At 34.8% G+C, this 70,395-nt stretch overlaps 3 protein-coding genes, 1 long non-coding RNA gene and 1 pseudogene across 4 annotated transcripts; 4 read left to right on the plus strand and 1 right to left on the minus strand.

Annotated features, from left to right (window-relative positions):
• The first annotated feature begins 5,670 nt into the window (after positions 1–5,670).
• On the plus strand, positions 5,671–9,168 carry LOC134282998 (uncharacterized). Its single transcript, XR_009995407.1, has 3 exons — positions 5,671–5,865; positions 8,775–8,881; positions 9,081–9,168. It is a non-coding gene; the product is annotated as an uncharacterized LOC134282998 (long non-coding RNA).
• Positions 9,169–32,835: 23,667 nt separating this feature from the next.
• On the plus strand, positions 32,836–37,353 carry LOC134283010 (uncharacterized). The gene is made up of 8 exons (XM_062765431.1): positions 32,836–33,405; positions 33,580–33,751; positions 33,839–33,918; positions 34,016–34,224; positions 34,651–34,921; positions 35,039–35,125; positions 36,311–36,436; positions 36,590–37,353. Exons 1-8 carry the CDS (start codon positions 32,913–32,915, stop codon positions 37,351–37,353), a joined length of 2,202 nt encoding a protein of 733 aa, XP_062621415.1. The 5' UTR covers positions 32,836–32,912.
• A 16,953-nt stretch (positions 37,354–54,306) lies between these two features.
• Positions 54,307–56,596, plus strand: LOC134283012 (uncharacterized; annotated as a pseudogene).
• On the plus strand, positions 56,597–59,583 carry LOC134283013 (uncharacterized). Its single transcript, XM_062765432.1, has 5 exons — positions 56,597–56,606; positions 56,709–56,851; positions 58,022–58,424; positions 58,539–58,661; positions 58,986–59,583. The coding sequence occupies exons 1-5, from the start codon at positions 56,597–56,599 to the stop codon at positions 59,033–59,035; spliced, it is 729 nt and encodes a 242-aa protein (XP_062621416.1). The 3' UTR covers positions 59,036–59,583.
• A 3,822-nt stretch (positions 59,584–63,405) lies between these two features.
• On the minus strand, positions 63,406–64,165 carry LOC134283014 (uncharacterized). Its single transcript, XM_062765433.1, has 2 exons — positions 63,536–64,165; positions 63,406–63,453 (listed from the first exon to the last, which is right to left on the minus strand). Exons 1-2 carry the CDS (start codon positions 64,163–64,165, stop codon positions 63,406–63,408), a joined length of 678 nt encoding a protein of 225 aa, XP_062621417.1.
• Positions 64,166–70,395: the final 6,230 nt, after the last annotated feature.

Below are 70,395 nucleotides of genomic sequence, written 5' to 3' on the forward strand. Positions count from 1 at the left end.
TCCAGAAGCAGAGAAGACGATTTCCAAAGAATTTATGCAATTTCATTATATAATCAATAGAGCCCCGCCCAAGTGCTAGAACTCCTGACACAGGGGCCATGAATTGCAAAATTTTGGTAGATGTAGCCTTATTCAATATAGCTATGTACTTGGTTAGCTGTTTAATGCCCAGGAGTAGAGAAAAAGAATTTCAAAGAATTTATGCATTTTCACTATACAATCTATTTAGCCCCGCCCCAACACCAGACCCCTGAAAAAGGAGCCATGAAATTCACAATTTTGGAAGAGACATTCTTGCTCATCATAACTCTGTATTTGGTAATTTATTTAATACCCAGGAGCAGAGAAGATTTTCAAAGAATTTATGCAATTTCACCATATAATCAATAGAGCCCCACCAGAACCCTGCGCAAACAAAAAATACTATAGTTAACTATAGTTTACTATAGTTATAAATTGACACTTTGAAAACTTTGATTTACTATAGTGATAACTTTGACACTTTGAAAAACTTTAGCGAAAACTTTGATACTTTGAAAAACTTTGGCGAAAACTTCGATACTTTGAAAACTTTGGCAAAAACTTTGACACTTCGAAAAACTTTATCGAAAACTTTGAAACTTTGAAAAACTTTATCGTAAACTTAGACACTTTGAAAAACTTTATCGAAAATTGTGATACCTTGACAAACTTTGACTCTTTAAAAAAAATTATCCAAACTTTGACGTTTTGAAAAATCGAAAACGTGGACACTTTCAAAAACATTATCGAAAATTTTGATACAATTTGGTGAAAACTTTGCCACTTTAAAAAACTTCATCAAAAACTTTGACACAAAACTTTATCTAAATCTTTAACACTTTGAAAAACTTCATTGAAAACTTCGACACTTTGAAAAACCTTATCGAAAACTTTGATACTTTAAAAAACTTTATCAAAAACTTTGATACTTTAAAAATCTTTATCGAAAACTTTGATACTTTGACAAACTTTGACACTTTGAAAAAGTTTATCGAAAACTTGGACACTTTCAAAAACTTTATCGAAAACTTGGACACTTTGTAAAACTTTATCTAAATCTTGAACACTTGAAAAGCTTTAACGAAAACTTTGACACTTTAAAAAACTTTATCGAAAACTTGGACACTTTGAAAAACTTTGGAGAAAACTTTGACACTTTGAAAAACTTTAACGAAACCCTTGACACTTTGAAAAACTTTGGCGAAAACTTGGACACTTTGAAAAACTTTAGCGAAAACTTTGACACTTGTAGAAACTTTTGATACTTTGGCGAAAACTTGGACACTTTGAAAAACTTTAGCGAAAACTTTGACACTTTGAAAAACTTTGACGAAAACTTTGATAAAACTTTGGCGAAAACTTTGACACTTTGAAAAACAATGGCGAAAACTTTGACACTTTGAAAAACAATGGCGAAAACTTTGACGCTTTGATTTACTATAGTTAATGTAACTATAGTAAACTATAGTTAACTATAGTAACTTTTTTTTTCTGTTAGGGATGACCCTGGGGCCATGAAGTTCACAATTTTGCAAGAGGCAGCCTTATTCAACATAGCTATGTACTTGGCTAGTTTATTAAATGCCCAGAAGCAATGAAGAGGATTTTCAAATAATTCATGCAATTTCGCTATATAATCTATTTAGCCCCGTCCTAGCACTAGAACACCTGTTCCAGGGGCCATGAATTTCACAATTCTGGTAGGGGATCCAATGCTGATTACAATCATGCCAACAGTTTGACTGCTTGATGTCCAGGAGTAAAGAAGAAGGTTTTTAAATATTGCATTAATTCTAGTGGTTTTGGCCCCACCCTTCAGGCCTCAGGGGTGCAGAGACCACGAAATTCACAACTTTTGTTCCTCTTTACCCATAAATGCTATATGCCAACATTGCTTGAAATTAGTGGCGGATCCGGAAGGGGGTACGGGGGTTGCATCCCCCCATATGAATTTGCAAGAAAGAGAGAGAGAAAAAGATTTTAGTGGTTTTGGCCCCACCCCTAAGGCCGCCATAAGGAGTAACTGTTGTTGTTTGAAATTTCTTTTCAAAAGCTTAAAGGCTTATCGAAATATTGGGCAGAAACAAGGTTTTAAATCAAACAGAATTTTGAATTTGTTACCTTGTCCTTTTGACCTCAAAATGAGTAGAAGTCGTTCATGGGCCAAAGTGAGTTGTGTAAATTTCACTGCAAAATCTCAAAGGCTTCGATCTAGAGATATTGCAGGGAAATAAAAGTGTTGCAGACAGACAGAACTACAGACAGGCAGACGAAATGACAGACGTATTGAAATTAATATCCTCCACTTTCAGCGGCGGACAACAAACGAGCAAGCTCAGTCAGTTGTGTCTCTTCCCGAAGTATCCGTTGTTTGCATTAACAAATCATTTCGCTAATTTGCATCGGGATCGAAATTATTTAATGAAAACGAAAGTAAAACCTGTAAAAATTGATTAACTTAAAAACTGTAATAAACAATGTTTATGCTGTAGATTTTAATACGTTAGTAAAATACCTTCAATATACTTTGCAAAAGACCTTCAACTGACGCGTCAAACACTACGTGAAATAAGTTCATACATCTGTAGGCTTCGCTGCGTAGATCCGATGAGAACCAGTCAAATTTCTGCGAGTCAGGTTAAAAAAAATGTTTGGAACTATTTACGAAGCTTCTATAAATAAATAAGCACATATATGGCCTTCTTGTTTGAGTTGAATTTAAATTTACAGATTACCGTGGTGTTAAATAGGAATTTCTTGTTTTCATCTATACTGATTTTACTTCAATGAAATTAGCAGGAATGATTTGCTGCAGAACTACCTCCCAGAATTCCAAAACACACAAGCGCATTTGAAGTTCTTCGTATCATAACTAGTCAGCCCGCGGGCTGACTAAAAATGTTCAAATGTCAGTGCACGACGACGGACGAAAACGGATAGCAATAGGTCACCTGAGTACACTTATGTGACATAAAAATTTAGTAAAATCTTATCTTGTGATTTCAAACAAATCGTTCAAATGTTGTTAGATGTATTGCTACTAACATTATGTTTGAACGACTTCTTGAGCAATACCTGGCGATCTAATACATCTTTTAAGAGTCCTTCCGATGCGAGGGCCTTGAATTATCAGACGAGGTCTGGAAAATTATGGAGGACTAAGTTCCTGTGTTAAAACCGCTGCAAGTCAATACTACAATAAGTACTGAACAAGCTACCCTATATTGAGCATGATCTGTCCGATTGTAATTGGTCTCCTGAACAATCAACTGAATGTACGAGGGGAAGGCACCACTGTCCTACTCAAATTCAAAGGAGTTATTAAAGAACTGTCGTCTCGATTTCCACTAACCGATCATGAATCAGCAACGCATCAAACTGTTCTTATCTGTGCCCTTGACCCACGGTACAAGACATAAATTCATGACAGACAAACAGAGAAAACTCGTCAAAGCTAGTACTGAAAAGTTCGACACCACGGTAGAGCAGGAGACACCGGTGGTTGCGGTCAAAACCAAAGATTCTGACGCACCTGAAACGAGCAAGGCTGAGGTCAGTGCCACGAGTTTTCTTTTCGGTGACCTCGTTGACCTATCTGGGAATGTATTAAAAACGGAAAAAAACTAGAATTGAAGAGTATGAAAGAAACAGCAGCAAAAAGAAAATTCCGACCCCTTCGATTGATAGAAAAGAAATGAAGGTATCTACAAAAAGCTTGCACCTTTGGTACCTTGGCATATCTGTTCCCTCAGAACGCGTGTTGTGTGACATGGAGAACATCGTAACAAAATGCGGGCAGTTTAGATCCAGACACCGTGAACCAGTTGGTTTTCTTTAGTTTAATTAATGCTGATAATGGAAGAAAAGTTTTATCTTACTAATTTTACACTTGAAAAACAGAAAAAAGGTAGTCCATTCACATCTTAATGAAATACAATCCATCTTAAATACACCTACACCAAAAATGAAAATGTTCAATCATGTACCATTCGTGTTTAAATAAGAAAACAACAGAAATAGAATAATCATAGTTTCAAGTAAAATATCACCCCATCATGATCTTCATATTCACATGCAGCAAAAGACTACAAATGCACCTTGGTACTACAAAAGGAGATTTCTAAACAATCAATCACTCCCAGAAGTCTGACACGAAAGAAAGTATCTCTTACATTCTTTTATATCAAAATGAAAATTTGTTATACTGCCTGAAATAAAACTTTTCTAAGACAGCATTCCTGAAATGTAATTGAAAAAAGTGCTCAAGTTTTTCTAACAGCATCATCCCTCTCAATTTGAAAGATCTTAATATCTCTGAAGGTATGAGACCGTATAAACCGAGGCCCCGTGTCACAGCAGGTGTAGCACGATAAAGATACCTTCCTGCTCAAAGGCCGTAAGTGCCGAGCATAGACCTAAATTTGCAGCACTTCACCGGCAATGGTGACGTCTCCATATCAGTGAAATATTCTGGAGAGGGACGTTAAACAGTATACAATCAATCAATCAATCTCTGAAGGTATTAACCACAAAATCACAAGATTTTTTTTTAATAATCATGGGTAGGGTCTACTGTAGTTCGGCCATCAACAACTTTCAGATGTTGGAGTTGTAATGAACTGATATTTTGATGAAAAAGAAGACAACTTCTACAAGTTTATCTTGTTCTGTGACAATAGCATTGGACTGGATGCAAAAAAAGGACATGTTTTACTAATAAAAGTTCCACAACATTTGGTAACATCTTCAGTTAATTCAGAATGTTTCTGAAGGGCCACATTTTCATATTTTTGTCAATGAACAATTGGGGCTGCCTTAATCTGGTGAACAAAAGTGAAAGATTTGGCTAACTTATTCTTATCTGTCATATCTGTACATTTGCAAATGCTACCAAATTTTGATTAGCGCATTCGTTTACATCTTTCTGAGAGCCAAAGTTTGTTTTTAGATTGACCAAGTGTTTGGTGTTCTAAAAGACAAATTTCTTCACTGCTTATATTTGTAATGTCAGAGATTTTGAGTTTAAGTACGGCTCCGTGTAAAAATCATGCAGGCAGTACAGAAAAGGTGATTCATCGACCATCTTCAAATTCAATAAAATTGGGTTTAATATATTCATTTGGGTCTAAATTGAATATAAACAGTTGATTTTGTTATAATTCTTCTTTTTTCATGTAGCCAGGGATAAAGTACTTGAGGTGTAATTTTGTATAGATAGTGTGCAAATAATGCCTATTTCAGAAAAGAATATCTTTAAAACCCTAGAAGAAGTACAAAAACTTAATACATAATTCAAGTGAACATGGAAGGCTTAATAAAAATTTACTTTAATATTTTTGTGCAAACGAAGTATTGAAAAGATACAAGGTGTTTAAAATCGAGAATTTGTCAAGATTCTTCAAATGAGTTATCTCCCTTTGCAATTTTACATAGGTGGCGCTAGTAAAAATAAATGGCAGCCTCCATGGTTAGCTGTACGCTGCAAAGTTATTTTGATGCATCCTGTGATGTTTATTGCAAAAATATGTGTGAAGTGACATAAATTGGTTGAAAGGATTCTACAAGAACAGATTAGGCATAGTTTTCGGGCAAAAGTATAGCCATGTGTCATGTTGATTACTAGTAGGGCCTATATTGACCTTGTTGACATGGTTGACGTTCTCCCGAAATGGTACTCTCCTACTGACGGGCCTACTGACACCGTTGTGATCTATCTCAGAAGTTTAAATTCTACGGTAATCCACCAGAGTCCAAGAGTAAACTCTCAGAGAGGGGTGGCAGTCCGATTTTGTCAGCTTACTCGACTTGGAGAGGGAAGATAATGTACATTTTACATTTGACCAGGTAAGATCAGGTCCAGAACACTGCAGAACAATTTCTTGATTAAGATAATTAATTTTGTAGCTTGAAATAGCTATGTAGCTTTAATATGTTGACAGTGCGACCGTTAGGGAGAGCGCATATACTTATCCATTTTCATTTAGATTGGACATGTAAATCCGCACGTGACATTCGGTGCATATTAGATTCTGACGTCATATGACGTCGTTTGTACGTTGCTTTACCAAACCGAAGCCTGAACAAGGCTGATTTCAATCAGTTTATGAATATCTTTCTGCAATAAACAGATAAAATCATTAAATCAAGACAAGTTTATTATTCGTTTAACTTTTGTTGTTATTCTCGCGAGAATGTTGCTTTAGAGTTTGTGTATGAAGCGATGCATTGTGGGTCTAAATTACTGCGGTAAAAAATTCTTAGGAATGAATGTGCAGTTGTCTGAATTTTCTCTTTGCCCAGGCATTTTCATCAGAGCTCGCAGTTACGTGCATCGCTTTGCGACCCTTGCTGCACTCGCTATTAATCTATTCAAAATAGCTTGGTAAAGCTTTTTATATGCAATCAAAAGTATTTTACAAGTCCTATATGACAATGTATTATGAGTCTTTAATAAAAAGGAAAAATCATAGATACTTGTAGTATTGCAGCTGTTGAATACTTTTAATTAAGCAAAAGTCGAATTTCCATTTTCTTAAGAGCTCGGGTACACTACCGTTAATGGAAGGTAATTTTTAGCACAATGTTTTTGTCTCTACTCTAGCATTCTACAACTAATTGAATGAGTCCCCAAGCATGACAGTCTACTATTTGTTAATACAAATCAGAAGCGACACACGGTTTTCGTCGATTTACTGCATACTAAAAACTTTATTCACTTCATCACCAAAAACAATAGAGTTTCTTTTTTACTTTATACAGCCAAAATTGAAAGATTAGTTTCCAAAGACACTGCTCGATGCTCACATTTAAAAATTGTAGTTTTAAATGATAAATACAGTGAACCTTCAGATATCTGGATGCAATATATCCGAATGCTTCAGTATTCGGATGATTTTTCATCGGAACGAAAATTTTTAACATTATTTTGTCTTATTTAACTGGTAATTCAGGTATCCGGACACTTCACATATCTGGAAATTTAACTAGGAACCAAAGCATCCGGATAAATGAGGTACCACTGTAGTTGCTTCCAATACGTACCGTACAAACATTGTGACGTTTGTATGTCTTACTTTTGATATTTGATTGAGGGGTTAAATGATAATTGTGCACCTTGTGCTGCTGTCTAAAACAAGATGTGTTTGTGAAACACTGATGCCCCCATACGGCAACATAGCGACGGTTAAGCTTTCTCAAATGCAGATCAAATATGTTGGTACCAAAGTAAGGCCTTTTCACACGAAATGCGATATGTAAACACAAGGTTATGACCAAGGTTAACATTTTATAAGATAGGACAAACTCCGGGTCAAGGTCAAAGGGTCAAGGTTGTTGTGTTCTAAAGAAAGGCCTTGTCTCAAAGATTACATATGGGAAGTATGAAAGCAATGGCCCTTACCGTTCAAAAGTTATGGCCAAGGTTAAAGTTTTTTCATAGGTACAGAAATCTGCAAGGTCAAGGTCAAAGGGTCAAGGTTGTTGGTATCCAATGAAAGGACTTTCAACAAAGATTACATATGTGAAGTATAAATGTCTTGGTATCTACTGTTCAAAAGATATGGCCAAAGTAAAAGTTTAAAATTTTCATGTAAAAGTGGGTCAAACTCCAAGGTCACGGTCAAAAGGTCAAATTTGGTAAAACCCAAAGAAGGGTCTTGTCACAAGGAATACACATGTGAAATATGAAAGTCATAGCTACACTAAATCAAAAGTTATGGGCAAGGTTAAAGTAAAGGACAAACAGACAAACAGAGAGACAGACAGACAGACAGACGGACACGACAAAAACTATATACCCCCGAAACTTCGTTTACGGGGGCATAACTATTGTAAAGAAAACTGATAGCCAATTTACATGCAAATTTAAGCTGATGTGTCATCAGATAATCTTGTCGTCTAGACCTGTTTAAGTTACTGTGCACTCCCCTATGTGCGATGAGGCATGAATAAGTATGATGGTATGGTTAAGGCAGTGTTTGAAATAACTTGCTCAACCGCCTGAGATGCACAAATTTTGTCACAGGCAAACAGATTTGTAACAGATTACAGATTTGACACCCGACTGAAAATGAAAAACTTTTCAAAAACTTGACCTTGGTCATGACTTTTGAATGAAAAATAAAGGGCTTTTCTCATTGTGATCCAAAGCCAAGGCGCACATGGATCTTAAAAAATAGATAGAAAACTTGTAATGGTTTAAGTAACAATCTTTTAAAATCTTCTCAAGAACATGAAGATGATGATATGGAAGCATTCTCTGGTGATGTAGTGTAAAGTTAAACCCCCTTTGGGTAGGATGGGGCCACAATGGGGATCATAGTTTCACATTGCAATATATAGGGGAGAATCTTCCCTAGAACAGCAAAGCCATGATTAATATTGTACTGATATGGAAGTCATTGGAAGAAGCCTCAAGTAGTGTAGATTTTGTTTAAATTCGATAAATTGTACTAAAGTTAAAACTGGAGACATATTGCAAATGATGAAAAATACACTAGTAGAAAAGATATTTCACATACAGCAAAACTCGTTTACTACGAACACAGATATAGCAAATTCATGGATATAGCTAAGTTATTCTAGATCCCCAGCTATATAAATTTAACAAATTCCTTATATGGATATAACGAGTAATTGATATAGCAAAGTAATTTCATAGGTCCCGGTGACTTTGTTATAACTTTGTTTTACTGTATTTCATAAATTAGTATTATTGTTTTTTAGATGAATTAAACTCCATTTTATTTTCACAGAATGTATGCGATGGGCTGCATCATGGTTTTGAAGGAAAAGGTTACACTATTTATTACAGACAGCAAGAAAACATCATTGAACACCACCAACTAATAAGACTCCAAAGGTGGGAGAATATCTGTCATGCAACTATTTTAGATTTTTAATGAAATTACTGCGTTATATAAACTTGATATTCCATTTAAAGTAATTTATAAAATCAAAACAACCATTTAGTACCTTAATAATAATGTAGCATAAACTAAAGAATTCTAAATTGATGAATGATAAGTTCTTGTACATGTATATTGTAATTATTATTTTAGGAATAATGGAAAATAAGATATTTAAAGCTGTCAAAAAGCAGAGTTTAGAGTTCAGTGGATTCCATGACAGTACTTTGGATAATGTTAATCAGGCAGCAATTCTTTTTCCAAAGGATCTTAAGTGCTTTTAGAAGAGGCTCATAAACAAAGGACAGTCACTTACTACAGAAGAGAAGCAGGGGAGATTAATGATATTCTGAGTGGCATGACTGCACCTTACAAAGATGTAAAACTTTAAAAATTGTGTTTACATATACAACGATTATATGATAAATGTATCTAGTAATCAATATTAATATGATTAATATTTTCAAATGTTTTTTACATTTTACTGTTCATTAATGAAAAAAAATAATTTGTGTTGTATTTGAATTTGGAAATGTAAAGGAATTTATTTTCAAATGTAAACTGATATTCTTACTCACTGGCGTATGTACATGGTGTATTTATTGGACTCTGACAAAAGATGATGCTACTTCTTTTTTGGTGAAATTATTAATCACAATGATTTTTGTGCACATGATTTTTTTTAAATTTTCTATAGGGTATGGTATCTATGAAAACTACTCAGCCTTTTTGTTTGGCTATTTTTTAAATCATAGATATATTTTATTTTCTTGATAACTGAAATCCTCAAAAAATGATATTTGGTTTTTTGTCAACATGAATTATCTCCCCCTTTAAGCTTGAAATTAGAAATAATACTGTAGATATAGATATAATTTGATTATGTGAAAATAAATAATTGTGTTGTATTTGGATTTGGAACTATAAAGAAATTATTTTGAAATGCTATTTATAATTTTACATGCATATTAAATATAGACTTGACATTTATTTGACCGTGATGAAAAAGTGAATTTCCCATTTTTTGTATAAAACTCTTCAATGGCTTTTGGAAATTAATAATCAATTGCACAAAAATGTTTTTAATATTTTATTTTCCATAAGGTATGGTGTCTAGGAAATAAACACTGCCTTTCTGTTTGGCTGTAGTGTATTTTTTTCTTTAAATTTTTTATCATATAGCTGAATTTAGCTGTAAATCCTTTTAAAATTGAAAATTTCAGTTTTTCTCGACATGGATTATCTCCCCTTTTCAGCTTATAATTAAAAACTATTACTGGAAGTGGTAATAATTGGATTAATTATGAAAAGTAAATGATTTAATTGTATTTGAAAATGGGAATATAAAAAAATGGTTTTGAAATGCTATTTATTTTTTACATGCAAACATATATGGCATATATTGGACTGTGACAAAAAAAGAGAAATTACCATTTTTGTACAAAGTTCATCAGTTGTTTTGGGAAATTAATAATCATTTGCACAAAAATGTTTTAACAATTTTATTGACTTTAGACTATAGTCTCTATGAAACTAGCATGGCTTTTTAGTTTGGCTGTGGGGTTTTTAGAAATTTTTGATAGATAAAAATCCTAAAAAATGGATATTTCACATTTTTTGCCAATATGGATTATCTCCCCTTTTTAGCTTAAATGTATAGTAACTACTTATGCTGTATATTAATAAGAAATAAACATAAATTTGTTTTATTGTTTAGTTTTCTTTTCATTTAATCTTCATTAATAGTATTTTTGCCTGTTTTTAGAGGAAATTTCAGCCACTTTTTGCCCAAAAACAGTTTATCGGTTGCCATGGATACCAATGGCAGAATTAAAAAAAAATTATAATTTTTTTTGGAGTATCTTAGCATACTCTACCAACATGCAAAGTGTGAAGAAATTCTGAAACCCCCCATGAATCACCCTCTGCATGATTTTTACACGGAGCCGTACTTAAATAGACATGGTCAGCAACTGCATATGTATTTGCAGGAGAAAACAGCTGGGAAATAGGAAGACGATTGACAGTGGCATAATTAATACAATGTTTTCCATAATAATCATTGTACCCTGTTCTTTTCCTAAATTTAGCTAGTCTGGGGTCAAAGTTAAGAGTATTGATGTCTTTTCTAGCAAGTGGCAAATCTTGAGCTTTGATGGGGCTACCAGAAAATGGTTTATATTTGTGAAAGGTTTGGATTTTCTGGGTACAGGTTTCTTCAATTAAAAGTTCTTTAGAAGAAGAAAACTTACATATTGCCAACAATAAAGCACTTACATGCTTCCAATGAGAGTTAGGCCTCATGCCTGCGGCACATACACATTGTGTTTCAAGAACACAACCACCTTGATCAATACAAATATCAAATTTGTATGTCACAGACTTTTTCATTTGGGCATGACGCTCACTCTTTAGGTCACCTGGGTCACTCAGGTGACCTATTGCTATCTGTTTTTGTCCGTCGTCGTGCGTCGTCCGTCGTGTGTTAACATTAATTTGAACATTTTCAGCTTCTCTAAAACCACTGAACCAATTTCAACGAAATTGAATATATAGCATCTATGGGTGAAGGGAAACAAAATTTTGAATTGCATGGCCCCTGCCCCCTCGGGGCCTGAGGGGTGGGGCCAAAACCACTATAATTAATGAAATCTTCAAAAATCTTCTTCTTTATTCCTGGACATCAAGCAGTCAAACTGTTGGCATGAATGTAATGAGCATTGAGTCCTCTACCAAAACTGTGAAATTCTTGGCCCCAGGGTCAGGGGTTCTAGTGCTAGCGCGGGGCTATAGAGATGATATAGTGAAAATGCATCATTTCTTTGAAAATCTTCTTTTCTGCTCCTGGTTATTAAATAAACTAACTAACTAATTAAGTACATAGTTATGATGAGCATTGAGTCCTCTACCTGACGTGATACATGACGTTACGACACTTGTGACGTTATTAAATAAAGAGCGCATTTACGTTTACGTTGTTACTCATGACGTAAATCGCACCTGTCTTATTTAAAATAACCTTCCGGAAAAGTAATTAAGCAATCATAATAGTTAAGGTTATTGTCATTAAAATGTATGAGCCCGAGCTCCACAACTATTTTTCTTTTGTTTTGTTTTTTTTTTGGCATTTTTTATTATGTAGAGAAAATAATGCGTTGTCAATAAATTCATTTCACATCTTCTTTTGAATTGTTTTATACACGTTATTTAAGAATACATACTTGCTACCGGCAGTCGAGGCATCCTTTATAGCAGAATGGCTATCAAAAAACTTTACCTTTATTTAAAATATTGTTGAGCAACGAAAAATAGAGATCGGGGCCTTCAACTGAACTAACGACGAAAACCCAAATTTGAAGGGATTATATAATTTTGCAAAATTGATAATTTTTGTTTAAAAGTACCAGTGTAAAAGTACATTATTCCACTCCTGTCAAAAAAACATTCCAATATAAACAAAGTTAAAAAGTTATAAACAGTTCCAATCAATTTTTTGTCTTAGTCGTAAGTTCTAGTGTAAAGGTATGAATTTTCATATGTTGATACCCCGGATATATTTGTCACATTGTGGTGACGGGGATTTACGGCAGATAATCCCGAATTTCGGTGGACATCACATATAATAATTATATGTAGGGAAAGGAAAAAAACGTTTGTTTTGCCACATTTGCAATACGTATTTAAAACTATATTTATTGCCCTGCATGGTTTCCCTGGATGGTGTATGGCGCTGTAAAATTAACAAGTACTTTTATATTTTACGCATGTTGCTTGAATTAAATATTCATCAAATTTAAAAGAAAAAACATATTTTCAACATCGTAGTTTTTTTTAATTTCTGTTCCAAAATCTTGAGGTAACAATTTCCGCAGGTCCAAACTATTCTTCCTTAGGACACCCATGCCTGTCCGAGCAGGCCAAATGAAGGACTCTAGCCCTCTCGCTCGGTCGGAACACACGGCGCAGTCCTTTTCTTTGTTACCTGTGGTATAAAAAGTGTGTTAAGAGTTAACAGTGATGTTAATTCACTTTTTACGATTAAATAATTCGTTCCCCTTAGAACAAGCTAAAATTTATCATATATCTTCCAAAACGGATTTAGTTCTTAAGTTAAAAGTCTGATTTAAATATTATTTATTTAGATTAAATGTTCATAAGTTTTATCTAATTAAAGGTCATCAAACCATACCATAGCGTATATGTGCGTAATAGATTTACTTGTTTTTGTTTATAGTATGGACAAATGAACGACAAGGATGCAAACTTAAAAATGTTACAGATCTACAGAGACCACAGCTATGTTTAAGGTGGCTTGGGGGGTGTCAACAAATTAACCATAAGATATAACTTTTTTGGTCATTTTTGTATATCTTTACATGTTTATCCTGCTCTTCTTCCAAAGGAGACCAAAAAAAGTCTAAAAATAGACATAACCAAACAAACTGCAGCAACAACAAATAAAATAAAAACAAGAGGCCCATGATCACCTGAGTATCATGTAACAACTTTCAAACAATTGTATTTGATTCGTGTTTTAAACCAAAGGCCATGGATTTCACAATTTGGAAGCAGGCACCATTGCTTAATTATCATAATTATACACATACATGTAGCATGCTTACTTTAGTTACTTAATACCCTGAGGTAGATCAAATCTAACAACGTGAAAATGCATTTCCACTTTATGCATATGTAACCAGAATATTTTAAAAGAATTTATACATTTTCACTATATACCGTATAAAGAGAAATTTTAGCGAGGAATTAATTTTGGCATTATTAGCGAGGCATTTGATATCGCAAAAATTGATGATCGCTAAAAATAAATCGCGTTTTATTTGTACTAACTTCTTTAGTGAGCATTTCAAACTCGCTAAAATTACTTCTCGCTAAAAATAAAATACCAGTTTTTAAGGAGAAATCACTAAATTTGCGTCTCGCTAAAATTTCCACGTATACGGTAATCAATAGAGCCCCACCCTAACACCAGAACCCCTGACCCTGGGGCCATGAATTCACATTTTGGAAGAGGCACTCTTGGTAATCATAACTATACTTGGTTTGTTTGTTCAATACCCAGGAGCAGAGAAGAAGACTTTCAAAGAAATAATTCATTTTCACTATATGATCTATATAGCCCCGCCCTAGCACTAGAACCTCTGACCCTGGGACAATGATTGATTGATTGATTGATTTTATATTGTTTAACGCCGAGTCGGCAATATTTCAGCCATATTTCGGCGGACAAATTTGTTTATAGACCGGTTTTGTGAAAGTTTTTGGTATCATAATTTACTTCGCCATGATTAAAGCATACTTTGAATGTTGGTGGGGGTATACTTGAAAGTATTGAGGCAAAGAAACAGTTGAAAACTAGTAGAATAGTAGATTATTTTAAGCTTATTTTTAGTCCCTCCTTATAGAAAAATAAAGGTAGCCCCTAAGGGTATTTTTTGTTGCTTTGTTGATAATTGACTTCCTCCGAAATAAGTAAGGGAGTTGGTGGGTATAACACCTAAAAATATGCTCTGTAAAGCTATGGGCTAGTGTAAAATACACATTCTAATGCAAAAAACTATACATGCAGAATAACCTTTTGATTCAGTACACAGTATTCATTACATTTCTTAATTCTTGGTTTACTCCACCCTTTTACTCAGTTCGGAGTATATTTTTCAGAGAAAATCAGAACAAACATTTTCAATTTAGTAACGTCTTCTTTATGCTGTATCATAATATGAAAAGTTAATTGAAGACCATTTCTTTTTAGGTCCCCTTAATCGAAGATTCGGAGGTATATTGTTTTATCGTGTCTGTCTGTATGTCTGTCTGTCTATCTGGTGGTCTGTTTGTCCGATTGATTGATTGATTATATACTGTTTAACGTCCCTCTTCAGAATATTTCACTGATATGGAGACGTCACCATTGCCGGTGAAGGGCTGCAAATTTAGGCCTATGCTCGGCACTTACGGCATTTGAGCAGGGAGGGATCTTTATCGTGCCACACCTGCTGTGACACGGGGCCTCGGTTTATACGGTCTCATCCGAAGGACCGCCCCATTTAGTCGCCTTTTACGACAAGCAAGGGGTACTGAGGACCTATTCTTACCCGGATCCCCACGGGGTCTGTTTGTCGAAAAAAACTTTAACCTTGACCAAAACTTCCTCAGTTTATACGGTTTCATCCGAAGGACCGCCCCATTTAGTCGCCTTTTACGACAAGCAAGGGGTACTGAGGACCTATTCTTACCCGGATCCCCACGGGGTCTGTTTGTCCGAAAAACCTTTAACCTTGTCCAAAACTTTTCATTTATTAGAGCTATGACTTTCATATTTAATATGTGTATTCCTTGTGACAAGAACTTGCTTTGGGTACCACCAAATTTGACCTTTATCTTAGAGTTTATCCCATTTTACACAAAAATGCAAAATATTTACTTTGGCCATAACTTTTAAACGGTAGATATTAGTTCTCTCATACTTCACATATGTATTTTTGGGGGGCATAACCTTTCATTGGATACTAAAAACTTTGACCTTTTGACCTCAGAGATATCCCTGCTTATTAAAAAACCTTTAACCTTGTCCATAACTTTTGAACAGTAAGGGCTATAGGGCTTTCGTACTTCACATATAACTCATTCTCCAGAACTAAATTTGGATGTGACCAAAGGGCTTTTTTTTTAAAAAATAATCGGTTTCATTATTTACGTCTGCTTACACATTATTTATTGGAAATAAAGGAGATAAGAAATATTTTTCAAAAAATCACCAGTATTGAAGAATGAGTAATATGTAATCCTTGTTACATTAAACCTTTCTTAAGAAATCATCATCACCTGTAATGTGGACTGTTTTGCTTTGGGGTTTTCCTGTTGTCCACAATGTCAAAAAACTTCAGAATTAGCTGGAACCGTTTTCTAGGGAACATTCTCATGAACTCAGTTGGCTATTACGCCTCTTGTTCCTATATAAAAGAATGGTGGGTTTCTGATTAAACCCATATTCAGAATCACAGCAATGAACCTTTTTGTTTCACTTATCGTCACAGGAACCCGCTTCCTTGCTCGTGAAAATCGAGACAGAAAAGAATTTCCAATTTGATTTCGAGCGTACCTAAATTGTCTATAAATTGTACAAATATTTTTTTATGCATACAAGAGAAAAAAAAATTCTGAAATAATTATTGAATATCGATATAAAAATCAAAACTTCATATTTACATCCACTGAATATTTCCTCCTTATTTCTTAAGAAAACCCATTGCGTTAATCAGTGCATGAACTACATTAGGCATGTCACCTGTACATGCAGATTTCTTGATCAGTGACTGTTCCATCAATGAAACGTTCAAAGACATTCGCATCATTTATACAACATTCGATTTTTTAAACCTACTTTAAATGATCCTATAAACAGATATAAAAAGGTAAACAATAACTTTCTTTGTTATTACTGGAATTAACGGTCGCAGCTATTGCAGAAAAAAATAACATAACCCGCGTAAGCGTGTTATGTATTTTTTCTGCAACAGCTGATTCCATTAATTCCAGTAATAACAAACAAAGAAAGCATTTTATTGTTTAAATGAATCATTCATGTTTTCGTTCAAAGCAGATTAAAAGAGGGTCATGTAGGAAGGAAAAAACCGCGGTAGGATTTTATAACATACTTGTTATCAGAGTTATATATGAAGTCAGAATTATATCAATTTTTATTGTAAAATGCATGTGCACATGGCTTTGCTTTCTTTAAATCATGAAAGTTGTGTCCCACAAAGTGCGCAAAGCTTTTTAAAAAAAAACTTTGAAAGTTGATTAACAATATAGGAAAATAATACACCGACAATTTATTTTCAATCCTTACAAAGATAATTAACCGGAGAATATTTTCACATTCCGAATATACCTATTAGTTTTGAAATATTTATAATCAAAGTACTGAAAGTACTGGGAAGCGCTAAGCATATTGATTTGGAATTCGTCAGAATTATGTTAATTTAAAATGTCCTGTTGTATTGAATTCTAGGCGATATTTTGACAGTGCGATAGCGCTAGGTCGAGCACAGTTGTCAAAAAGTATGTGACTCCTGAATATGTGAACCCCGTTGGGATATGAAATTCAACACTGTCTCATGCCTTTTTTTAAGCATTATACATTATCTTCGTATGTCAAAAAATCAATCAATTTCACTTACAGTACTGTACAAGAAATTGCAAGAAAATATTTTTGAGGGTAAAATTATTTTCTTTCGAGATGGTAATCGAGTTTTCCGATCAAATTTAAACTCTAAATTTACATGTAGCTATATTGTCTTCCCACAAATTTTTCATGTTTTTATTAAAATAGAAAATTTGGTGTTAAATGGAATAAAAATATTGAAAAATATTGTTCTCATTGTCAAGAAATAGAAAATACAAAACATATGCTTTTTGACTGTACACTTATAGAAAAGATTTGGAAACGAGTGTCTGTTGTACTTAAAGTTAATATTGTTTGGAAACATCTTGTATTGGGTTTTAGTTACTATGGAAACCAAACAAGCATAATTTTGAATAATGTTGTTTCTTTCATACCATTCAAAATTTTTAAATATAAGATGAAATGTAAAATGTTAGAAGAAGATATAACAAGCAATGGGCTTAATTTATTTTTGAAGTCATCGCTTGCTAACTTTTACCTTGGTAATCGGCAAGCACAAACTATCAAATTTCATTATTGTATGCTAAAAACTCTGTCTGAAAATTTGTAAATTATTATTATTATTATTAATTTTTTTTATTCATCACTCACTACAGGATTAGGCAGTAATCTTGTATTTCGGAGGTAAATTTATGATATGGACTCTGTGGCGTGTAAGGATTGTACCTCCGAATTCGTGAGTGGTCCATCATCTTATTATATTACATATAAGGAAAAAAAATTCATTTATATTTTAGTAAGAATGTATGAAGTAACTATGAGTACTAGTAATTTTTTTAAGACACAATCCAAATATATTACTATATGAATACCTTTAATAATATTTTTGAATCTATATATTCTTGTATATATATACACATATAACGCATTCCAAAATCAAAACAGAAAATCTTTTTTTCTGTTTTAAGCATTTTGCCCTTAGGTATTGACAAAACTCAACAAATTACACAGTTTACAAGATATTTATTGGTGAATATCAAAAATTTAAAGAACGCAAACCATCTTTTACATAGCTAGATTTTACGGAGTAAATTTCCTCCCAAAAACTATCACTGAAACAGTTTTCACTACCACATTACAATTTGAAAAAGGCAAAAATCTACAGGTTAAATTTCCTCTCAAAAATGACACTGATTCAGTTAACATACAGTAGTCAATTCAAAAGCGACTATCCTTGATATAACAAGATTTTACGGAGTAAATTTCCTCCCAAAGAATATCACTGATACAGTATTCACTACAACAATTACAATTTGAAGATAGCACAAAATCTACAGAGTGAATTTCCTCCCTAAATTCACATTGGTGCATTGTACATTCAGTATTTCAAAGCCAAAGCAACCATCGTTTACATACCTAGATTTTACGGAGTAAATTTCCTCCCAAAGAATATCACTGATACAGTGTTCACCACTACAATTACACTTTGAAAATAGCAAAAATCTACAGGGTAAATTTCCTCTCTAAATTAACACTGGTTCATTGCATATTCAGTATTTCAATGCCAAAGAAACCATCGTTAACATAGCTACATTTTACGGAGTAAATTTCCTCCTAAAGAATATCACTGATGCAGTGTTCACCACTACATTTCAAAATAGAAAAAAACTATACAGAGAAAATTTCCTCCCTAAATTCACATTAGTGCATTGTACATTCAGTATTTCAAAGCCAAAGAAACCATCGTTTACATAGCTAGATTTTACGGAGTAAATTTCCTCCCAAAGAATATCACTGATACAGTGTTCATCACGTCAAATACAATTTGAAAATAGCAAAAATCTACAGGGTAAATTTCCTCTCTAAATTCACATTGGTTAATTGCATATTCAGTATTTCAAAGCAAAAGAAACCATCGTTTACATACCTAGATTTTACGGAGTAAATTTCCTCCCAAAGAATATCACTGATACAGTGTTCACCACTACAATTACACTTTGAAAATAGCAAAAATCAACAGGGTAAATTTCCTCTCTAAATTAACATTGGTTCATTGCATATTCAGTATTTCAATGCCAAAGAAACCATCGTTAACATAGCTACATTTTACGGAGTAAATTTCCTCCTAAAGAATATCACTGATGCAGTGTTCACCACTACATTTCAAAATAGAAAAAACTCTACAGAGTAAATTTCCTCCCTAAATTCACATTAGTGCATTGTACATTCAGTATTTCAAAGCCAAAGAAACCATCGTTTACATAGCTAGATTTTACAGAGTAAATTTCCTCCCAAAGACTATCACTGATATAGTGTTCACAACTACATTACAATATGAAAATAGCAAAAATCTAGAGAGTAAATTTCCTCTCAAAATGACATTTATACAGTAAACATACAGTAGTCAATTCAAAAGCAAGTAGCCTTTATATAACAAAAGTTTACGGGGTAAATTTCCTCCCAAATAATTTCACTGATACAGTGTTCACTACTAACATTACAGTTTGGTAATAAAAATCTACAGAGTAAATTTCCTCTCTAAATTCACATTGGTGCAATGTACATTCATTGAAAGCCAACGCAACCATTGTTTACATAGCTTGTAGATTTTACGGAGTAAATTTCCTCCCAAAGAATATCACTCATTCAGTGTTTACTACTACAATTAAAATTTGAAATTAGCAAAAGAGTAAGTGTCCTATCAAAAATGACATTGATACAGTGTATATTGGGTCTTTTAGACAGCTTAACTTTACGGAGTAAATCCCCCCCCCCCCCAAAGTATAGCACCGATACACATGTACAGTTTTCAACATATCTATAAAACGTTAACATTTTCAAGTTAACAAATTCTACAGAGTAAATTTCCTCTCAAAAATGACATTGGTGCATTGTACATTCAGTATTTGAAACCGAGCCGTATTTGATTTTACCATTTTTACGGAATCAATTTCCTCCCAAAGAATATCAGTGATGCAGTGCTACCTACTAACATTTACAGTTTGAAAATAGAAAAAATCTACAGGGTAAATTTCCTCTCTAAATTCACATTGGTTCATTGCACATTCAGTATTTCAAAGCCGAAGCAACAATCATTAACGTACTAGATTTTACAGTCATTATTTGCAGTAAGAAAATAACATTATACGTATATAGAAAACAGCAGAACATCAGAGGTTTAATTTCCTCTAAAAATAAATTGATACAATATACACTTTTTACAGGAAAGAAACATACATGTTACATCTTATTGAAAAGAAGACTTTCGAGGGACATTTTTATCTCAATGCACTAATGATGTAATACATTATTATTTAATCTATAAATAAACAACATATAATCTATACAAACGCATACAGTTTTTTTGACTGATTTCAAGCCGTATTCAACGAGCGGAGAGGGTTCAATGCGCATGCAGTAGCATGTTGACGTCACAAACAATATCTCAAAGTACGTTGAAAATTGTATTGTCCAGTCTATATCCGAGAAGGAAAAAATGGAGAAGAAGGCAAGTCCCTCTCTTGATTATTGTCGAACAATTTGATTTAAAACACATCCATCACATTTACTTTCTTTGACCGAAGCTCCACTTCTATGCTTTCCTTATGGCTGATGCCATTGAACACTAGCTGAATGCATTTCCAACATGTCCAAAGGAAATCTGGCCGCCATATTTTGAACAAATCCATAGTTGACCTATTGATAAAATTTTTAGATTCGTAAATCATCTCATATAATTATTTTTAAACTTTCAATTTTTCAAAACCCATGGGCATTTATTTCTTTAGGCATGCTGGATTACATGTTGCGCACTACAGTCGAGTAGTAGTGCTTGCACAATTTTTGTAAAATCGAAAAATAGTCTTTCCGTTGGTTTTCCGTATGGAAATTTCATTCATCTAAAGAACACGTATATATACCCCCAGTCTACATACACATTTAGACAAACTAAGACAAGATAAATTTTATTTGAGGATGATGTCAATTTTCTCATATAAATCCCGATCATATACTTTTGCATTAAACACGATTTTGAATTCAGATTAGTTCAGACAGTACATTTGCAATTAAAACACTAATTACTAACGCCAAAAGGGGAGTTCAGAGAGGTAAATGATAACATGTACATGCAGGTAGTTTTACTACAAATAAAATGATCGCTAAAGTGTTTAGCATTTCACACAATAAAGAAAGCAACCACCTTGACCAAGGATCGAAATCCTCATGTAACTGTAGATAAGGATAGAATTCATATGCCAGACACTATCTTAATTACACTTATCGTAACATATACATATATAATTGTAAATTTACCTTTATTATTCAATGTTTGGTCTTTGTTTCGTTATTTCTCCATTCATCAGAAAACAGTCACTTTTATATCCAGTCGTCACTTAAACCACTCCTGAAATAATTGCAATCACTTATTGAGGGGCAGTCTAACTTGGTTTTCTTTCTCTAACCTGCTTCGTGTTCTCTGCGACTTTGAAGTGGATAAGCCACTGGGCACAATGCAAATATCCGATGCCGCAAAACTGCCTTACACACAAATCATCATGTGGGGTAAATAACGGGAAACGGAAAAATAAACTGTTTTCACACAGAACTTGAAAACAAATTCATTGTTTTCAAGACAAATGAATGAATTAGCGTCAATAGGTTGTTGTGAGAGAAAATTGAGATGGTCTGTTTCTTATCATTTCATCATTTTCTTTTCCGATGCGTGAATCACTGCTGTTACATTTGTAATCAACCCCTTGTATTGGATAGAGCTGCGGCCATGTCATAATATTCTGACCTAAATCAAGCTGTAAGTTCACATTTTTACACCATCAAAATCTAAGCCCGACAAAATCACAGGTCGCCCTATTTACATTTTGTTGATATGTAACATATACTTTGCTGCAATTGCATAAACATTATCTTCTCATGCATCAGTAACCGAGATTGAGGTTTCAAAGATGTGATAAAAATCATGGACTTTTATTCTTTTTAGTTGATCTATCGACACTAACACCATGAGGTCAAAAAAAGAGAAAAATAGACTTAAGAAAAAGCTAACGCAAAAGCAATACTGATACAACATGTTTTGAACTTTTAATTTTAAAAACTCAAATAATATAAATCATTTAAAATAGAAAAAATATATATCGCCTTCCTTTTTATATGCCTGTTTTTTCTATTCCTAACTGTAATTTATTATTTACGACTTGTATTCGATAATGGTGTATTGGGTGTTATACATCTGATCTTAATTACTAAGACTGTTATTCTTAAATTTTGTAAGCATCTAGATATATTATCTATCAAACCTGAAAGCGCAAGCTGACCTCTGAGAAATTGTCAATAATGTAAATCCATTGAAGTTTATTCCATTTTACTATTTACATGTTTTACATATACTCTACTACTACATGTATCGCATATGCATGTATAATTATTTAATGTGACAGCTAGTATATTAATTAATACATTATTGAAAATGTTTATTTTTCAGGATATAACAAAAATATGAACAGTTAACATTTACATGCAAAGAAATCTTGTCCGATTGACGCACACCGATGAAGTCAATAAAAGTGTAATTGATGCAAATCACCCATATTCCCCAAACGCTGGCAAGACAGTTTACGGCAGCAGATTTCGATTTCAGGAGGGTGGATCCTAGGTTTTCAGCTTTTTTGATTAAAGAAAAATAAACTTGATACATTCCTCCATTTATTTCTATCAGTGATATTTTTACATTAAAATGAAAATATTAACATAGCCAATCAGGTTGTGTCTAGGTATCACAACGGTAAATGTTTTCACAAAAAAATCGTAAAAAAAGAATCAGGTAATTGTTTACTTGAAAAAAATATTTAGCAGGAGATGTTAAACATTACCTGTCACAATAGCTGACACATGCTTACACACAAAACGGTACCTACACGGCATTTTCTTTTTCCATTTGCAAACAGGGCTACCTCAAATCCACGCGTTTTTTAATGTGTTTATAAACATTCCGAGTGCATCACAGGTAGTAGCCTCCCATGCCCGGAAAAAAAGGTCCTTTCAAAAACCTTTATTTGTTCATAAAATTTACTAGACACAGGTACCAAAGTTGTAAAAATGGCTTGGAAGAGAATAGAAAAACGTCTCAAAAGAAAGGAAAATCAGTTTGATATGCATGGACCTATATTTGACTAAGTTTATTTTGATTGGTCAATTACCGGTGTGATACCTCTACCTAATTAGTACTCCTCCTCCCTCTTGTTTAATCAGGAAATGATGCCGACTTCCGGGAATTTCGTACCCTTTTCCCCATAATTCGACGCGCAGTACTTCCAGAATTACAAGTTCATCGTACCCGAAGTTAATTTATACTAAGGGAAATAAAATTATATGGAAATACGTAAATAAAAAATTGAAAGACAGCTTATTTCTACTAACGATTACTACAATTAATAATTTTTATAACTTTCTTTTTCTTTAATTTACGTTTTTCAGTATTTGATTAATATGACCCCCCCCCCCCCCCCCCCCGAAAAAAAGAATGGGTGCAAAGGCTTCTTAATAATTAGTTTTGTACTTTTGTTTTAAACCCAATTAACTGAAGACATTAATTGCCTCGCCAAGATTTCTCGGGGAAGTTTCACAGATTAACGTTAATTCGGCTTTTATTGAGTTCGCTCTCCGGATAGAATGCTAAGGTTTTCTTGGCATGTTTCCTTTCTTAGAAAGGATATCTATCTATATTGCTAAAATCTACTTTTAAAAATATATAACAATTATAAAATGATTAATAAGGAAAAAGCAATACTGATAAAATTTTGTTATGGACTTAAAAATTCAAATTTATATGTACATCATTTTTAAAATAAAAAAAAAATGCATTCTTTTATTTAAGCATAATTTTTCTTGATATCTAGGCAATAAAGTGTATTTTTTCATTTAATTGAGTGACTGAAAGTAATGGCGATCGACTTCTGCAGGATGGGCAATGTGATACCTCCATAGACCTAAAGAATACATGCTGAGCACATATTGCTCCTAATCGAGAATTAATGGGTGGAAGATCTGATAACCATATGTACTTAACTGTGTGGGATTGTTTCGCATAACACGGAATAAAGAAAGTAATTTTGTAGACACTATATTTTGAACTAAGATAGAATGTCTTCTTTTTTTTTATTTTGGCAACTTCATGTACCTAATAATAGCTATTCTCCCGAACCCTTTCGACAAGACATGTAAGATCTGTTGTCGAAAAGTTTTGCTCAAAACAGTTTTATTCTTTTAATTTCTCAAAAATAATTTAGTCTATCTGTGCATTTTTTAATTATTAAATATTTCAAAGAGAGTAATGCTAAAACACTCGGGAATTCAACTTAATAAAAAAAATTCGATATCAGCCAGTGTAAAAGAAAAGACAATCTCGGCCTTATCCAAGTTCCCCTGTAGTTAAAATCTTTTTTATACATGTATATTTCTTTAAATTTGTAAATATACAAATTATACAGTATTAGTGTTAAAAGTTAAAAAAAAAGGCATGTTTAAATTAAAAAAGAAGAAATAGACGATTGTGTAACTGTAATTACGCTACCTAAAATAATATATATTTCAAATTTTTACTATCATTCTTCACAATTTTGGCAGTCTGACATCCAATAATCTGTAAATAATAAATTACAATATGATCGAAAGACACTGGCATAAAGAAAGCAAATCATTTACAATATTGGAGTTCTATTGTCAAATTTTTTTTTATATAAAGCTTATTTTTCTCTTTTTTAATCTCATTGTGTTAGTGTAGATATATCATCGAAAAGGAATAATTGTCCGTGATTTTTTTTTCACATCTTCATGATCTTTGAAACCGCATATTTACAAAAAATGATAAATACTACGACACGAGTAGATAATGTTAATGCACTCGCAACAGAGTATAATGTTAAATATCAACAAATTGTAAATAATAGTATGGCAACTTGTGCTTTTGACAGGCTTAGATTTTGATGGTGAGAAAATATTGAAATTACAGCTTAATTTAGGTCAGATTATTATGACATGGCCGCAGCTCTATCCAATACAAAGGGTTGATAACAAGTGTAACAGCGGGGATTCATACAGCGGAAAAGAAAATGGTGAAATGATGAGAAGCAGACCATCTCAATTTTCTCTCACAACAACCTAATTCATTTATCTTGAAAACGATGGATTTGTTTTTAAGTTCTGTGTTAAAACAGTTTATTTTTCCGTTTTCCGTTTTATATCCTACATAATGATTTGTGTGTATAACAGTTTTGAAATTGGCGGCATCGGATATTTGCATTCTGCCTAGTGGTTCATCTACTTCAAAGTCACAGAGAACACGAAGCAAGTTAGGGAAAGAAAACCAAGTTACACTGCCCCACATTATGTGAACGCAATTATTTTAGGAGTGGTTTAAGTGACGACTGGATATAAAAGTGACTGTTTTCTGATGAATGGAGAAATATTGAAACCAAGACCAAACATTGAACAATAAAGGTATATTTACAATTATATGATTATGTATATGTTACGATAAGTGTAATTAAGGTAGTGTCTTCAAATGAATTCTATCCTTAACTACAGTTCATGAGGATTTCGATCCTTGGTCAAGGTAGTTGCTTTCATTTATCTCTCTGAACTCCCCTTTTAAAATTCAATTTAAGGCGTTAGTAATTAGTGTCTTAATTGCATATGTCCTGTCTGAACTAATCTGAATGCAAAATCGTGATTAATGCAATAGTATATGATCTTGTTTTATATGAGAAAATTGACATCATCCTCAAATAAAATTTATCTTGTCTTAGTTTGTCTAAATGTGTGTGTAGACTGGGGGTATATGTACGTGTTCTTTAGATAAATGAAATTTCCATACGAAAAACCAACGGATAGACTATTTTTCAATTTTACAAAAATTGTGCAAGCACCACTGCTCGACTGTGGTGCACAACATGTAACCCGGCATGCCTGAAGAAATAAATGCCCATGGGTTTTGAAAAATTGAAAGTTTAAAAACAATTATATGAGATGATTTACGAGTCTAAAAATTTTATCAATAGGTCAACTATGGATTTGTTCAGAATATGGCGGCCAGATTTCTTTTGGACATGTTGGAAATGCATTCAGCAAGTGTTCAATTGCATAAGCCATAAGGAAAGCATAGAAGTGGAGCTTCGGTCAAAGAAAGTAAATGTGATAGATGTGTTTTAAATCAAATTGTTCGACAATAATCAAGAGAGGGATTTGCCTCCTTTTCCTTTTTCCTTCTCGGATATAGACTGGACAATACAGTTTTCAACGTACTTTGAATATTTTTTGTGACGTCAACATGCTACTGCATGCACATTTAACCCCCTCCGCCCGTTGAATACGGCTTGTATGGATTATATGTTGTTTATTTATAGATTTAAAAATAATGTATTACATCATTAGTATATTGAGATAAAAATGTCCCTCGAAAGTCTTTTTTCAATAAGATGTAACATGTATGTTTTTTCCTGTAAAAAGTGTATATTGTATCAATTTATTTTTAGAGGAAAGTAACCCTCTGATGTTCTGCTGTTTTCTATATATAATGTTTATTTTCTTACTGCGAATAATGACTGTAAAATCTAGTATGTTAAAGATGGTTGCTCTGGCTTTGAAATACTGAATGTGTAATGAACCAATGTGAATTTAGAGAAAAAATTTACCACATGATAGAGCAGTGTGTCAGATAAATATTCACATCCAGAAATAGGGGTGTTGAATGTGGAATTCCCTGGTTATTAATAAACTTCTGACGTCATGACCTCAGGATAGCTCTCGCTTGGCAAAAAAAGTGTAAACAAACCAAATGAATGCTCTTTTCAATTCTTATTTCTAGGCATAATTTTTGCTTGAAATGCACCTTGCTGCATATCATTGTAAACTTTAGACACTCTACTTTTATTCTATACCCCAAAAGTATCTAAAACATGTGAGCTTTTTTTATTTTTATCATTGAAAGGGGGGGGCATATGAATTTCCTACATGTGCTACATTTTAGCCATTTGACCTTCACCCTTTAATTGTGGCCCGGATCCATGTAAACGATGGTTGCATTGGCTTTCAAATGCTGAATGTACATTGCACCAATGTGAATTTAGAGAGGAAATTTACTCTGTAGATTTTTATTACCAAACTGTAATGTTAGTAGTGAACACTGTATCAGTGAAATTCTTTGGGAGGAAATTTACCCTGTAAAGTTTTGTTATATAAAGGCTATTTGCTTTTGAATTGACTACTGTATGTTTACTGTATGAATGTCATTTTGAGAGGAAATTTACTCTCTAGATTTTTGCTATTTTCAAATTGTAATGTAGTTGTGAACACTATATCAGTGATTCTCTTTGGGAGGAAATTTACTCCGTAAAATCTAGTTGTGTAAACGATGGTTGCTTTGGCTTTGAAATACTGAATGTACAATGCACTGACGTGCATTTTGAGAGGAAATTTACTCTGTAGAGTTTTTTTCTATTTTGAAATGTAGTGGTGAACAATGTATCAGTGATATTCTTTGGGAGGAAATTTACACCGTAAAATCTAGCTATGTAAACGATGGTTTGTTTGGCTTTGAAATACTGACTGTACAATGCACCAACGTGAATTTAGAGTGGAAATTTACTCTGTAGATTTTTGTTATTACCAAACTGTTATGTTAGTAGTGAACACTGTATCAGTGATAGTCTTTGGGAGGAAATTTACTCCGTAAAATCTAGCTATGTAAACGATGGTTGATTTGGCATTGAAATACTGAATGTACAATGCACCGACGTGAATTTAGAGAAGAAATTTACTTTCTATATTTTTTTGTTAATAGCAAACTGTAATGTTAGTAGTGAACACTGTATCAGTGAAATTCTTTGGGAGGAAATTTACTCCGTAAAGTTTTGTTATATAAAGGATAGTCGCTTCTGAATTGACTACTGTATGTTACTGTATGAATGTCATTTTGAGAGGAAATTTACTCTCTAGATTTTTGCTATTTACAAATTGTAATGTAGTTGTGAACACTATATCAGTGATAGTCTTTGGGAGGAAATTTACTCCGTAAAATCTAGCTGTGTAAACGAACGTTGCTTTGGCTTTAAAATACTGAATGTGCTATGAAACAGTGTGAATTTAGAGAGGAAATTTACCCTGTAGATTTTTGCTATTTTCAAATTGTAATTGTAGTGGTGAACACTGTATCAGTGATATTCTTTGGGAGGAAATTTACTCCGTAAAATCTAGCTATGTAAATGATGGTTGCTTTTGCATTGAAATACTGAATGTACAATGCACCAATGTGAATTTAGAGAGGAAGTTTACTCTGTACATTTTTTGTTATTACCAAACTGCAATGTTAGTAGTTAACACTGCATCATTGACATTCTTTGGAAGGAAATTTACCCCCTAAAATGTTGCTGTCTATTACACTGTTTCATTGTCATTTTGAGAGGAAATTTACTCTGTAGATTTTTGCTTTTTTCAAACTGTAATGTTAGTAGTGAACACTGTACATGTATCAATGATATTCTTTGGGAGGAAATTTACCCCCTAAAATGTAGCTGTCTATTACACTGTATCAATGTCATTTTTGAGAGGAAATTTACTCTGTAGATTTTTGCCTTCTTCAATTTGTAATGTGGTAATGAAAACTGTTTCAGTGATAGTCTTTGGGAGGAAATTTACTCCGTAAAATCTAGCTATGTAAACGATGGTTGCTTTGGCTTTGAAATAATGAATGTACAATGCACCAATGTGAATTTAGAGAGGGAATTTACTCTGTAGATTTTTGCTATTTCTAAATTGTAATTGTTGTAGTGAATACTGTATCAGTGATATTCTTTGGGAGGAAATTTACTCCGTGAAATCTTGTTATATCAAACATAGTCGCTTTTGAATTGCCTACTGTATGTTAACTGTATCAGTGTCATTCTTGAGAGGAAATTTACCCTATAGATTTTTGCCTTTTTCAAATTGTAATGTGGTAGTGAAAACTGTTTCAGTGATATTTTTGGGAGGAAATTTACTCCGTAAAATCTAGCTATGTGAACGATGGTTTGCGTTCATTAAACTTTTGATATTCGCACCAATAAATATCTTGTAAACTGTGTCATTTGTTGAGTTTTGTTAATACCTAAGGGCAAAATGCTTAAAACAGAAAAAAAGATTTTCTGTTTTGATTTTGGAATGCGTTTTATATGTTTTGAATTTCCAATCCAGGGGGCCCCTGGCACCCGAGGTGAGGAATATATGGAGGACCTCTTAGGAGGTATTGCCTCAAAACTTGATTTGTATTTTTGCTGAATAAAAACTCTGAAACAGTAAAAATAAAAAAAAAATAAAAAAAACCCCAAATTTTCTATTTTAATAAAAATTTGTGGGAAGACAATACTTTTGCTGGAAAATGTATACATTGTATTTGAAAAAAAAATGTTAACACTTGAAAATGTCGCTAAAATTCCTCACATTTACGTGCAACACTGAAAGATAAAATTATCTGGTGATCATATTTGATAACAAATTCATTCTGCGTTTACAAGTTTTTCAAATTGAAGATTGGCATCACGTTTGTAACTACGTCATATGTAAATGAAATTAACATCCGTAGAATTAACGCCCTTTAAGTCAGAGATAATATGTAAATATACATTTTAGTATAAAGATGTTATATTTATCTTTTGATGCTATCCTGTAATCACTGATTTTCAAATATATGATTTATAGTGTACATGTATTTGCAGTAACATTTGTGTTGATATACAATATGTGTCACTCATTACTAAATGATACGTTTTTGCAATAAAATTTTTATACTTTTCTTCTTTGGATGAAAAATACGTCAAACCCGTCATACGATAAACCCCCAAAAGTGTTTTTGACTATTGTTGAAATAATTTGAAATGCTTCAGTATTTTTTGCGGACGCCTGGTGCTTTTCACCATTCTTTACTTGTGTGTGTATGATCTTCACTACCATGCAAAACATGTTGAGAGGAAAAATATATCTACGGCATTGTTGTGCTACTTAAAAAGGAATACTGAAAATTATTGCTCATAATATTTCTGCTATTTCAATAATTAATAATTCAAGAGTCCAAGAAAGAAAATACAGTATTAATCTCAAGTATTAATAAATCTTCATGAAGGTATACAACATTCTATTTTATTTAGTCTTCATTAAGATTAATCGACAACACAGCTGAGACACATCTTTACATAAACTATTTAATCCTAGTTCCTACTTCAAGTATTACACCGTTTGCTTAACATTTTATCAGCCCATTTCTGTCCATTGCTACATGTAAGAACGTTAATTAAAGTTTTAGCATTTTTCGCCATATGCTGCACACTACACGCACAATTTTAGAGCGCAATACATGTATTCCGAGTTTTACTATTTGAGTGGATTCGTTGAAAACACATCCACCACATGCTCTACATGTCTGTGCAGCCACAAACTGCCCTTCCTTTCGAATTATGTACAACACAAGTGTTGTATTTAATTAAAAAAGACCGTCCTTGAATGCATTCCAGTCTGTTACTAATTGATACTTAGATGCGAAAATCAACTTCCTCTGATAAATCTCAGCATGGTGCAAGATGTTAATAGAAAGGCTTGTTTTAGTTACATTGCCTGAAATAATTGTCTAGAAGAAAAAATACATGTAATTATAGTTTATATGGATATAAAGAACGTACCATATTATGTAAGTAGTACATTGTAAATCAATTTTATGTGATTTCTTTTATTGAATAACTCACTTTCAGTTTGAGATTCAAAAACGTATCAAAATCCCATCTGAGTTTTAAATCATGTACCGGGTAGGTATTGAATATTCAATCACTATATTGCATGTACACAATAGATAATATACTGCTTTTATAATTAAGTAATTGCGCCATAGAGGCAGCAATTGTAAGCTACATGGTACCAAATTAATGTGTGCCGACATGATTTAAATGATCTACAATGTATAGAGAAGAGCATGATAAGAACTGCTCTTATCTTAAACTTTACTAATTGCCTTAGAAATGCACGTAACGCAGCATTGCATTAAAATAGCAGAAAGAGAGTCGGGGATTTCCAGTTGCATATTTTTAGAATAACAAGTGGAGTTATCTAACTTGCTTATAGTGGCGCTGGATCCAGAACGGAAGTAGATTTACGCTGACAGAAAGCGCTTTGCGCTGCGCTTAGCGCTTAAAAAGCATGGTAACAAGTAAAATTAAAATTCATATAAAAAGACATAATTATAAAAAAAATACAATTACCTGTTTGTTTGTCGAACAATTTCTCTTATGAGATTCAAGTTGAAGAACAACAGGAAATATTGCAAGGGACTTGCTGTTCGAGGTGGCGTATTCTTCGGGCCATGCATGGATTACCGGTAAAAGGTTTATTTTGCACCGGTTCAGGTGGCATAACTCTGACCCATACACCAGCTATCTTTCTCAGCGTATGGTATAACGCGTACGTGTTATTGTGACGTCATTTAAGTAAAAATGACGTTTCTTGTAGAACACCTTATTTTTGCGGCAAAATATTATCATATGTTCATGAATATATTCTACTCAATCAAATACCCAGAGAATATTGTACCACCGATGATGGATTTCCTTGAGTAGCAAGGTTTACATAGCCATACTTCACCATCACTGATGTCATTTTTCTTCCCCATTATCATGTTTGCACAATTACATTTCATAGTGGACGGAATTAAATCATTACACCTCATAAGTTGAATACATATTTCAACCGTTTTTAAAACTTGCATGCAAAATTGAAATATTCCAGGCCCCCTTGGATAATTTCCCTTTTCATCAGCCATTTCGTAAATTCAAATTATGAATAAAAACAAATTGACGTAACAATTCATTTAAATAAGGCGCGAAATTACCGAAGATAAACGTTAACATATTGAAAGTAAAAAAAAAAACACGTTTACGTAGCAATAGCTTCAATTAGACGTTAAACTACATTACTCAGGGGACCTAAAAACAAAACACAATTTATATGAATTTATTGACATACACATATATAAACTTTGGTATTGTAGCTGATATTTGGTTTAACTACACATGTAGGTCAATATCTGATTACAAAAAAGGGAATAAATATATTCAAAATAAATAAATTAACAAAACAAAATAAAAGTATAATTTATCTTTTCTTTAATTATTAAAGCTTTTTAATTGGTTGAAATATAGAGGTGATTTTTTGTCACCCGTAGAAAAATATCTGTGACGTAACTGATGTTAATATTCAAACGTCATAGAATAATCAAACGTCTCAGAATATAGAATATAGTGCAGAAACAAATCATGAAACGCATAACGGTTTGTTTCACAGTATTTGTGTTTTGATATAATTAAATGATAAGGAATGAATCTATTTGTTTTGTTTGGTGATGGAGATATCACCCGAAAAAGTGGTGGAAAATTTGCTTTATGTGCAACTAACTATACTCTTCTTTCTTCTCTCTCATTTGTAAGACAAGGAAAATTCCGACCACACCATACTTATAACCCAGTTAGGGACGGAATCACCTACACCTTCTACAAAGAACATTTTGCACATCATCCGATTGGGAGCTCTTCTACACATCATTCAATATTCATGGCTGTGTGTTCTACACGGTTCGGACAACCCGACACCCCACATGCCAAGAAAACCTCAGCATTCTCTCCGTATAGCAAACTCAATAAAAGCCGAATTAAAGTAAAAACATCCCCGCGTGACGTCATAGTATTCATTCCGTGTTTCCGTCTATTTTGGGTTCTCTTTTTACAAAGCGACTTATATTTCCGGTATGGTGTCGGGGCATGGCGCCGAAAAACAAGAAGGGATGGTTTGTTAAAAAGGGACATGGTAAACAAGTAACAGCATTGTCTAAAGGTAGAAACACTCGTTGGAATTCAGATTGCTGTTCAAGTTCGAATTTAGGGCCGATTTTATTCGCAGAACTTGATCACAGTTACGACTCGTGTAGTGTAAATAAAGACCCTGTGTATAATGTTTCAAGACAAGAAGACATTGTGACAACCTTATCTAACGATGAAGAACCTGGATGGCGAACGGGAAGGCGAGTTATTGAGTTAGGAACTTTAGCAGATGGTCTGAAAGCGTGTAAGCTATGTAGCCAGCCATTACATTTGATAAACACTGTTGGTGAGAGGAAATTTGGGCTAGCGCAAATTTTAGAAGTGAAGTGCACGTATTCGGAATGTGGCCTGGTTAATGACATTCCAACTGGAAGTAACCATAAAACAGAGAATGGAGGACAGGCTTGGGATGTGAATACCAAGTTAGCTGCAGGTATGATAATTTGTATTTGAATTTTTAAAAAATGGAAAATTAAAATCATAATTGTAATAAATACCTTTAATACTCCATGTGTGAATTTCAAGTCAAGTACACATAGCATATATGATGCAATAAAAAATAAGCAATGTCTGTCCCAAAAATTATGCCAAAACACTTCAACTGCAGGGATGATAAATGAAGGTTTTGGGGAGACACACATTAACAGTATTCTTGCTGCCTTGAACATTCCAAGCATCACCCAAAAAGCACTTAAGAGGGGGGAGAGAGAAGTCGGACACCAACTTAATTTTATGGCAGATGAATCATGCAAGAAGCAGTTAAATAAAGAACTAGAAATGTAGGTACTGAAAATGCTTGCATGTTTGCATCATTGCATGTATATGATACTGAATAATAAAACATATAATAATTATTTTTATTAAAGGAGTGATGGAAAACTGACCGTTTCTTTTGATGGTGCCTGGCAAAAGCGTGGGACTGGTCATGCTTATAACAGTCTAACAGGTACGACTTAGATAGTAACTCTTGTACCTTAAATATATTTTTAATTTTGTCTTTTCCTTTGAAATTAAACAGATGTACAATAGTAAGTGTTTTGCAGGACATGCCACATTATTTGGAAAAAAAACAAAGAAATGCATTAAATATGCTGTTAAAGGACAGAGATGCAGGATATGTGATGCGGCAAAGGACAAAGGAGTTTGTCCACGAAAACATAACTGTTCACGTAATTGGTCCGGTTCTTCAAAAGCCATGGAACCGGCCATGGCTTGTGAAATGGTGCAGAGCATTTATGACGATGGAGAAAAGGTACATTATTAGTTATCCAGGTTCAATCAAGGGTGTACGGGGATTTACCCCGGGTTGTATTCCATACACCCAGAGGCCGAAGGCCGAAGGGTGTATGGAATACAACCCGGGGTTTGGACCTGGATAACGAATTTATTTCCTTTGTACCCATAAAAATGCTTTGTAAACATGATTTTTAGCTTTTATCATAGAGAATGTATACATTGTGACGTCACGTTTTATGTACACCCGGCTCAAGTCGGGTGCACGGATATTTACACCCGACTTTGTAACCAATCAAAGCTCGTGTTACAAGCTAGATAGGAAATAAATATATTTATGCACTGCATATATTTATATATATATATATAAGTTGCTATAGATAAAGCTACCACAAGGTTCTTAAGATATTGATCTGACATAAAATATGTTCAAAAATTGTTTTAGGTAGATACGCTTGTAATGGATAATGATTCCACTACTATTGCTCGGCTTAAAGCCACAGTTGACAATACCATATCCAAGCAGGCTGATAAAAACCACACCAAAAAAGGGTTCACAAATGCATTGTTTGAGCTGAGCAACAACCACAAGATCCTGAAGAATACAAAAGTTCGCAACCATATAGAGAAATGTTTCATATATTGCGTAAGTCAAAACGAGGGCAAGCCAAAAGAAATAGCTGATGGATTGCAGAATATAGTCCCTCACTTATACGGTAAGGAAAAATTATGTGCATTTGTGTACAGCAGTGTACAGTATATTTGTATAATGATTTTAAAATTGAAATTTATTTATTGACTGTCTCAGTATGTTAAAGTGTTTTATTGTTTAGGAGAACATGATGGTTGTGGCTTATGGTGCAAGAATGAAAAAAAGGACTACAAACCAAGAAATTTACCTTTTGGGAAACCATTGAATTGTCCAAATTTTCGACATGCCTTAGAAAATCTATTCCTAAAATATGCTGCAAAGGCAGATGAGCTTGCATCTCTTCGTTCAACACAGGTCAACGAAAACTTTAATCACATGGTGTCGTCAAAAGCTCCAAAACGATTGTAAGTCAAATTTTATGTTGGAGAGTTTTTGAATAGTTTAAAGTATAAAGTGGTGCTGCTAATAAGAAATCTGTACACTAGAAATTATGTATACTCAACATGATCAGGAAATTGCAAATCATAACAGGTTTTATGGAGGCTCAGAAAGTCTAAAGACTAGACTTTCAGCTACCGTTTGTCAGAAAAATGATGGTCATAACTACATTACAGAGGTGATTTAAAGTTGCAGTGTTGAAAAGTGTCATTTGATATTGTTGACAAGTTACAGTTGACTTTACAAAACCGTTTGTTTTTTGTAATTAAACACTGTAAGCCTTTCAATGTTCATCAACCTTTTGTTGAATTTGACAAATGAAAAATCACTTTAAAAATAATAGAAGATTTTCAAATTGAAGTGTTAATGACAATTATACATGTTAAGAAATCTTGCAGGACAAAATTTTAAGTAAATTTCCCTTTTGTATAACAATCTTAAAAAGGAATGATGACATTTATCTCAGTGTTTTATCTTCTTAGTTTAATAAATTTTATTGCATTTCATTTTATTGATTTTTGTTACCTTTCAGTTCCAGTGTTCTTATTGCTTGTCACTTTGATTCTGATTTATAAATTTATTTTCTCAAGTAAAAACTCTGTTTTTATGTATCTTTACCAATAAAACTAAATTTTAACATGATGTAAAATTGCTAGAGTATCTATCATTTTTTTTTCGTGAAACTTATTTTGATTTCATTTTATATTCAGTTGAACAAGAAATGCTCTGTATCCCCTGGACAATTTACGCTGAAGCATGCTCAAAAGATGGAGAAAAGATTGAAAAATCAGCGCCTTCGTCAGAGTTTATTTACTTCCAAAAGGCGACGACTGGAACTCAAGTCTTTGAGGGCAATGAAAAACTCCACGCAGTCTGTATTAGAAGGTATATACAATGATGTTAACTTGTAATTATTACCAGTTTTAATGTAACCTTACACAGTTGTATAAAACTCTTTTGAAAATGAGTAAAACATTAGTTATTCTGTTGCATACAAGTGTCATTGTGTCTGCAGGTGATACATACCAGTCAAAGATTGGCATTGAAGAAGATTTAGATCTTGAGGACATTGATCTCACTCCAGTATCTTTTCCAAAGGATGGTAGTGAAATTATTTTTGACTTGGAAACTACTGGTCTGGGTAAGTTCATTGTATATGCTAATGTACTTGTTACTTATCATTTACTTAGAGTAAGGTAATACTGAAGTAACCATTTCATTTATTAATTGATATTCCATAACTTAGTATAACGTTTCTGTCTTTCTTTAATGTCTGACTTTACTTTTCTTTCAGCTCGGACATCTGATATTATTCAGATAGCAGCAGCCTCTGGAGACGAGGAATTCAGTATATATATGACCCCAACAACAGAAATTAGTATTGGAGCTTCTGAGGCCACAGGTTTAACTTATGTTGGAGGTGTCCTGAAACACAGAGGCCAGGCCGTGAGTTGTGTTACTCCCCAGGAAGGACTTTCACAGTTTCTAAATTTCATCAAGAAGTTTTCAAAGCCAATTCTGGTGGGACATAACATTCAGAGTTTTGATTTGCCAGTCTTAATAAACCAATTTTCTAGATATAATTTATATACAGATTTCCATAAAACAGTGTTTGGATTCATTGACACATTAAAGGTAGCAAAGAGAACATGGAAAAGGCCTGAAGTTGAGAACTACAAGCAAGAAACATTGGTCAGAACTTTTCTGGACTTGAAATATGATGCTCATAATGCTTTGGCAGATGTACAATCCCTGCAAAGGTTGTATAAGAAGATGATGGCAAACTGTCTTCTTTCAAGTGATCTGTTTACTCTTAATTACTATGCATGTAAGCAATCACTTGACCCTTTAGTGAAAGACAAAGTAATTTCAAGCCAAACAATGAAGAAACTTCTTCAGTGCTCACTCAGTTTGTCCAAACTTAGAAGTATTCATAAACGTGATACCTTTAATGGAATTAGAAATGTGTTTGTGGAGCAATGTGAAGGGTCAAAAGTCCCCAGAATCTCCAAGTCTAAGGCAGTTATTGAAAAACTCATTACATATCTGAATACATGATAGGTTTATGTAGATGACTAGTATAATAGTATAACATCACATGTTAAAACAGTATATGTCTTGGTGTTAAGGTTTTTCTTTTCACAGGTGAGCAATTTAGGCCATGGGCCTCTATATTTCATTATTTAAGGTGTAGAATTAAATAAGATGATTTACCTTGTCTCTATAATAGAAAACTGAGCCACAGAAACTTTTTTAACGACCTACTTCAAAATGTAATGAAATTTTGAGAATTTTTGTGTGGGGGTGGGGGTGTAAAAATGCTTGTACTGAATTTATTAATATGGAAAGGTGTCATTTTTTTTCAATTAATTAGATTCTCAAATACAATATTACTTAATTTGTAAACCATTTTTTGGATTGAAACCATCAATTTGAAATTATAAGAGATTCTTTCGAGAAAAATATGTAAAATTAAAGCCAATTTTAACAGGGATAGAAGATGAAAAGTCATGTAAATGGATATATGTTATTTTTAATGATAACAATGATATTTTTTATGTAATTGTAAATGATTTGTCATTCATTGGTGGTTCATACATTCATATATTGTCAAATATATTCATGAAATATTCATAATAAAATTCTACTCTGAGTTTTGAGTGAATTGCATTTGGGTTAAATATACATAAGTGTTGAACTTCAGAATTAGTATGGAAAAGGGCTACTTTTTGGGATTATTTGGACACTTACATGTGTGACTTGTAAAATATACTGACAAATTTAAGTTTGAACCCATAAATACACAAGTATGGATATACCTTAACATTAATCTGTGATTCTTCCCCTGGGAGACGTGCGGAAGCAATTAATGTCTGCAGTTTTGAGGGAGGGATCTTAAAATTTACTGGGTTAAAATTATAGGTAGAATATTAGTTATTTAGAAGCCTTTGCTCCCCCCCCCCCTTTGTCTTTTTCGGGTGGGGGTGGATTATAATTAATTATAGTAAAGTAATTCTTCAATAAAATAAGCTGCCTTTCAATTTTTTTTTTACGTAATTCAATTTCAAAATATTTTTTCTCAGTACAAATAAATTGACATCGGGTAGTTGTGGAAGTACCGCGTCGAAATATAGATAAAAGAATACCAAATATCCGGAAGTTTACATCATTTCCTGGTTGAACAAGATGGAGACGAGTACTGAATGGGTAGACGTTACCCGATTGGCTATGTATATATTTTCATTTTAAAGTGAATATTTTCTTTTGATTGTTTTTTTCTTATTTTCTTCAGTCCAGTATTTTTTTTAAAATAAATTTTGGTACTAGTGCCTCTGGCATTTTACGTATTTTGTAAATAAAGATATTTGACTTTAACTTTTTAGGGTATTTGTACTACTTCCTGGGGTAGAAGTTTATTTTTTCTTTAACTAAGAAAGCTTAAAACCTAGGATCCACCCCCAGAAGTCTGCTGCCGTAAATTGTCTTGCTGGCGTTTTGGGAATATGGGTGATTTGCATCAATTACACTTTTATTGACTCCATCGCTGTCGAAATCGGACGAGATTTCTTGGCATGGTCAGAAAAATCAGTCAGAGAATACATGTAAAAGATTATTGGCCTTGTCATGATTTGGATTTCGCTCGTTTAAAGAACTTATTATTTTTTAAGTTTTATTATTTTTTCATAAGAAATATTTGAGAGTGTTACTTTTATTTGTTTGTTATTTTGTTCTTCGGGTTTCATGCATTTCGCCCGGTCCAGTAAATCAAAATTATTACCGGTATATATAAGTCATTTTGTGTCTAAACATAACATATCAAAAGAATTTGATTCATAGGCAATGAATTTTAAACAAATAGAAGGGGGGGTTGAGATCTTTCACGGTCAGAAAAATCAGTCAGAGAATACATGTAAAAGATTATTGGCCTTGTCATGATTTGGATTTCGCTCGTTTAAAGAACTTATTATTTTTTAAGTTTTATTATTTTTTCATAAGAAATATTTGAGAGTGTTACTTTTATTTGTTTGTTATTTTGTTCTTCGGGTTTCATGCATTTCGCCCGGTCCAGTAAATCAAAATTATTACCGGTATATATAAGTCATTTTGTGTCTAAACATAACATATCAAAAGAATTTGATTCATAGGCAATGAATTTTAAACAAATAGAAGGGGGGGTTGAGATCTTTCACGGTCAGAAAAATCAGTCAGAGAATACATGTAAAAGATTATTGGCCTTGTCATGATTTGGATTTCGCTCGTTTAAAGAACTTATTATTTTTTAAGTTTTATTATTTTTTCATAAGAAATATTTGAGAGTGTTACTTTTATTTGTTTGTTATTTTGTTCTTCGGGTTTCATGCATTTCGCCCGGTCCAGTAAATCAAAATTATTACCGGTATATATAAGTCATTTTGTGTCTAAACATAACATATCAAAAGAATTTGATTCATAGGCAATGCATTTTAAACAAATAGAAGGGGGGGTTGAGATCTTTCACGGTCAGAAAAATCAGTCAGAGAATACATGTGAAAGATTATTGGCCTTGTCATGATTTGGATTTCGCTCGTTTAAAGAACTTATTATTTTTTAAGTTTTATTATTTTTTCATAAGAAATATTTGAGAGTGTTACTTTTATTTGTTTGTTATTTTGTTCTTCGGGTTTCATGCATTTCGCCCGGTCCAGTAAATCAAAATTATTACCGGTATATATAAGTCATTTTGTGTCTAAACATAACATATCAAAAGAATTTGATTCATAGGCAATGAATTTTAAACAAATAGAAGGGGGGGTTGAGATCTTTCACGGTCAGAAAAATCAGTCAGAGAATACATGTAAAAGATTATTGGCCTTGTCATGATTTGGATTTCGCTCGTTTAAAGAACTTATTATTTTTTAAGTTTTATTATTTTTTCATAAGAAATATTTGAGAGTGTTACTTTTATTTGTTTGTTATTTTGTTCTTCGGGTTTCATGCATTTCGCCCGGTCCAGTAAATCAAAATTATTACCGGTATATATAAGTCATTTTGTGTCTAAACATAACATATCAAAAGAATTTGATTCATAGGCAATGAATTTTAAACAAATAGAAGGGGGGGTTGAGATCTTTCACCATGCCAAGAAAACCTTAGCATTCTCTCCGTATAGCAAACTCAATAAAAGCCGAATTAACATTAATCTGTGATTCTTCCCCTGGGAGACGTGCGGAAGCAATTCATGTCTGCAGTTTTGAGGGAGGGATCTTAAAATTTACTGGGTTAAAATTATAGGTAGAATATTAGTTATTTAGAAGCCTTTGCCCCCCCCCCCCTTTGTCTTTTTCGGGGGGGGGGGGTGTGGATTATAATTAATTATAGTAAAGTAATTCTTCAATGAAATAAGCTGCCTTTCAATTTTTTTTTTACGTAATTCAATTTCAAAATATTTTTTCTCAGTACAAATAAATTGACATCGGGTAGTTGTGGAAGTACCGCGTCGAAATATAGATAAAAGAATACCAAATATCCGGAAGTTTACATCATTTCCTGGTTGAACAAGATGGAGACGAGAACTGAATGGGTAGACGTTACCCGATTGGCTATGTATATATTTTCATGTTAAAGTGAATATTTTCTTTTGATTGTTTTTTTCTTATTTTCTTCAGTCCAGTATTTTTTAAAAATAAATTTTGGTACCAGTGCCTCTGGCATTTTACGTATTTTGTAAATAAAGATATTTGACAGTAACTTTTTAGGGTATTTGTACTACTTCCTGGGGTAGAAGTTTATTTTTTCTTTAACTAAGAAAGCTTAAAACCTAGGATCCACCCCCAGAAGTCTGCTGCCGTAAATTGTCTTGCTGGCGTTTTGGGAATATGGGTGATTTGCATCAATTACACTTTTATTGACTCCATCGCTGTCGAAATCGGACGAGATTTCTTGGCATGAACCATTCAGCGATGTAGCACTGATCATGCTCAGCTCTTTGTAACATTATAAGCCAGCAAGTATCTTTATCGAGGTACATTTAGACCATGTGTTAATTAACCAAAACATTTTCTGTAATAAATTGAATAATTTCAGATTAAACACTTTTGGGTTAATTACTAATCATTTTCACCATTGGTGTAAATTGAAAATATTAAAACAAATTGTACTTTTCACTGCTTGACATAATACGAAATGTCTAACAAACTAAAACAATTTTTCATTTGAAATGTGAAATTTATGTAAAAGTTCATATTTCATTGTTCTGTTTCTACTCAACTGTTCTCCTATGCGACGTTTCTTTTCATAACCCCAGTCTTCTATTACTAAATATTATTTCTTTCTATAAATTATAGGCCATCAAATCGAGTCCTTCACAAATTAACTTTACCTCTGAAAAGGGTACAAACATTTCGACAGGGGGTCATCAAATGTGTGTGTAGATCACGTGGTCAAGCCTTATCGGCTAGAATCTTACAAAAACATATCAAGGGCTCCCTAGTTTCGAACATTAAAAGTAAGTTAGTAATAATTTTCACAAAGTAATTGTCAATCTATGTACTTAAATTTTATATTTGTTCAATGCATAAAAAATATTTCACACCAAATACATGTACGCATACCTTCCTTATTTGAATCAAACACTTCATATATTAACAAAAAAAATAAATTGAATTTATCTTCAGTGGAATTGGAACATTTAGAAAAAGAGAGCTTTGGTTGAAGACAATAAAATCCAAAAGGCAAAACAGAGTGAGTTTCCTCAAACTGCCACCTGACTGCATCGATGGACACTTAACGAACCATAGACAGATTCTTTCATTGCTTGGTGCAACTCAAGAGGCCTACAGAATGTCATTTAATGACATATCCAACAAGGATGATGACAAGAAATCAATCTGCAGAGATCTACACCCTCACATTACCAACTTCTCGTCAATTTGGTGATTAGCATCAGTTTTATAGATTAAGCAAAGATGCATAAATATATACATGTATTGCCAAAAATTATGCTGATAGTACATAAGCTATTAAGGATTAAAGATGGACTCAGGAATTATATTTATGTTCATGTATGATGAATGAGTTAGATATTCATTGAGATTGTAAAATCATTAAAAAAAACCATTTACAACCATGACACTACTGTTACTTTCCAGGTTTCCAATTATTATGTTATAATAAACATTATAAATTCCATGCGAAATAGACAAGAATAATAAAAATACATTTGATTAATGATTAAATTGACCTCTGAATTTGTTTCTTTTGGAATTTGACATGCAGTACAACAGATAAATTGCCATAGAAATGGCATTACTCGATCGGCAATACATCTACCTACCAACCCGCCGACCTGCCGACTTATCTAAGTGCCGACCCGCCGACCTGTCTGCCGACATGCATAAATGCCTACCTGCCGTCAACCATCTGTGTACCTGTCTACTTTTTATGTACACATCTCCCTTCCGACCGAGATATGCGTTTGAATATACAAATGTAAATTATTGCGCCGAACTTTGTCCGTACACTCCACTTGACCCAAATTGACGGCATCTCGCCTACTATGACGTCATAATGTATCACTGATTTAGTCAGGGTAGAGTATTCTGTATGATTCCTTTATTCCCCTGCGCACCAAATGACCTAATTGAACCGAACGGCAGTGTGGTCTAGGTGATAGAATTCTTGTTATAGTCTGCCGAATGAATTATGAAGCATTGTCCCGAGATTCTGTGGGCGTCCCAGACCAAATATCCAGCCCAGCAGAATCTCCACCGAGATTATGGCGCCTCCTGTTAGAGGCGGCGAATTCCCATTTTTAGTATTAGAAGTAATGTTCGTTGTACCTTGTTTTTTCCTGCATATCTGACTGGCCATCGCCACTGGAGAATTTTTGTTCATTTTGAGGATAACTTAATGACAGCATAACTTTCCCAATTCTGTATATTCTATATATATTACGTAGCCCAAGTTATTTTCTTTTATTCGCTGTGCAACATGTACTGCCAAGTCATCAGTAACACTAATTAGAGTGATTGGGAGATCTTGTATGGAATCAGGATTAATGTTTTACCTGACTGACTTGCAATGGTTGCCGAAGTCACTCAAAAAGTTGAAGTCCAAGAAGACTGCCAAAAGATACACATAATTCCTGCGATGCTATGTTTAGAACATCTGCTGCGATGGTTACTGTACACGTGGTTAATGTGGTTGTTGGAAGGGCCACTTCCGATGCAGATGGGTAGCTGTGTAGGCCTGGTATTTCTCGCATAGGGTGCTTAACTAAAATAACTAAACTTAACTAAAATTTAACCAGTAGTAAAGGAATAACTGTAAGAGTAATGTGCAACAATATTTTCGAAAAGTGGTGTAAATCTGATTTGGATAAATAAAAATTCCAAGGAACTTACGGAAATTAAAATGCAAGATTTTTAAAATCAACAAATTATAAACTTAAGACTTTTCAACTTTATACACAACTATTCCCCACGATACCTTAAAGTCCAGGCTTTTTGATATTTGGCAGCTGCTCTTTCAATAAAAATGGAAGTCGTAAAATTACTTTCCTTGTCATAGGTCATTCGTAAAATTATTGTTAAAAACAATTTTGTACATATAAGTACTCTGAAATTGACATAAAAAGATGTTCGAGTTTCTGATTAACAATATATATGTGTTTTATGGAGACCCTGTCTTTCAACAAGGAATTCCTATGGGTACAAATTGCTCTCTTTTATGAACTTTGATATTGAATACTGTTCGTTATCTCCATTTCCTTCATTAGTAGACATATTTTTTGCGTGGTTCTTCATTTCAACAAGCTTGAAGCCCCTTAAACCAAGGATACTTCGTGGTAAGGTTGGTAGAAATTAGTCCTGCGGTTCTTGAGAAAAAAATGAACATGTTAAAAGTTTACGACAACAACGATGGCGACGACATACAACGGACAAATTTTGATCAGAAAATCTCACTTGAAGATGTTAGTCTTGCAGATATTAACTCTCACTTAAGCATGTTAGTCTTGTAAATATTAGTGGACTAGGTTTGACTAGCTTCCAATCATGGAAGGGACTCTGTATCACAAATTGGAAGATGTTGGGTAAATTTCCCAAAATCCCTAATTAATGAAATAATTAAGGATTCATGATGATGTGATTGGGGGTCATTTAGGTTTTAAAAAATCTTTCTCACAAGCTAGGGATAAATACGTCTGGCACAAAATGTGTCAAGATATACAGTTCCACTGTAAAATGTGCGATATTTTGCATCGAGAAAATCGCCTAACAAGTATCCAAAAGCTTTGTTACAAACTTACAATGTAGGTGCTCCTATGTGGAGCGATGGGCTGTGGATATTTTAGGTTCCCTTTCAATTACAGACAAAAAGAATTAATATTTTTTAGTGGTGGGTAATTACTTTACCAAATAGCATGATGCCATACCAATCCAAAAAAATTTACAATAAAAGCACAGAAAATTGTTGATCATGTTATCACAATATATGGAGCTCCAATGCAAATACGTTCTGACCAAGGTCAAACTGTCGAGTCGGATCTATTTCAAAAGATGTGTAAAATACTAAGGACAGAAAAGACCAGGATTACCCCCTTATTGTTCACAGTCGGACGACATGATTGAGAGGGCAAATCCAACTGTTGAAAGTATGTTAACAGTTGTAGATGAAAACCAGGAAAACTGAGATGAACCGATACCCCTCATAATGCTCGCTTGTAGGTCTTCGGTCCAGGGGTCTACAGGTGTGAGTCCTTCAGAGATGGTGTATGGTCGCCCCATAACCTTGCCTGTTGATTAAGTGTTAGGGAGACAAGACTCTAAGAAATTTGCTTTTATTTATCTAAAAGAAATGACAGCATTCACAATTTTGCAAAAATAACGTCAAGTTCGCTTGAAATTGTTGTTTTGTTTGATAAACATGCTTGCGAAAATTACGGTAGATAATATGCTCTGTTTTATACAATGTTGATGATCTGAAGATATTTTATTGATATATAATTATATACATGAATATATGTGTTGAATCAATGCATTCTATGCAACGGTCATGTTGTAAATTTTATGCATTGCATGTGCAAAGGTTCAAATGCACCCTTTGTGAAGGTCGATAATCCACCCATCGCATCAGGCGGAGCAGCATCTCATCGCAAACCAACTCGGATTTTGGATTGCAATGCTCCATGTGCAAGAACATGCTGTCTAGGAAAAATCAGAAGCTTAACTGTGAAGGATATGTAGTATTTAATGGCCAGAAATCCACAATGTCAGCTAATGATGAAGATAAAAAGGAGTTTGTGGATTTTCAAATACAAAGACGAAAGTATGTAGAATCATTCATGGAGAAAACTGCCCCAATATGTTCAAAGGGTACACAGGGAAGAGGACTATTATGGTGAGACACTTCCAGAATCGACAAATTGAGAAAAAGAAAAAAAAGTGAGTACTGAAAGTTTGGACGAAACCCCTGTTTTACAAATTAACAAGACAAAGCAGTCAGACAGGCCACCTCCGCCGGCAGATAAGAAGACTAACCGCAAGCTTTTTGACCTTTCATCCAAATCATCTCTCTCCTTCAAAATCACACCAACCAAGAAATCTGTCGAAAACCCCGACATATCGGTGCATGCTGCAGAGACACCCTGTGAAAAAGTGCCAAAAATCCTAGTGCCAGAGTAATGTCCAATTGCATATGAAAGAAATAATAATAGTGTTAGGAATTCAATGGAAAAAATGGGTAATCTCAAACGTCGTAGGACGGAAATGCAAGAGTAGTAAACTACCAAGGCGTTTGGGAAGGCCGTTTTTTGTTGTCTTGATAAAACAGGAGGTCCTCTTATTTTTTTTATCCTTCGAAAACATGCAAGGTATAAACCAATTACTTTATGAAAATATCAAATGTATAGTTTTCAAATTGTGATAAACTAAATACATTATCTATTAAAACATTTTTTGTATGGCTTTTAACCTAACAGTTCTTGACAAATATGACCCAAAGGACCAAGTTACTTCACATTCGAAACTCTCTGGAAACTCCAATGGGTCATCACGAAAACTTCAACCCCCCCCCCCCTTTACCTATGTGTCGATGTAATATACTTCACAAAAAAATTATAACTTGATCACACCCCAGCCTCGATAAACATGAGAAAAAAAAATCAGCAAAATAAATCAGATGATCACGTAAAAATTGCTACGGCGCTTCATCACCTATCTTTTTTAAAAGATAAACTAGTGATGACCTATGCTATAATGACACAGTTCATGAAGAATGGAGAAGACGGGAAAACCTCGCCTTAGGATTTATTTAATCTTATGGTATAAAATCAGTAAAGCCAGTAGGTACAATATAGTACTTTCTGAGAGTCAAACACCATAAACCCCCCTAGAATGCCTTTCTTCCTCCACGTCATATCTTCTCTGTTCCAGATTTTATCGCCTTTCTTCTATTTTCAGACTTTTTTTCTCTACCTATAAAAGTACAAGTAAAGAACGTTTTACAAAAATAAGTTGATTATTGTATTTGATTTATAATTGTACTTTTCGAAATATTTTTTTTTAATCCAGAAAATAGAGTACGGATATTTTCATAAACTGTACCCCTAATCTCTATCTATTTTCACTAGGTCATGTGCCTAATCATGTGCCGGAAGATCTTTTCTGTTCGTAAAAGGCGACTAAATGGGGCGGTCCTTCGGATGAGACAGTATAAACCGAGGCCCCGTGTCACAGCAGGTGTGGCACGATAAAATCCCTCCCTGCTCAAAGGCCGTAAGTGCCGAGCAGGCCTAAATTTGCAGCCCTTCGCCGGCAATGGTGACGTCTCCATATCAGTGAAATATTCTGGAGGGACGTTAAACAGTATAAAATCAATCAAAAAATCAAAATCCATTGATTACTACCTATCAGTAAAAAAGTTTCCTGAAGACATGTATTGGAGGAAGATGGACCAGCTGTATATATTCCTCCAGGAATTCCCTCTGTTGCTGTCTGTCTCATCGTCTCTAATACCCGCAATTCTGTGGCACTCGGTATCAGTGCAGACGATGACCCTCCTGTTTTTGGTAGCTTCCTTGCTCGCATGCGATAATTTTTTTTTAGAGTCGCTGTAAAATTTATCATTTTTTTTTCTTAACATCATCGGCCGTTCTCTTCCCCTACTTACCAAGCCTACCTTCATATTAAAGAAAAATTTAAAAATGTAATTTCTTAAATTATGATATAAGAATATGCATATGAACACTCAGTATAATTCTTAAATTAAACAAAAACAAATATATTTACAAACATTTCACATGTATTTCGCTATAAAATGTGTGAAAAACTGACATTCAAAACACAGTTTTGACAGAGTAACAGTCTTATACAACATAACTATGCACTTGGTTTGTTTATTTAATACCCAGGAGCAGAGAAGAGGATTTTCAAAGAAATAATGCATTTTCACAATATAATCTATATACACAGTAGTCCCGCCCTGGCACTAGAACTCCTAACCCAGGGGGCCATGAATTTCACAATTTTGGTAGAGGACTCAAGGATTGCTAATTACAATCATATCAATAGTTTGAATGCTTGATGTCTAGGAGTAAAGTAGAATATTTTAAAGATTGCATTAATTTTAGTGATTTTGGCCCCACCCCCAGGTCCCAGGGGGACGGGGACCATGAAATTCACTATTTTTGGTCCTCTTCGCCCAAAGATGCTTTATGCTATATTGGTTGAAATTGGTTCAGCGATTTCAGAGAAGAAGCATAAAATGTCAGATGTTAACACACGACGGACGAAAATGGATAGCAATAGGTCACCTGAGTGACTCAGGTGACCTGAAACAAGAGGCCCATGGGCCGCATCGCTCTCCTGAGTAATTTTGGCCATTCTGTTATTTAACAGATTTTTCCCTTTGTAATACCTATCTTGACCTTGCCCAATCCCAAAGGGTCATGATTTAAACAATTTAGATTTTACATTACCCTAAGATGCTTCCACATACGTTTCAGCTTTCCTGGGCTAGTGATTCTTAAAAAAAAGATTTTTAAAGTTTTTCTCTATATATTTCTATGCTAAACTTGGATCCCTATTGTGACCCCCCCTCCCCCCTCGGGGGTAATGATTTGAACAATTTAGAATCTACACTACCCCAGGATGTTTCCACATAAGTTTAAGTTTTTCTGGACCCGTGGTTCTTGAGAAGAATACTTTTAAAGTTCTTTTCCTGTATACTTCAATGTTAAATTGGGTTTCCCTATTGTGACCCCGCCCTAGCCCCAGGGATCGTGATTTTAACGATTTAGATTCTATACTACCCTTGAATGTTTCCACATCAGTTTCAGCTTTTCTGGCTCCGTGGTTCTTGAGAGGATATTTTAATGACCCAACCCTATTTTTGCATTTTCATTATCTCCCCTTGGAAGCGGATTTGGCCCTTTATTTTAACAATTTAAATTCCCTTCACATAGGATGCTTTGTACCACGTTTGGTTAAAATTGGCCCAGTTGTTCTTGAGAAGAAGTTGAAAATGTGAAAAGTTTACAAACGGGGGGACTACGGACAAAGGGTGATCAGAACAGCTCAGGTGAGCTAAAAAGGATTTTGTAAACGTAATTGTTACGCAAGGATTGTCCATAAATGTTGAACGCAAAAAGCGTTAATATCCGCAGCATATATTTAAAAGAACTAGAATCTGCCTTTTTCATCTCTCTCTTTCGATTATAGATTTATGTGTATTATCTATTATTGAATTTAAATCTGATTTCATGCTTATAAACCTTCGAAAGATCAACCAATCGAAGAATTCAATAAATAAATTAACAAGAGGCCCAGGGGCCACATCGCTCACCTGAGGAACTGGTTACGTAAAACCTAGAAGCAAATATCAGAAAATTTAAAATATAAGTGTGTTCAAGAGAGGAGGGGGAGGTGGGTATTTGAACAAACTTTAATTTATTTTTCCTACGTATTCCTATGTTAAACTTTGTGGCCCAACCCTTTTCTTGGAGTCATGATTCGAACAAACTTGAATCTGCACTACCTGAGGATGCTTCCACATGAGTTTCATCTTTGTTGGCCCAGTGGTTCTTGAGAAGATTTTCCCTATGTATTACTATGTTAAACTTTGACACCCTAATCATGGCCCCACCATACCCCTGGGGGTCATGATTTGAATAAACTTGAATTTACACTACCTGAGGATGCTTCCACATGAGTTTCATATTTCCTGGCCCAGTGGTTCTTGAGAAGAAGAGTTTTTAAAAAAGATGCCATTTTTTCACTAATTCATAATTTTCTCAACTTAGAAAGTGGGAATGGCCCTTCTTTTGAACAAACTTGAATCCCTCTCACCAAAGGATACTTTGTGTCAAGTTTGGTTGAAAATGGCCCAGTGGTTCTTGAGAAGAAAATGAAAATGTGAAAAGTTTACAACGACAGACAGCGGACTAATTTTGATCAGAAAAGCTCACTTGAGCCTTCGGCTCAGGTGAGCTAAAAAGTAGTTTCAAACCGAATTCCACGGTTTAAAAAATATTAACGTTACATAGAACCATTTTTAAAAGATCCATAAATATAATTATTTATAATATTGATTAAGAAATCAAATCAAGACTTTCAAAACGTTCATTAAAAATACTTCTAAAATTTTCAAGTCCAAACAAATGTGAAGAAAAATATAGATTTTATTAATTTCTCAATGTACCAGATGTGGCGTTAGTCTAACGGTTAAAGCGTTAGCCATTCCGTCTTTGTTTTAGACTTTCTTTTTTTTTGAATCTCCGTTCCAATTGTTTTGAAAAACTAAGAAATGTGTAAATTCGACATTCATGATTTGATTGATTGATTATATGCTGTTTAACGTCCCTCTCCAGAATATTTCACTGATATGGAGACGTCACCATTGCCGGTGAAGGGCTGCAAATTTAGGCCTATGCTCGGCACTTACGGCCTTTGAGCAGGAAGGGATCTTTATCGTGCCACACCTGCTGTAACACGGGGCCTCGGTTTATACGGTCTCATCAGAGGACCGCCCCATTTAGTCGCCTTTTACGACAAGCAAGGGGTACTGAGGACCTATTCTAACCCGGAACCCCACAGGGCCATTCATGATTTGTGAGAATAAATATAAATCAATATAAAAATCATTTTGCACCCATAAAACAGTTTTATTGACTTTGTAACTGTGGCTTAAGGAGCTACCATTAAGCACCTGTAACCCACCATTAAAAGGACACAGTGAGTCAAAATCATGTCTTTCTTCTAAGATATCTGCAGCATACAGAGAAAGACTTATGAAAATTATGAGTATATAGCTAAGATATGACTATTAAACTGCAAGAAAAAACTGCAGGAAAACAAAGGTATCTACCGTTTCGTTGTTTTCGTGTTTGTCAAGGTCACGCCAGTTTTATTTTTAGCTCAAACTTGTAAACAACATTCAATTGGGGCATGCAAACTTGAGAAATATGTTTTAACAACGTTTTAAAAGATTGCCTCTAAATGTTTCCTCATTACTCTTACGATTTACCGTATTTTGTACGGATTTGTAGTTAGAAATACGTATCACATTTTGCTATTATGAAAATACAGAAATCGGAAATACGTTCGTTTGGAATTTAGCAGTCAGTTTTCGTTGTGATATGTCTTTGTTTCACGTTTTTGATTCGCTAAAAAAGAAAAAAAAACTTCAAACACTTAAGTAATGTCGGGTTGTCAAAACGCTGTGGTAATAGAGAATGACTAAGACCATATTGTGAACCCAAGTTTTTGTAACCAGAAAAGCAGTTCTCTTTTAATTTATGTAAAATCGATGGAAAGTTCAATTTTACTGGCAAATGCCAAATCTCACAGAGAAATCTAATCAAAAATACCGAGAGATGACAATATGGGTAAGCAGGTCTGGAGAAGGACTGATTGTTAGTGTTGATGCCGGCTGGCAGAGGAGAGGAAGTGGAAGTTCATATGACAGTTGATCAGGTGAGTTGCATTTATTGATAAGAAATCAATAACAAGGTTAAAAACTTAACTGGGAAGTAAGACCGAACCAATTATTTGATAAAATATTATCAAAAACATTTCTTTAATTTCATACTTGTACTTTTTTCTTTGAAAATTAATGGAAAGCATGATTATCAGCTGCTTGTACAATTTTATATGAACGCAATACAACTGGAAATTTTTCTAGGACATTCATCTACGACTGGAACCCAGACTGGTAAAATATTGAACTTTACAACAAGGTCCAAATCGTGTCAAACATGTGCCCTTGCTCTCTAAAGCTTCCCCACCTTCACACGAATGCAGCATCAACGGGTATGGGAGTGCCAAGGGTATGGAAAGTGAATATGATAGAAGAAATTGTTAAGGATATGAATGATGCTTTATCAATTCATGTTAAAGAAATTGTTGGAGATGAAGACAGTACATGTAGTACAGTTTCTAGACTTCGAGCAAACATTGACAAAGACAATGATAAAATATCTGATGCCAATCACATATGCCAATCATGTGAAGAAGATCTTGAAGAACAATCTGTATTCTGTGAAAGAAAGTCATGAAACTTTCACTTAAAATTCATTCAGTACCTCCAGCGATGTTTCAGCAACGTCCTTGCCCAAGGAAAAGGGGACGTTGCAAAGCTGGTACAGAGTCTAAGAGCCCTAGCACATCACCCATTTGGAGAACTTTCACTCTGTTCGTCGAACTGGTTACGGTTCCTGAGAAATCCGAAAGAAAAATATCGATCCTTATCTCATGGTAGACCATTGTGTGATACAAATTTGTAGTACCATCCTTGACATCATAAAGAGATATGCACTGAATTCTGAAAAGTTGGCAAGTTTAGGAAGCGCAAAGGGAAAAGGGAAATAAAAGCCGTTGCTTTAATGTTTAAAGCAAAACATAGAAGGTGATTAGATTTTTGGAATATCATGTTACATGTTGACTACTTTATTTTTTTTTTCACATTCTTCATTGTGAGTGTTTTTCAGAGGCGGAAATTTGACCACTTCACGTTTTTTTTTTGAAATACTATATCATTGTACATGTCGATTTCTTTATTTTTAAAATATTATGTTCTCCATTGTGATTGTTTTTCGGAGGCGGATATTGGGCCACTCCACATGTAGATTATTAGATTTTTGAAATATCATGATATTTGTAGACTACAATACTTTTTAAAATTTCACGGTCTCTTGTGTGAGTATAATAATATCGAGGGCTGCAATAGGGCCGCTCTACTTGTAGACTATTAGTTTTTTTAAATATCATATTTGTAGACATTTTTTTTTTAAATTTCATGATCTCGTGTGTGAGTGTTACCGTATATCCGGTTTTTTTCGCGGTAATCTATTTTTCGCATTTTTCGCGATCATTTTTAATTCGCAAAAAATAAAACACGCAGAAAATTATGTCCATTATTGTGTGCCATAAAAGTGTACCCTCTAGTTAACTGTGAGTAGAAGCTCACACTGTCACTCAGTCATGTGTACACTGTAATTATCCGATAATACGATCTACTTACACACCCAGTGAAACATTTATTTAAAGAAAAGCTTTCTTAAAATTAAGATGTCCATCTTACGATATTTTGCGAAAAAGGACAGTGACACACAAATATTGGGTCCAGAATTTGACATCGCTAAATCATTAGTAGAGGAAGTACAAAATGCCGATTCTAGTCCTAAATCAACGCCAAAAAAGCGAGGGCAGTACGGAACTTATAGTCCAAAACAACGATTAGATATAGGAAGATATGCGGCAGAACACTGCAATGCCAAAGCCGTCGCTAAATACAGCCCCATCATCAATAGAAAACTTAGTGAAAGTTCCGTCCGTAGTTTTAAATCTGCGTATCTAAAAGAAATAAATACTCGCAAACGCAAACTGGATTATTCTGAGGAACCAGAAAGTGCTGAACTGACAGAACTGCAGCCTAATAAGCGGGGGCGTAAGTTTCTTCTTGGATCAGAGCTTGACTCAAAAGTGCAGACATTCGTCAATAATATACGTATTTCTGGGGGAGTTATTAATACGGCCATTGTAAAGGCTTCAGCCCGAGGCGTTGTGTTGGCTAAAGACAGATCTCTGTTGTTTGAAAATGGTGGTCACATCGAACTAACCAAATCTTGGGCAGTGTCTTTGCTTAAACGTATGGGGATGGTTAAACGTAAAGGCACAACTTCAAAGAAAGTCATACATGTTGAAAATTTTGAGAAAGAAAAGGAAAAGTTTCTTCAAAACGTGAAATCAAAAATTGATTCAAACGATATCCCCCCTCAATTAGTCAGGTCCAGCACAATATCTTTAACAAGCTATATTGCTTTATGTAGCTATATAGCTTTATCAAGCTATTGGCAATAGCTTTATCAAGCTATTTTTCATGTATGAATTTACAAAAAAATAATAATAAATAAAATCTAAGAAGTCGAATTCTGAGTTGTTGTCAGTATGTTCACCCGTGCGTATAAATTACTCACTCACAAAAAAGAGGGTATAAAAGTGCGTCATTTGAGGCGCTCAACATTGGAAAGTTCTGAAAGTGATGGTGATGAGTTCTGTTTATAAGTGAAATAAGTTTTAAAACTTAATTCTGGGATAAAACTCACCATGCCCTGCGTCTTGTGTGCTGTTTAATCAGTTCCCGTCAAACCAGATGTACTGTGGTGCACGTAGTTGCAGAGGAAACCCGGTTAACGGTAAATTTTCCGTTACTTTCTTGTAAAGTATGGAAGCCAACTTTGATTAATAATGTAGGAATGCAAAGTCAGATTTAATTTTTGGCAAAAGTGAAGAGTTTGGCGTATATTTGATTTTATTTTAGTTATTAGTGTAAGGCTTTAAATATTTTTATGGGGCACGTGTATTACTAAATGTATTTATGAATTTAAGATTATTATTTCAATGTGGAAAGGGGGGGGCGCAACTCCGTTTATATCAATGAATAAAATCCAAATTCAAATGATAAACTCAAACTTTTATCTAAAGCGCTTTATATCAATGAATATATATATATATATATATTTTTTATAGAAAAACCATGCCCCTTTGTAGCTGTAAGGAACATGGTAATTTTTCAAAAGACACCAGCTATAAAGTGTACAGAATTTCAAGCAATAAAATTCGTGCACAAATTATACATTACCTAATAGAAAATGGGTACCTTACCAGAAGTTGTGTGTACATCTGTACATCTTGTGCGGCGTATGCAGAAAAACAATTACTAGCCAGTGATAAAAGTGAACAAGATGAACTTGTTAATCAAATAATATGTATAATTCGAACAAATAATATATCTGAAAAGAATGTGAAAAGAATTGCGGAGGCCATCGGTCATAGAGAATGCAAGTTAATGAGGAGTGACATATCTGAAAATGTGAGTGGCCAATACAAAAACATAGACTTTCTAAAAACTTGTGACATTGATAAATGGGTTATGGAAAGAGACAGTGTCCTTACTTCTTTTTTAGAGTCGCTTTGCGGGAAAGAGTTCAAGAACATGTCTTCCTCTGAGAAAACAAAGGTTGTCTTTGCCATCGAGCATTTATATTCTCTGGTTGCAAACAATATCATTTTACCATTTTCCTTTAGTGTAAATCTATTAAACTATTACGTTTGTAGCAGCAAGACAGTCTGCAACCTCTATTCTTGTGCGCACCCAGCTGGGAGTTATACTTCAATCCTGAATTGGATTGATCAACATTCACAAAATCCAGTGCAAGTTCCTTTATTGTACGATGTTATAACATACTTTGACAATAACCAAGTTCTTGCAAGGAACTGGAGAGTGCGTTTTGACGCTAAGGCTATACTTAGCACAGTTACAACTGTTGTGCATTTCTTTTCTAAACCCTCTCATGATTTACAGACAATCGATGCCCTTTCTCCTAGATACTGGCTGTACAATTCTTCAATTTCAGATTGTATTAATGAAGTTTTAAATATTACAAAGTATTATGAAGACATTTTTAGAGATCTCAGAGAAAATTTTATTAAAGAAAGATTACAGGTTTTAGCAACGCAGCAACGCCCTGGCCTCACGTCTCCAGAAGATACCATTTCATCATTAATCAAGAACAAGAAGAACAAAATTCACAGATAAAAGTAGATGTAAAATTGATTCATATTGTTTTTTTAGACCATAACCACAAAGAACCTCCTTCTATTCTCATGGGTAATCCAATTTCTGTCAATCCATGTTCATTTGAATCTGTCAAAATTGTTTTACAAAATCTTAAAAAAGAATTAGGAATACCCAATGCCAGGAAATGGAGCATCATCGGCTGTGATGGTCTCCCGTACCTTTTATGTCAGAGGATACTCCAAGACAACCCAGACTTACAAGATTTCCTTGTCCAGCCTGGTCTTGGACATTTTGAAATAAACATGGCTAAAGGTACTTCTTTACCTTCCTTATCAAGTACATTTGAATTAAAAAATATAAATACTACAGAGTTGCATGACACACCCACACCCATATATATATATATATATATATATATATATATATATATATATATATATATATATATATATATATATATATATATATATATATATATAACATTATGATTGGATTTTCTTTAATCTGCACTCATGAAATTTTTATAATCTATAAAACAGCTGTCATCAAGCTCGTTTGGCAAGTTCTGGGTTTGGACTTAGCCAAACTTTTGGGATATAGAACACCCAAAGCGCTTCAATCCTGCCTTGATGGAAACGACCATCACAAGGCGATGCAATTTATAGAGATTCTACTATTAGGCACAGGTCAGTGCATTAACAATAAAGTATGTGTATAAGAAAGTAAATATTTAATTTATGTTGTTGTTTTTAATATGTAAATAAACAATGCATTATTTAACATACAGGAGACGAATTATTGCAGCCATTTCTATCATATTGCTTCGAAAGTAGTTTGGAACCGTCGGCGAAAGGTTTTTTCACCTGGTGCCAGGATGTGCAGGATCCTAATTACAAGTGAAGTTTTTAGTAATTTACACTTATTTATATATATTTTTTTTCAAAATAAATATTTCATTTTTTTTTCAATATAAAGCATATCATATAGGTTCTTACTGGAGGCAATTTACACCTATGCCCTAGCTGTCTACCTGTTTCGTGCTGGTGTACGGCGCAACAACAGCAGCGTTATTCTTGCAGCCAGAGTGAAGTTTTCCCCATTGTATTTTGGAATGGGGAAAACTAACTATCAGCAGATAGAAATGACAGACCTAGTCATGAGAGTCTGTGCACCTGCTGAAGTACGACAATTCCTGCAGGATCACGAAACTTTCACTCGTAAGAGTTGCAATATATCTGGCACATAAATGACAAAAAGTACAGCACTGCACATAATTTAAATACATTTTATAAATGGTGTACTTCATAATGATAATATATGAATAATAAATATGATTTGAATATTAATAAAAATCTTAGAATCTGGACATCCAAGCAAAGGGGAGGGATGTGACTTCATCCTCGAGGCCAAAAATCGCCAAGCAAAAAGTTGGTTACCAAGTGGTGCTCCAAAAGAAAAACATTGGCAGCAGACATGTAGAAATTTGGACAACTTGGAAAAAGTTAGTTTACTAGAATATTTGAATAAGTAGTCATTTAAATAATACATTGTAATTCCTTACGAAGAAATAAGAAGAAGACAAAAACAGCAAAACATAAAAACGTATGCATACATAAACAATAAAGAACTCAAAACATAAGAAATGTACATACACACATCCACGTAAATATGTACAGCATCCATAGGTTATCAATTTATCTGTGTGCTGGACATTTAAATTTGATTTTCTTTATACTTGCCGAGGAAGGGAAAAAAAATCCAACACACTGGTCGTGTAGCCAGTACCCGCAACGTGGTTTGTCACACCCCACCCAATGCCCATACTCTTTACTGCTAAAACATATGTTACAAGTGTCTGGAATTTTGGACTTTATTCCTTCAGTTTGTGTATATTTATTTTTAAATAAATCCGTCCTCCTCCTCTTCGTGGGTATAGGCACGGCGTCAGTTGTGGAGTTGGGAGTTGTCTGTTGCTGACGTGGAGCAGGATGAACCTCAGCCCGAACGGTGACTTTAGTAGTAATAGTGGGTTGAGGAGAGGGAAATGAAGGAGGTGGTGACGAAAGAGAGGAGTGTTGGGGGGAAGATATAGCAGAAGTTTGAATGATAGGTGAAGGAGGAGAGTGGGATACATGTGTTAAATTAGACTGAGGTGGGTTGGAAGAAGAAGAGGGAAGTTTAGAATTTCCGTTCGAGGGGTTCAGGATTGTTTGCAGTTCCTGAATAAAAATTTAAACATGTCTTATAAAGATAAAATTAAATACCCGAACATAACGAACGTTGATTGATCTAAAAGAAAAACGAACATTTATAAAAGAGAAATATATTTGACAGAAATTAACAATGAAAACGCGAAGTCGTTTAATTTATGATAGTAAATGGCATCGTACCTCATCAAAAAAAGGTGTTGCAAACGTTGCAACCTTGCCTGAGGGTGATTTTATAACCAACAACACTTCACATTTTGTTAAGTTGTATAACTCTTTTGCCTTAAAGAAAATTTTCACAAGATTATCGGTAATAAATGATGCTATGCAATCACTCAATAATTACAGATATGGGTGAGTCTATAATTTATTTTTCATTAAGGTGAAAGTTGATGCCCATGGGCAAACACTGTAGGTTATTTGAAACATAACTTTGAAAATGGCAATGTTTAACTGCATTGCAGATTAACAGCAACATTAAACAACAGCTCGGGGTGAAGGATGCTACAGAAGACTCCATCTATCATACGGATCTTAAGAATGAAATCTTTCAATGGAGAGCAGAACTTAGAGAATCCGAATATCTGATATCTCCCCATGAAGCAAAAGACCACACTTCTCTGTCAAACAAACCTTTAGATCATGAACTCGTACATTTTTCTCAAAAATGCAAGAATAATCGTCTATTTTATTTCCAGGAAACATCAAACCAAAATTCATTTAAACCCTCCATTTCATTACAACCTATATTTTTTACATCTATTGATCGTACCAATTTTAATTCTATCGAAAATAAGACGAAAACAGAAATTTCTGCAAAGATAGAGGAGCAGCTGGAGGATCTACTGGACTTGGATTATGATGCTGGTATGTGTTACCCCCCCCCCCCCCAACCTCCCCCTTTCTGCCAAGAAAGTACACTGGCATTATTCATCTTCATTAATATTTTTCCATAACATATTTCTTATTTATTTCTTGAAGGAGAGCAAAATAGACTTAAATGGATAAAAGAAATAAAGACTGGAACCAAAAAATTATATGTCCAATTCTACAAGGAACTTTTGGAGCTTGTGGACAGTTTGCAGGACGTGAGAGATGTTCAAGGTAAAAATATGCCTTATTACCTTTTTTAATATAGTTTTCTTTCTTTTAAACACTGCATCATGTCTTCTTTGGTCCTCCTCAATAAATGATGCTAATACTGGCCCACTTCTCGGTTTTCCCCTCTTTCTCTGTCCTTTTTTATTTTTTTCCAGGGTTGATTTTCTCCTGTATATATGATTTATCAATTTCTAATAAATATATTTTATTTGAGAAATTTTATTTATTTTAATTTTTCAATCTGACAAATAAAACATAAGTAAATTGTTACATCATATTTGCGAAGAACAAAAACATTATAATTTTAACACCATTGCGTCTCCGTAGATTTTGACCTACAAGATGACGAAGTCCCTGATTCCGCATCTTGCCTTTAGATTTATAATTCTGTTTCCGGTGTAATGGAGGAAGGATTAGATACGGGAACACATGCACCGAATTGTAAGTGTTGTCAAGACTTTTTATTTAATATTCTTCCTAATTTTAGTACTCATTTGTCATTTCTGATGGAAGATGCACAAAATTTTAAATTTAATTTCTAAGGATTGCTGTGTTATAGCCTGAAATAGTTTGTGGGAAATTATTAGGTAAGGCGTATACAAAATATTTTTGCACCTACCATAATGAGAATTTTTTCTTCTTCTGCTTTCTAAAATTTCTTAACCGCTTTTAAATAAATCACAGATTTGTATCCGTTCAGCTCGCGATTAGGCGCTCTTTTATACTGTCTCTTGTTGTTTGTAAGAATATTTACGCATGGGTGATTATACTGACAACAACTCAGAATTCGACTTTAAAAATTTTATTTTTCATAATTTTTTTTGTATTTTCAATACGAAAAATAGCTTGATAAAGCTATTGCCAATAGCTTGATAAAGCTATATAGCTACATAAAGCAATATAGCTTGTTAAAGATATTGTGCTGGACCTGTTAGTTATTAATTGGGACCAAACTGGGTTACACATTGTTCCCGTCTCGCAGTGGACCATGGCGCCAGAGGGCTCTAAACGAGTTGAAATTTGTGGCATCGACGACAAGAGGCAAATTACAGGTACTCTACCAATTATACTTAGAATGCGTAAATTAGCAGTCTATCATTAAATGAGTCAATCAATTAATTGGTATCTTAACTCTACCACTGTAATTATGTTTCGTTCTTTGATAACGGTATACACACTGTGTACTAGATCGCTTGTTAATACCTGGTTTTTCTTTACAGGGACATTTGCTGGATCAATGGCGGGAGATTTCCTTCCCATGCAATTAATATACGGAGGGAAAACTGACAAGTGCCACCCCCGAACAAAATTCCCGGACACGTTTCATATAACACACTCTGAAAATCATTGGGCCAACGAAAGCACTATGATCGAATACGTGAATAAAATCATCTGTTCTTATATAGCCAATATCAGGGAAGAATACGATCTGCCGCTTGGCCAGAAAAGCCTGTTAATTTTTGATTGCTTTAGAGGACAAATTACGGAAGAATTTCGCAGTCTTTTAAAGTCAAAAAGGCTTTTGTATGCCACAATTCCCCCAAACTGTACAGACAAACTGCAGCCTATGGATTTGTCGGTAAATAAGTGCGCCAAGGATTTCTTGAAATCGGAGTTCCAGCACTTCTAGAGTTCCAGCACTTCTACGCGGATGAAGTTGTGAAACTATCGAAAAACGAAAAAGAAAGTTGTGTGCACGTTGATCTATCTCTCACTAGAATGAAGGAACTAGGTGCAAAATGGCTTGTGAAACTTTATGATCACATGAAATCAAAACCAGACGTAATAAAAAACGGCTTTATCGAGAGTGGTATTCTTGACGACTAATCCTGACTTGCTCGCGTGACGAACTCACGAGACGAAAACACAGACGCTTTCTACAATAATTTAAAATTACAATGTACATGTATATTGATGTGTAATATGTTAATATACTTGCATGCGTGTTTTGTCATTTATTAATAAACTTATCAAAACGTTTTGCTTACTTAAGATTTGACATTAAATCTGTCATAGGCATAAAAAGAGAGATAACTCTCCAATCAAGACTGTGTTGTTATACAGACGTAATTCCCCATTCTAAAAAAAATTCACTTTTTTGTTTGAAATCGATAAAAAATAAGTAACGCAAAATAAAAAATGTACAAATCTGAATTTTTTCGCAAAATTTGCAACACGCAAAAAAAACCCGGATATACGGTATATCGGGGGCGGAAATTGGACCGCTCCACATCTAGACTATTATATCTATATATAATAAATAATGTTACATGTTGGCTATAATGATTCTAGAATTTCATGTTCTCTTGTGCGAGTGTTGTATCGGGGGTGGAAATTGGGCCGCTCCACTTGTAGACTATCTACCTTTTGAAATTTCGTGTTGTAATATATGTTAACTGTAATATTTCTATATGTCATGTTTCCATGTAAGAGTGTAATGCCAGATGAGGAAAGTCCGCTCCACATGTTTGAAAACATTCATGTGATGTACATGATGTAGATGTCAATATTTGTAAAATTTTATGTTCCCCTGTGCGAGTGTAAAGCAAGGTTTCTCCATTTTTATTAATTTTTTTTTACTGGACTTAATCTGTAATCGTTATTTTTTAGAGAAGCAGCTAGATCATTCATAAATGCATCATGATCCGGTTTTCAAAAATTGGAAACCTTCACAGTATGAATTTTTTATTCAATTTTTCGGTGACAAGACTAATATTCTGGTAATTTGTGGCATTAGTTCTTGTATAAATTTATTCCATTTTTATTTAACTTAATTAGACGCATGTGTTGAATGTAAGTACATATATAGTGTTGTTTATTGTGATGGTGTCATCCCAGCTTCACCTGGAGGTCTGTTCAACAGAGCACGTTCGCGAGCGCTCACCAAAATTCCTTACATTTCCAATAGAAATGTTCGCGAGCGCTCACTCTTTTGAACAGGCGTATGGCGTTTATTGTACATGTAGCTGGCAGGTTACAGAATCAATGAAAGAAACAGTGGAGCAAGCTCACATAACCAACGCTCCCCCAAAAGTCGAAGTGCTGAAAATCCCGGAATAAAGGAATCGGAATTTCTTGGTAATATGCACTACACATTATATCCTAAGTATCTGCAAAGTTTGACGAAAATGTGTGCAGTGGTTTATGAGGAGTTGCGCTGACAAACTTTTCATCTCTAAATTCAACATATAGCCAAAAATCTAAGTTAAAAAGTGCGGAAATTCCCGGAAAGAATAAAGGAATCGGAATTTCCTGGCAATATGCACATCTACACATTGTGTCCTGAATATCTGTCAAGTTGGACAAAATCGTGTGCAGCGGTTTATGTGGAGTTGTGCTGCCAAACTGTTCATCTCTATATCCAAGATATAGCCAAAAATCTAAGTGTAAAAGTGCGGAAATTCCCGGAAATATTAAGGAATCAAAATTTCCTGGTAATATGCACATTTACACAATGTGTACTAAATATCTGCAAAGTTTGACGAAATTGTGTGCAGTGGTTTATGAGGAGTTGCGCTGACAAACTGTTCATCTTTATATTCAAGATATGGCCAAAAAACTAAGTTGAAAAATGCGGAAATTCCCGGAAAAAGAAAGGAGTAGGAATTTCCTGGTTATATGCACATCTTCACATTGTGTCCTAAAAACGTGCAAAGTTTGACAAAATTGTGTGCAGTGGTTCATGAGGAGTTGCGCTTACAAACTTCATCTCTATATTCAAAATATGGCCAAAAATCTAAGTGTAAAAGTGCGGAAATTCGCGGAAATATGAAGGAATCGGAATTTCTTGGTAATATGCACATCTAATCATTGTGTCCAAAGTATCTGCAAAGTTTGACGAAAATGTGTGTAGTGGTTTATGAGGAGTTCCGCTGACAATCTTTTCATCTCTAAATTTAACATATAGCCAAAAATCTAAGTTGAAAAGTGCAAAAATTCCCGGAAAAAATAAAGGAATCGGAATTTCCTGGCAATATGTACATCTACATATTGTGTCCTTAAGTTAATATCTGCGAAGTTGGACAAAATCGTGTGCAGCGGTTTATGTGGAGTTGTGCTGCCAAACTGTTCATCTCTATATCCAAGATATAGCCAAACATTTAAGTGTAAAAGAAATTAACGGAAATATGAAGGAATCAAAATTTCCTGGTAACATGCACATCTAAACAATGTGTCCTAAATATCTGCAAAATTTGACGAAATTGTGATCAGCGGTTAATGAGGAGTTGTGCTGAAAAACTATTCATCTCTATATTCAAGATATGGCCAAGACACTTAGTTGAAAAATGCGGAAATTCCCGGAAAAAGAAAGGAGTAGGAATTTCCTGGTTATATGCACATCTTCACATTGTGTCCTAAAAACGTGCAAAGTTTGACAAAATTGTGTGCAGTGGTTTATGAGGAGTTGCGCTGACAAACTGTTCATCTCTATAAGTAGTACTAGGGGTCTAGCCGGCGAGGTCAACTGAGTGCACTTTTTATGCAAATGAGGTCAAAAATGCTGGATTCTGATTGGCTAGGGAGGTCAACTCAGTACAGCCCCTGGGTGACGATAGGGAGGTCAATTAAGTACAGCCCCCTGGGTGGGGATAGGGAGGTCAACTCAGTACAGCCCCTGGGTGGGGATAGGGAGTTCAACTAAGTGTGGGGGAACTCCTCCTTTAGACTCATAGACTCAAATCCTTAGCCTTTGACACTAGGTAAATACGCTGCTACTACGATTTTTGGCAGCGATTCAAGTATGTGATTATGACGTCACGTTTTCATTTACAGCTAGCCAGCAGAGCTGCATTTTCTGAAAACGGAAAAAACAATAACACACAAGGTAAAACACATTTTATTCAGAATCAATACATACATACAGAGTTTTTTTTTACTTTTTCTTCTTCTGTGCCTTTTCGGTCGGGGGTAGTTTCCTCTTGTGAGTGGCTGGAATCTCTCTGCTGTGTTCCTGAGACTTTTCCCCCTTTTTTTTCTCCTTCTTTCACTAATGGTTTGGTCTGGTGTGTCCCTGAGGTCTTGGGTTCCTGAGGCTTTTTCTCCAATTTTTCTACTTCTTTCAAGAATTGTTGATCCTCATCATCCTCTGGGCACTTATTAGCCCAATGTCCAAATTTACCGCACTTGTAGCACAAATCCTGTTTTTTTCTGGGGCAGTCTGGGACCCAATGCCATAACTCTTTACAGATGAAGCACGGGTCCGTCTGTCTTGTTTTCTTAGTATCTCCGGATCCCTTGTCTTCTTTTTTCTGGTAAGAGCCTCCTCCTCTCATTTTCTCTTGCATGTTGGCGACTTTAACTTCTAATCTGGACAATCTATCACGGATCAAACAAAATTCACTGGTGTTGTAGTTTTTCAGATCAGTCAGCTTGTTATCAATACCAGTCAGCATGTTGACAATCCCATCCAGAGTTGTAGTCAAGATGCCCATATCTTCTTTATTCATGTATCCTGGAAGATTATATAATCCCAAATCAAATCCGACGGGGTCCTGTGACTCTGGCATGGTTGCAGTTGGTAAAGCATAATTGACTTCTTCATTTCTAGGTGTGCGAATTCATCATTGCCTGTGCCATATTTTCACGTCTGTCAAGTTCGAAGTGCCAACGAAGACTGATCGTAAATTCCCAGCTTTGATTTATATACCTTTTGGATCTGGAAGGCCGTGTGCATCAATAAGTTTGACTTAAGTTTTGTCCCCCCTCGCGCGCATCACCCTCGCTCGTTTTTTTCCCTTAGTCACTGAACTATGCGTCCTGTATACGTCTCTATGGGGGTATAAATGAGAAAAAAAGTCTGGTCCTTTAACAATCGACTATCATGTCAACCCTTACACACACTCACTCTCTGATTTTAGATGGGTATGATTGTTTAGTGCGATAGATAATGAACAATCAAGAAGCTCTTCCCCCGGAGGCAGAACAATCATTTCAGAAAGCGACCACTATCGTGGAAACCACTCAGGATTTGTGGTTACAATGCCTGGCATTATCACATCATGCGACCATGGGGAGACTAGCTATACTACATTTCTTATGTCAACGGATGAAAACAACTCTGCCCCAGAAATGGTACGGACTGAGCCTGACCCATTATTTCGGAAAGCCGTACAGTTTCCTGACCAATCCTCAAGCGGCAAAAGTGATTTTACTGTGGCAGGAAATAGATGCGATGGAGAAAGTATGTATTCAATACGGAATAAAATGGGTGAAAATTTCACACAGGCTAGGAAATCGGTGACTTTTAATACCAGCCTTAATCAAATCTATGATTTACCCCCCGAAGACCGGAGAAGTGCCTGGATGAGTCTAGTAGCCGATCGAATGTACGATTCCGGAAGAGAATTCGACAGTTAGAAGCTTTGTTAGTCTTTAAGAAATAAATCATGTAAAAATAATCTATACGTCAGTGTTTGTTATTTATGACGCCATCTTGAATTTTTTTTAGACGCGGAGTCTGTGTATAGTTTTTTGATTAAACAAAAAAAAAATTAGAGTTGATAATGATTAATAAGTAAATACGAATGATTTTCAAACCAATACGATTCTTTTCATGTAAAATTTTCTTTCATAAAAGATCTGGTTACTTAAAAAATCAGGGGATGTGTATTCAATGCCCTGTTGACACCCGATGTCACTTCAATTTTTGATTTCTGTAAAAAACAAAATATCAAGATACTTGTACATGATCTATAAAGTAGATACGAATTGTTTTTAACCTCATGACATTCTATTTTTATTTCAATTTACTCAGAAAAAGGCTAGATTCCAAGAAACCTGATCTCATAGGATGATTTTCTGAAAATCCGTGACCTCTGACCCCCCCAAAGTGTCTATACCTAAACACATTTAGCTTGATTTTTACCCTTATCATGATTCTTTTGAAATAAAAACTATATCGGCACTCTTCCCTAAGTCCCTTCTCCCGAGCCCTCATGAGTTTTCTTGATCTCACACTCTAAAAAGACTTAAAATGCTTATTTTATACATCCGGGTCACTGGATTTCGCCTCGTCGCTTCGACATTTTTAACTCTTTTCTCCACGACGATGAATGTCATGTATCAATTCCAGTATGAAAGGAGGCAGGAAACTTACCTTCTTTAGACATGTATCATGATTGAATCCAACTATGAATACACAATAATTAATCCATGAAAAGGTATAAGTCCTAAAGTACAAATCACACACAATTTAGGTTTGCCATGATATTTTGGCTCTCGCCATCCAGGTGCTTTTTGCAACGTCCGTAATTTGTACGTAAATACAGACGCTCTCCAGCACTCGGCGTCATTCTGTTAGTATCGGATTATCCGACGACGTATCACAATGGCTGAGGAAGATATTCCTAATTATCATTTGATCAACGGCGTAGAGGTTCAATGTGTGGATAGTGAGGGACGTGGCCACCGGACGGGAGCTGGCCAAATGGCCTTTAGCTACACACTGGCCTGGCCAGGGATATACCGGGGAGAAGAAGGCAGAGGGAAGAAGGAGACGAAGGCAGAGGCGGCCCACACCATACAGACAGGACCAAAAGACGATGAAGAAGAAGAAGAGATGTCCACTGGATATTCTGCCCCACTGAATAGTCCTGATGCCTACAGGAACCCGTCTCCCCCACAAGAGGTTAGTCCTAGGAGCCCATCCCCCTCCACGACCGCCTACCCCGACGTGGTCACCGAATAAAGTACAGGGAGCTGCTGGAGGATCAAAGTCAGACTGGGCACACCCGTTAACTCGGACTGGTCTTCGAGTGAATGTGTGGAGGAAGAGCGAGCATCCCCAGCCAGGTCCGAGGTCTGGACCCGTACCAGCATGGGGGATCCAGGTTGCCGAGGCCCGGATCGATAGATGCGCGGTGTGCTTGGAAGAGAGACCAGCCCTCCTATTACATCTGCGCAGACTGCAGAGACAGGCCAGCCTGTTCCCGTGTGCTGGTGGGCCAGACTTCTCCCCCTGCTGCCGCCCTCTGTGTTGACGCTGGCGTCCCAGTAATTTGGCACCCTGCGGCGTGCGAGGATTACGGCAACCTCGCCCCAGAAGACCGCCACCCCCGACCAGACCACCGCCTCCACCATCCCCCGTAAGACCAGATTTCATGGAGCCCCTTAGCTCGGCACCAGTTGCCACCCCTCTCCGAGGGTAGAGGCAGAGGCGGACCATTAGGGAGTAAACCCTTGAGATAAAAAAATCAAACAAACGGCTCTTTTAAGAGCCACCCAAATGTTTAGAAAAGATGCTTTTTATACAGTCAAAAAAAAAAAAAGAAACGTTTGTGTGTCAAGAAAAGATTATCTTTTAATACAGTGGTAAAGAGAAACGTTTGTGTGTCAAGTCAAAACACCAGTTCACTGAATTTTTCTTTGAAATCTTTTTTTTAATCTTAGAATTTTTTTTTTAAATAATAATATTAAACATTGAAAGAATACAAAGAAAAGAAAAAACACAGTTTTGTTTATTCAATTAATTGATATAACAGACAAAAACATTTTTTAAAATTTAATTATTTTTTTTTTATTTATTCATTTTATATCACATAAAACATACACACACACACACACACACACACACACACACACACACACACACACACACACACTTGATGTTTATGAAGAATGTACACCTGTTTGTCATAGTGTGTACAAATTGTTCAATATAATGTCTATAATGAGTCTAGTTTCCTCCGGCTAGCCCACACCCTATTTTATAAGGAAAAGCATAGGTGATGTGTGGAGCCCAATTTTCTCCTAATTTTCCCAGGGCTTGATACAGACTGAGATAAGATCTCATAAATAAATCTTCGTTGAAATTAGGTTCAAAACAAGAAGTCGTCATGGTCTCTCCGTTGATACTGACATCTAATTTCTTAATCCCAAAGTTTTGAAAATGAAATGGATTTTTAGCATTCTCCACAAACCCTAAGATGAGACGTTTAGGCATCTGGCCTTGAAACAGATGATCCGTAATATTAGACTGAGTTCCTGTTGGGATGGTAAAGGTTTTCACTTCCACACTTCTCAATGGATATTTGGTTTTGTGAGTATTCAAACTTTGATTGATCTGATTCATCAAAGTAGGGGAAGGTTTCACTTTTCTCACAAACAAGACCATACTCAATATCTTGACTTTTCCCGTTTTGGCTTGTTTTGTCATCATGTAGAAAGCAGGTCTAGCTCGATTAAATCTCAAACGGACGTCCACTCCATTGGGTAAAATCGATCTTGTTGAAACAAATCCAGATTGAAACGATCCAACAAGGTGATTTTCTTACTCCCATCGATGGCTTGCTGGCGTTTTCTGAATCCTTCGTTTTTAGAATCGTCCGGGTACTCTATGAGGATGGGTTTGGTAATGGTCACACTATCATCTTGGTTTTTAGCAAAGGTCCTGCTACCAACCGCGCCGGAGACCCCCAGAGGGTCTAACCCACTTCGTCCATATGTCCTACCGTATCTTTTTCCCATAGACTACACGCTCTCATCTGTGTCATTAATGTTCGGGGTTTGTAAGAGAGTAATTTCTCCAGATAAGCTTTGTAAGGATAAGTATCGGTCCCCGGAGTGACAATTTTTCCATTCAGACTGAGATCGATTTCCGTAAACAAGGAATGTAAGATATTATTCACCGGAGCTGTTTTAGCCGGATCTCCAGCAAGAGCACTTCCATCATTTTGAGTAAATTGACAGACCATTTGAAGATAAGTTTGAGATAAATCCAGATATTGGTCTCCTTGTCCTTTAATTTCAAATTCGATGGGAGCGGTTTTGGAGTCTAAGTACTGGAAATAGGGTAATATTCTTCCCATTTCGACTCTTCTAAAGCAATATTGGTGGGAGGGACTTGGAACTATTGTAAATTGTTCATCCCACAGGCACAGGAATCGGCCTGTAACATGATGTGTTGACTCAAGACGGAGTTTTCACAAAATGAAGGTCTTTAGGATTCGACGGTCCTATTTATACTCTCTCTCTCTCTCTCTGCTCAGTCAAACACATCTAACGCCCTTTTTTTCTTGGCCATTCCTCCTCCTCCTCCTTGTTTTTTTTCTTTTTCTCTTAGGACCCCCTCGGGCTAGCAGTACTCTCCCTATTCCTCTCCCTGTCTGCTTTCTTCTTTTTCTTCGTCTTCTTCTGCCTTTACCTTTTTGCCCTTTCTTCTTTCTAAAGGGTAAAGATACTCCTCGATTGACAGCAAATAGGACTGTATTTTTGGCAGCATTTAGTCCGTGGGTTAAAACAGCATTTCTGATGGGCTTTTTTCTTTTTCTCACCACATCCCTGCCTATCTTCACTCCGGCCATTATGACTTGTTTTTTCCCATGCTTGAGTACATCTTTGACAAATCCTCGACCTTTTTGTCGCCCCATTCCTAACTGTGCCGCGTCTTTGAGAGTCAAACCTTGGGGTAAGTTAGGGACAGCTCCCGATATGAAGTTTAAAAAAATTATTCCTTTTTGAGGTTTCATGTGATTTAAAATCCTACCCAGTTTGAGTAATTATGTAGCAGGAAGTAGGGGTCATATATTTGTAGAATCCACGGGAAGGGCTCCCACTAATCCAGATATGATGGAACCTGCTGCTCCGTGTCCTTTTTGACGTAATAAGCCTTTATTATAAGTCCAACCGTGTCCTGTCTGTCTCAGTAATCCGGAATGATGCTGCATGGTTCATGACTCGTGTAAAACTGACCTTTGTCTACACGAGGGACTTCCTTTTATACCCTTTTTAAGGGCAATACAATACAGACAACATACCAGACAAGCCATCACGCCCATAAGATGGAACAAAACAACTGTACTCATCTCAGTATACTTTTCTGAAATGAAGTTTCACGATGGATTTGCCACTTAAAAAAGGCATGGGCTGTCCTAAAGGACTCATGATGTGAATCTCAATGGTATCGAAAATGTTTTTTATTCAAAGGGACATATTCCGCTCGAATGGGTTCTCATTTACATTGTTTTTCTTTGTCCTCAAAATGACAAGGCACCACTCTTAATAATTTCAAGGCATTGGAGCCTACGGTCTGGGGTTGAATCAGATCGCAATACACATACATGGATTTTAAATTTCGGTATAAATCGGCAGTGTCCGGAGCCATGTAACTGAAGTTGATCCATTTGGTGGTGTTTTCTGTCCAATTTTCAGGCACCACTTTGCGACTGTGGTATCCTAATTCATAAGCCAGACTTAAGGGAAACCGGTTAAAGATGAGAATTTGACGTAAATGAGTGACATAATTCACTCGATCGAAATTGTCCCGATACGTAAATCTCATCTCTGTTTTAGGGGGTCTTCTTCTTCTGCTTTCAGGTCTTTTAGAATTTTCCTTAAGGGGGCTTCTAAAGTCCCATCAATTCCATCTCCGGCCACCATGATCACACTTCTTTTATCCCTGCTCTTCGGCCCTGTCCAGGTTTGAAATTTTTTCCAGATGTTTTTTAGGCACCTTTCTAAACCTTCATTGATTTCGGCCAGGAGAGCTGCAGGGTTAGCATAAGGCTCCGGTCTAAATCTGAGGCGATACAAATTTAATTTCTCTGTCGGGTCATAAGTCCCATTCAACCAATACGCTTGTCTCCATCCCACTAACAGTTGGGTATCTGGAAAGATGATGGGAGCACTTTTCAAGAGTTGAATCCTTCCCCATTGATACTTATCCGGGTCGTCCAGATCCAGTTTTCCCCCGGGGAGATGTTTTTAAAAAAGTGTGGAACTTTTTCCACCATACATATTT

The sequence above is a fragment of the Saccostrea cucullata genome, unplaced genomic scaffold (assembly GCF_032062105.1).
Source record: "Saccostrea cucullata isolate Sc308-1 unplaced genomic scaffold, CSIRO_AGI_Scuc_v1 ctg88, whole genome shotgun sequence".
NCBI classification, from domain to species: domain Eukaryota; kingdom Metazoa; phylum Mollusca; class Bivalvia; order Ostreida; family Ostreidae; genus Saccostrea; species Saccostrea cuccullata.

Coding starts and splice junctions, on each gene's coding strand:
- LOC134283013 (XM_062765432.1), top strand. Junction 58,425..58,538: donor GGACTTGGATTATGATGCTG/GTATGTGTTACC, acceptor TATTTCTTGAAG/GAGAGCAAAATAGACTTAAA. Junction 58,662..58,985: donor GGACGTGAGAGATGTTCAAG/GTAAAAATATGC, acceptor GCGTCTCCGTAG/ATTTTGACCTACAAGATGAC.
- LOC134283010 (XM_062765431.1), top strand. CDS start 32,913: ATGGCGCCGAAAAACAAGAAGGGATGGTTTGTTAAAAAGGGACATGGT. Junction 34,922..35,038: donor TATAGTCCCTCACTTATACG/GTAAGGAAAAAT, acceptor TTTATTGTTTAG/GAGAACATGATGGTTGTGGC. Junction 36,437..36,589: donor CTTGGAAACTACTGGTCTGG/GTAAGTTCATTG, acceptor CTTTTCTTTCAG/CTCGGACATCTGATATTATT.
- LOC134283014 (XM_062765433.1), bottom strand. CDS start 64,165: ATGCCAGAGTCACAGGACCCCGTCGGATTTGATTTGGGATTATATAAT. Junction 63,454..63,535: donor AAGGCACAGAAGAAGAAAAA/GTAAAAAAAAAC, acceptor TTCCGTTTTCAG/AAAATGCAGCTCTGCTGGCT.